Source organism: Mobula hypostoma, chromosome 15 (assembly GCF_963921235.1).
Source record: "Mobula hypostoma chromosome 15, sMobHyp1.1, whole genome shotgun sequence".
Taxonomy (NCBI): Eukaryota; Metazoa; Chordata; class Chondrichthyes; order Myliobatiformes; family Myliobatidae; genus Mobula; species Mobula hypostoma.
Window position 1 is genome coordinate 75,834,173 of NC_086111.1, and position 53,807 is coordinate 75,887,979.

A 53,807-nucleotide genomic window follows, 5' to 3' on the forward strand; every position below is an offset into this window, starting at 1 on the left:
CTGGGCACCCTGTGCCAGTGATGGATGGGCCCACATTCATTCCCAGGGCACCCTGTGCCAGTGATGGATGGGCCCACATTCATTCCCAGGGCACCCTGTGCCAGTGATGGATGGGCCCACATTCATTCCCAGGGCACCCTGTGCCACTGAATCTCAGAGGGAAAGCAGAGAGTGCCAGCAGCTCCTGTAGTGGTGTGCAGTCTCAGAACGAAGGGCGTCTCCTGGTTCTGCTCGCCCAGAGCCACACCTGACAGAGAACTGTCCCATCATCAACAATTCCAGCACGACAAAAGGATCACGACCAGCGAGTCAGGTTTAATTTATTTTTTAACCTTTCATGTTCTGTACATCATCTTCAAGTTCCAACACCAAACAATGACAGAATGACAGGGAGCCCAGCCCGACAGCCCCATCACCCCTCGTTCTTGCTCACAGGCGCAGCCAGTACATGGCACTCCTGATCCTGTTGTAATCCGGTAGCTGTTCGATGGGGCCTGTCGGGGAAACAGCAGAGGGTCAGTCACTATAAAGTCAGAGATCCAAGACAGAAACGGGCCCTTGGCCCACACAGTACCTGCTGGCCAGCAAACTTCGTTACACTCTCGCCACAATCCCTGCAGCTCCCCAGGGATCCACCAGGTCATAGGGAGAATGGGCAGACAGCACCAGAGGTCAGACCCAAACCCGGGTCGCTGGCACTGAGAAGCAGTGGCTTTAGCTGCAGTGTTAGTGTGCTGCCCAGGATATGGAGGATGGTGGCAGGAGTGGGAGGCGCAGGAGGCACTCTGGGCTTGGGGCAGAACAACATCCTCAGAGAGCTCACTCGCCACACACGCGATTCAAAGGAGGGGCTACAGCATGTCAGCCCGCTAGCCTTGGTCCCCACAACACCATCACACCTAACAACAATTGCACTCTGAATCGGCTTAATACAAACAGATAAGCAAATGACACAAATCCTAGCAACATTCCCAGAGAAACACCAAATCCTGCAACCATGCCCTGGACAATTCCCAGATCATAGGACTATGCCCCAGACAATTCCCACATCCTGACATCATGCCCTGGACAAGCCAGGGACTGGGGCCCTTTGTGGTGACTCCACCGCCCAGGCTGACAGACTGACGAACTATGTCCAGGGGTCAGGCACAAACATGTCAAAACTCCAGCTGCAGTGAATCTAAAACGGGATCCGGACCCCAGCGGGGGGGGGATTCGGGGGTTCGGGGAGGACGGACCCCGGCAGGCAGGGACTCGGGGGGAGGGGGGAAGGAGCCCGGCAGGCAGGGATTTGGGGGGGACGGACCACGGCGGGGGGGATTCGGGGATTTGGACCCCGGCAGGGGGGAATTCGGGGATTTGGACCCTGGCAGGCGGGGATTCGGGGGAGACAGACCACGGCAGGTGGGGATTCGGGGGAGACTGACCCCGGCAGGCGGGGATTCGGGGGGGACCCCGGCAGGCGGGGATACGGGGATACGGATCCCGGCAGGCGGGGATTCGGGGAGACGGACCCTGGTAGGGGGGGATTTGGGGATCCGGACACCGACAGGCGGGGATTTGGGGGGGACGGACCGCGGCAGGGGGGGATTCGGGGAGACGGACCCCGGCAGGGGGGGATTCGGGGGAGACGGACCCCGGCAGGCGGGAATTCGGGGGAGACGGACCCCGGCAGGCGGGAATTCGGGGGAGACGGACCCCGGCAGGCGGGGATTCGGGGATACGGACCCCGGCAGGTGGGGATTCGGGGGGGGGGGCCCCAGTAGGGGGGGATTCGGGGAGATGGACCCTGGTAGGGGGGGATTTGGGGATCCGGACCCCGGCAGGCGGGGATTTGGGGGGGGGACCCCGGCAGGGGGGATTCGGGGGGGACGGACCCCGGCGGGGGGGATTCGGGGGGGACGGACCCTGGCAGGGGGAGATTCGGGGGGGACAGACCCCGGCAGGCGGGGGTTCGGGGGGGGGATGGACCCCGGCAGGGGGGAGATTCGGGGGGGACGGACCCCGGCAGGCGGGGACGCGGGGGGATGGATCCCGGCAGGGGGGGATTCGGGGGGGACGGACCCTGGCAGGGGGGGATTCGGGGGGGACAGACCCCGGCAGGCGGGGACTCAGGGGGGGGACAGACCCCGGCAGGCGGGGACTTGGGGGGGGGGGACCCCGGCAGCGGGGGGGATTTAAGGAAAACGGAGACCAGCAGGAGAAGATTTGGGGGATAACGGTCACTGACAGGTGAAGATTTGGGGAGAACAGACATCTATAGATACTCACCGATTGCAGCAATTGCAGGACAGTGGTCATAGATGTACCGACTGCAAACGTCCCGCAGAGTCTGGGCATCAACCGCCTGCACCAACAGACACACCGGTCAGTTATACACACACAACACACTGCCCGGGTCACCAGGCACACGCCCACCTAACCTCACCAGGGGATGGTCCCACACACACACTGACCCTCGCTGGATTCGAGTTTATTGTCACTCAACGGTATACATGTAGATTGCCAAACGAAGAACGTTCTGGACAAGCTGCACAACACAGAGCAGATACTCAGTGGCCGTTTCATTCGGTACGTCCTGTTACGTTCGTGTATATTCGTGGTCTTCTACTCCTGAAGCCCACCCAACAAGATTTGATCTGTTTTGCATTCAGAGATGCTCTTCACCATTTGTAATGCTGGTTATTTGAATTCCTGTCAGCTTGAACCAGCTGGTCGTTCTCCTTTAACCTCATTAACAAGGCATTTTTTGCCCACAGAACTGTCACTCACTGATTTTTTTTGGTGTTTGCGCCATTCTCTGTGAACTCTGGAGAGTACCGTGTGAAAATCCCAAGAGATCAGCAGTTTCTGAGATACTCAAACCACCCTGTCTGGCACCAGCAATCATTCCATGGTCAAAGTCACATTTCTTCCCTATTCTGATGTTAGTTCTAAACAACAACTGAACCTCTTGACCATGTCTGCATGCTTTTATGCACTGAATTGCCACCACACGATTGGCTGATTAGATACTTATAGGTGTACAGGTGTAACTGATAAAATAGCCATTCACACACATTAAGTAATATTACCACAGATAAGTTAACAGATAATAAAATATATTCTAGAAGGTTGACATAAGGTGCATTTACGACACATGTTAAAAAGTAAACCTGGTTGGTGGCAGGGTCTTCAGCAATCTCACGACCTGGGGGGAGATGATGTTTCCCATCCTAACAGCTCATGTCCTCCCTCCCTCCCACACACACACTGACCCTCAGTGGGGGACGGTTCACATGCCACCCCCTGCCCACACACATACACACTGTTACAGCCAGTCAGTAGTGAGCTGTCCCACAGCCAGTTTTCACCTGTACGTACATCGATCTTGTCGTTCCACTCAGCTAATGAGATCCGTCGCCCGTGTGCAAGGATCTGTCGGCCGATGTCAGCACACGATGGAGTGGTTCCTGTGTAAGACACAGTCAGCTGGTTATAAGGAGGTGAGCAAAGAGGCTGCTGGAAACTGTCTTCATGTATCAGCAAGTTGGGGGTGTGGGCAGCTTTTAGGATCTAGGGAAAATCATCTTCCTCCTTACCTGGTTCCACCAATCGCCTATTAGCCCTTAACTGACTCCTCCCTCTCATCTCTTTATTCTGCCCACAGAAAGCATCCTATATAGATGCCAGAAACTGCAGAAAGCTGTGGACACAGTTCAGCACATCACAGCAACCAGCCTCCTCCCCCTCCATTGCCTCTGCCTACACTCTCACTGCCTCAGTAACGCAGCCAGTATAATCAAAGACAGCAGCCACGCTGGACCCCCAAGATACAAAAGCATGTACTGCCAGTCTCAAGGACAGCTTCCACCCCTCTGGTTAAGAATATTGAATGGTTTCCTTGTACAAGATGGACTCTTACCTCACAGTTTACCTCATTATGTTCTACCTTATTCTCTGTCTACACTGCACTCTAACTAACATTCTGCACCCGGTTATTGCTTTACCTTGCATAACTGGCATGCCATCTGAAACTCTGGCACACTCAGTGGAGAGTGGTTGCATCATGGCCTGGAACAGCCCAGTCCATCACAGGCAAAACCCTCCCTGCCACTGAGTGTCACAAGGAGCACTGCCACAGGAAAGCAGCTTCCATCTTCAAATATCCCCCACCATCCAGGCCACTACTACCATCAGGCAGGGGTTACAGGAGCCTCGAGTCCCCCACCACCAGGTTCAGGAACAGTTATTACCCCTCAACCATCAGGTCCCACACCACCAGGTTCAGGAACAGTTATTACCCCTCAACCATCAGGTCCCACACCACCAGGTTCAGGAACAGTTATTACCCCTCAACCATCAGGTCCCACACCACCAGGTTCAGGAACAGTTATTACCCCTCAACCATCAGGTCCCACACCACCAGGTTCAGGAACAGTTATTACCCCTCAACCATCAGGTCCCACACCACCAGGTTCAGGAACAGTTATTACTTTCAACCATCAGGTCCCACACCACCAGGTTCAGGAACAGTTATTACCCCTCAACCATCAGGTCCCACACCACCAGGTTCAGGAACAGTTATTACCCCTCAACCATCAGGTCCCACACCGTCAGGCTCAGGAACAGTTATTACCCTACAACCATCAGACTCCTGAACTAGCGTAGATAACTTCACTCACCTAAACACGAAACTGATTCTATGACTTACACTTTTCAAGTACTCTGCAAATCATGTTCTCAATATCTTTTACAGCACAATTTGTATTTGGCACATTGGTAGGTCAGTCTTTGTTTATGTATCGTTTTCATATATTCTATTGTATTTCTTTCTTTTCCTGCAAGAAAATGAATCTCAGGGTAGTATATGGTGACACCTACAGTGGTGCTAGAAAGTTTGTGAACCCTGTAGAATTTTCTCTATCTCTGCATAAATATGACCTAAAATGTGATCAGATCTTTACCTAAGTTCTAAAACTAGATAAAGAGAACCCGATTACATAAATAACAGAAAACATTATACTTGTTCATTTATTTATTGAGGAAATACGATCCAATATTACATGTATTTGTTGGAAAAAGTATGTGAACCTTTGTTTTCAGTAACTGGCATGAGCCTCTTGTTCAGCAGTAACTTCAACCAAACGTTTCCGTTAACTGTTGATCAGTCCTGCACTTCGGCTTGGAGGAATTTTAGGCCATTCCTCCTTACAAAACTGCTTCAACTCAGGGATGTCAGTCGGCTGCCTTGCATGAACTGCTTGCTTCAGGCCCTTCTACAATACTTCTATAGGATTGAGGTCAGGACCTTGACTTGGCCATTCCAAAACACAAATTTTCTTCTTTTTAAGCCATTCTGTTGTTGATTTACTCTCGTCTTTCCCATCATTGTCTTGTTGCATTATCTAACTTGTATTAAGCTTCAGGTAACGGACAGACTGCTACCCTGACATTCTCCTGTAAAATGCCTTGAATTCATTGCTCCCTCATCGATTGCAAGCTGTCCAGGTCCCGAGGCAGCAAAGCAGCCCCAAACCATGAAGCTCCTTCCACCGTGCTTCACAGCTGGGGTGAGGATTTGGTGTTTGTGTGCAGTGCCCTTTTCCCTCCAAACATAGCAATGTGCATTTATGCCAAGAAGTTCAATTTTTGTCTCATCTGTCCACAGAACATTGTCTCAAAAGCATCATAGAACATCTTGTAGAATTTCCAGGTAGTCTTTTGCAAACTTGAGACGTGCAGCAATGTTTATTTTGGAGAGCAGTGGTTTCCTCCGTGACGTCCTTCCATGAACACCATTGATTTTTCTTACAGTGAACACATGAACAAAAACCTTAGCAAGTTCTAGAAATATCTGCAGGTCTTTTGCTGTTACCCTTGGGTTCTTTTCACCTCCTTCAGCATTGCAGGTTGTGCTCTTGGTGTGATCTTTGCAGGATGCCCACTCCTAGGGAGAGTAGCAACAGTACTGAGCTTACTCCATCTGTAGGCAATTTCTCTTACTGGGAACTGATGAGCACTCAGATGCTTTTGTAGCCTCTTCTAGCTTCATGCCTCTCTACAATTCTTCTTCTAAGGTCCTCTGAAAGTTGTTTCGATTGAGGTATGGTGCATATAAACAGATCTTTTTTGAGAAAAACAGGCTCTATCAATAACCTGATTTTGTATGTCATTTTTATAAGGTAGGCCACTTCTACAACCCACACCTCTAATCTCATTATCCCAGAGGTTCACATACTTTTTCCAACAAATATATGTAATATTTGATTATTTTTCTCAATAAGTAAATGAACAAGTATAATGCTTTTGTGTTATTTATTTAATTGGGTTCTTTCTACCAAATTTTAGGACTTGCGTGAAGACCTGATCACATTTTATGTCATATTTATGCAAAAATAGAGAAAATTCTATAGGGTTTGCAAATTTTCTAGAACCACTATACACACTTTGATAATAAAATTACTTTAAACTTTGTTCTACCTCACTGCATTGCGTAATGAATTTATCTGTTTCAATGGAATGTGAGATATGTTCCACTGTACTTCGGTACACACAATAATGATAAACTTAGTTACTGGACTTCCATTGGCTCCTTCACCACAAAGTCTGTCTCCTCTGTCACTTGTATCTCAGTTCATCTGTTTCACTAACAACCCTCACTCTTAGGGCACAGAAACAGGCCATTCAGCCCATCTAGTCCACGCTGAACTATTAATCTGTTTATTCCCATTGACCTGCATCCACAACTTGTGCTGGCAGCTCATTCCACACTCTCACTACTCTGAGTGAAGATGTCCCTTCATGTTCCCCTTAAATATTTCATCTGCCACCCTTAACCTGACCTATAGATGTCGTCTTACCCAACCTCAGTGGAAAAAGATTGCTTGCATTTACCCTATCTATACCCCTCATATACCTCTATCAAACAAGACTATAAAACATAGGAGCAGAATTAGGCCATTTGGCCCATCGAGTCTGCTCTGCCATTTCATCATGGCTGATCCATTTTCCAAATCAGCCCCAATCTCCTGCCTTCTCCCTGTATCACTCCATGCCCTGATTAATCAAGAATCTATCAACCTCTGCCTTAAATATACATACAGATTTGGCCTCCATAGCTGCCAGTAGCAACAAATTCCACAGATTTACTACTCTCTGGCTAAGGAAATTCCTCATTCCCATTGTAAAAGGATGCCCCTCTGTTCTGAGGCTATGTCCTCTGATCTCAGACTCCTCTACATAGAAAACACCCTCCCCATTCTATCAAGGTACTGGTATGGATAGAGGAACGGCTGACAGCCAGGAGGCAGTGAGTGGGAACAAAGGAGGCCTTTTCTGGTTGGCTGCCAGTGACTAGTGGTGTTCCTCAGGGGTCGGTATTGGGACCGCTACTGTTCACATTGTTTGTCAATGATATGGATAATGGCTTTGTGGCAAAGTTTGTGGATGATATGAAGATAGGTGGAGGGGTAGGTAGTGCTGCAGGACTTAGGTAAATTCGAAAAATGGGCAAAAAAGTGGCAAATGGAATATAGTGGGGGGAAATGTATGATAGTGCATTCTGGTAAAATGAACAATAGTGTGCACTATTATCTAAATGGGGAGAAGGTTCAAACTTCGGAGGTGCAGAGAGATTTAGGAGTCTCATGCAAGATTCCCAGAAGGTTAATGTACAGGTTGAGTCTGTGGTAGCAGCGGCAAATGCAATGTTGGCATTTATTTCAAGGAGAATAGAATATAAAAGCAAAGAGATAATGCTGAGCCTTTATAAAACACTAGTCAGACCGCACTTGGGAGTATTGTCAACAGTTTTGGGCCCTCATATCTCAGAAGGAAACATAAAGTTGTGGTGGTAGGGGATTTTAATTTTCCATACATTGATTGGAACTCCCATACTGCTAGGGGTCTAGATGGTTTAGAGTTTGTAAAATGTGTTGAGGAAAGTTTTCTAAATCAATATATAGAGGGACCAACTAGAGGGGATTGGATCTCCTGTTAGGAAATGAATTAGGGCAAGTAACAGAAGCCTCTGTAGGGGGGCACTTTGGTTCCAGTGATCATAACACCATTAGTTTCAATTTGATCATGGACAAAGATAGACCTGGTCCTAGGGTTGAGGTTCTGAACTGGAAGAAGGCCAAATTTGAAGAAATGAGAAAGGATCTAAAAAGCGTGGATTGGGACAGGTTGTTCTCTGGCAAAGATGTGATTGGTAGGTGGGAAGCCTTCAAAGGGGAAATTTTGAGAGTGCAGAGTTTGTATGTTCCTGTCAGGATTAAAGGCAAATTGAATAGGAATATGGAACCTTGGTTCTCAAGGGATATTGCAACTATGATAAAGAAGAAGAGGGAATTGTATGAAATGTATAGGAAACAGGGGTAAATCAGGTGCTTGAGGAGTATAAAAAGTGCAAGAAAATACTTAAGAAAGAAATCAGGAGGGCAAAAAGAAGACATGAGGTTGCCTTGGCAGTCAAAGTGAAGGATAATCCAAAGAGCTTTTACAAGTATATTAAGAGCAAAAGGATTGTAAGGGATAAAATTGGTCCTCTTGAAGATCAGAGTGGTCGGCTTTGTGCGGAACCAAAGGAAATGGGGGAGATCTTAAATAGGTTTTTTGTGTCTGTATTTACTAAGGAAGCTGGCATGAAATCTATGGAATTGAGGGAATCAAGTAGTGAGACCATGGAAACTGTACAGATTGAAAAGGAGGAGGTCCTTGCTGTCTTGAGGAAAATTAAAGTGGATAAATCCCCGGGACCTGACAGAGTGTTCCCTCGGACCTTGAAGGAGACTAGTGTTGAAATTGCGGGGGCCCTGGCAGACATATTTAAAATGTCGCTGTCTACGGGTGAAGTGCCGGAGGATTGGAGAGTGGCTCATGTTGTTCCGTTGTTTAAAAAAGGATCGAAAAGTAATCCGGGAAATTATAGGCCGGTGAGTTTAACGTCAGTAGTAGGTAAGTTATTGGAGGGAGTACTAAGAGACAGAATCTACAAGCATTTGGATAGACAGGGGCTTATTAGGGAGAGTCAACATGGCTTTGTGCGTGGTAGGTCACGTTTGACTAATCTGTTGGAGTTTTTCAAGGAGGTTACCAGGAAAGTGGATGAAGGGAAGGCAGTGGATATTGTCTACATGGACTTCAGTAAGGCCTTTGTCAAGATCCCGCATGGGAGGTTAGTTAGGAAAATTCAGTCGCTAGGTATACATGGAGAGGTGGTAAATTGGATTAGACATTGGTTCGATGGAAGAAGCCAGAGAGTGGTGGTAGAGAACTGCTTCTCTGAGTGGAGGCCTGTGACTAGTGGTGTGCCACAGGGATCAGTGCTGGGTCCATTTTTATTTGTCATCTATATCAATGATCTGGATGATAATGTGGTAAATGGATCAGCAAGTTTGCTGATGATACAAAGATTGGAGGTGTGGTAGACAGTGAGGAAGGTTTTCAGAGCCTGCACAGGAACTTGGACCAGCTGGAAAAATGGGCTGAAAAATGGCAGATGGAGTTTAATACTGACAAGTGTGAGGTATTGCACGTTGGAAGGACAAACCAACGTAGAACATACAGGGTTAATGGTAAGGCACTGAGGAGTGCAGTGGAACAGAGGGATCTGGGAATACAGATACAAAATTCCCTAAAAGTGTCGTCACAGGTAGATAGGGTCGTAAAGAGAACTTTTGGTACATTGGCCTTTATTAATCAAAGTATTGAGTATAAGAGCTGGAATGTTATGATGAGGTTGTATAAGGCATTGGTGAGGCCGAATCTGGAGTATTGTGTTCAGTTTTGGTCACCAAATTACAGGAAGGATATAAATAAGGTTGAAAGAGTGCAGAGAAGGTTTACAAGGATGTTGCCGGGACCTGAGAAACTCAGTTACAGAGAAAGGTTGAATAGGTTAGGACTTTATTCCCTGGAGCGTAGAAGAATGAGGGGAGATTTGATAGAGGTATATAAAATTATGATGGGTATAGATAGAGTGAATGCAAGCAGGCTTTTTCCACTGAGGCAAGGGGAGAAAAAAACCAGAGGACATGGGTTAAGGGTGAGGGGGGAAAAGTTTAAAGGGAACATTAGGGGGGGCTTCTTCACTCAGAGAGTGGTGGGAGTATGGAATGAGCTGCCAGACGAGGTGGTAAATGCGGGTTCTTTTTTAACATTTAAGAATAAATTGGACAGATACATGGATGGGAGGTGTATGGAGGGATATGGTCCGTGTACAGATCAGTGGGACTAGGCAGAAAATGGTTTGGCACAGCCAAGAAGGGCCAAAGGGCCTGTTTCTGTGCTGTAGTTTCTATGGTTCTAAGGGATGTGCTATCATTGGAGAGAGTGCAGAGGAGGTTCACAGAATAGTTCAGGGAATGAAGGGGTTAACATACGAGCAGAGTTTGGCAGCTTTGGGCCTGTACTCATTGGTATTTAGAAGAATGCAGGGGGTTCTCACTGAAACCAACCAAATGTTGAAAGGACTAGATAGGGTGGATGCGGAGAAGATGTTTCCTATAGTGGGAGTATCCAGGACCAGAGTGCATAACCTTAAAATTTAGGGGCAATCTTTTAGAACAGGTAAGGAGGAATTTTTTTACCCAGAGAGTAGTGAATCTGTGGAAGGCTCTACTATAGGAGGCCAAGTCCGTAGTCCGTATATTTCAGGCAGAAGTTGATAGCTCCCTGATCAGTCGGGGCATCAAAGGATATGGTGAGAAGGCAGGTGTATAGGGTTGAGTGGCATCTGGGATCAGACATGATGGAATGGCAGAGTAGACTCGATGGGCTGAACGGCCTAATTCTGCTCCTATGTCCTGTGGTCTTATCGTCTATCCAACCCTTAACACCAGGGTTCCCTATACTTGTCCTCTTGCCTACCAGCTGTTCAGGAACAAAGTGGGCCTGACCCGGTTAATAAGGACTATGGCAAGATACCATGTATACATGGACCCCTGGCTACCCGGTTTGGACGATGCACTGCCATGGACTCTTCCCATTCCCCATCTCCTTACCGTCCAGCTGGGTGACCAGATGGGTCTTCAGGATGTTCTTCGCCCTGGTCACCTCACTCTCGGTTACACTTGTGCAGAGCCGCATCCTGTGCGTAAAGTGTACAACATGAGGAACGAACAAGAAGCAGCTGAAACCGCCCAGTCCTGAGCCCGTACTCCCCCTCCCCACCATATAGTGTCACAGTGACCCAGTCACCCAGCTCTGAGCCCAAACTCTCTCTCCACCCCATTTAGCGTCAGTGACCCAGCCCTGAGCCCAAACTCCCCCTCCGCCTCATAAATGTCACAGTGACCTAGCCCTGCGTTAAAAACACCCAATGACTCCCCCACATCCTCTCTACTAAGGCCTTTCAAAATTCAATAGGTTTCAAACAGGTTCCCCCCCCATTCTTCTAAATTCCAGCGAGTACAGGTCCAGAGCCTTCAATTGCTGCTCATATTCTCAAAATCATTCTTGTGATCCTCCTCTGAACCCACTCCCACGTCAGCAAATGAGGCCTTAAAAAGCCTCAACATTACATCCTTATTTTAGTCCTCTCGAAATGAATGCCAACATTGTATTTGCCTTCCTCACCACTGACTCAACCTAAAAATTAACTTCCAGGCTATCCTGTATGGGGACTCCTGAGTCCCTCTGAACCTCAGCTTTTTGAAGTTCTCACCAGTCCCAGCACATGCTTTCTCAGATAAGGAGCCCCAAACTGCTGACAATTCTCCGTGAGGCCTCACCAGTGCTTTATAAAGTGTCAAATTTATGGAATCCTGCACAAGAACTCGCAAGTCCCTTTGCACCTCAGTTTTTTATATTTTGTCTCCATTTACAAAATAGTCAGCCGTTTCATCTCTTCTACCAAAGGGCATGACCATACACTTCCTGACAGTGTTTTCCATCCACCATTCTTTTGCCCATTCTCCTAATTTGTCTGAGTACTTCTGTAGCCTCTCTACTTCCTCAAAATTATCTGTCCCTCCATCTACCTTTATATCGTCTGCAAACTTTGCAACAAAGCCATCAATTCCATCATCCAAATTGCTGATATTTAATGTAAAAAATATCAGTCACAACACAGACCCCTGTGGAACACCACCAGTCACCAACAGCCAACGAGAAAAGGTCCCCTTTATTCCCACTCTGCCTCCTGCCAATCAGCCACTGCTTTATCCATGCTGGAATCTTTCCTGTAATACCACGGGCTTGTCGCTTGTTAAGCAGCCTCATGTACGGCACCTTGTCAAAGGCCTTCTGAAAATCCAAATACACAACATCAACCAAACAACAGGAATTCTGCAGATGCTGGAAATTCAAGCAACACACATCAAAGTTGCTGGTGAACGCAGCAGGCCAGGCAGCATCTGTAGGAAGAGGTACAGTCACATTTCGGGCCAAGACCCTTCGTCAGGACTAACTGAAAGAAGAGTTAGTAAGAGATTTGAAAGTGGGAGGGGGAGGGGAGATCCAAAATGATAGAAGACAGGAGGGGGAGGGATGGAGCCAAGAGCTGGACAGGTGATTGGCAAAAGGGATATGAGAGGATCATGAGACAGGAGGCCCAGGGAGAAAGACGGGGGGGAGAACCCAGAGGATGGGCAAGGGGTATAGTGAGGGGGACAGAGGGAGAAAAAGGAGAGAGAAAGAAAGAATGTGTGTATATAAATAAATAACGGATGGGGTACAAGGGGGAGGTGGGGCAATAACGGAAATTAGAGAAGTCAATGTTCATGCCATCAGGTTGGAGGCTACCCAGGCGGAATATAAGGTGTTGTTCCTCCAACCTGAGTGTGGCTTCATCTTTACAGCAGAGGAGGCCGTGGATAGACATATCAGAATGGGAATGGGATGTGGAATTAAAATGTGGGGCCACTGGGAGATCCTGCTTTCTCTGGCAGACAGAGCGTAGGTGTTCAGCAAAACGATCTCCCAGTCTGCATTGAGTCTCGCCATTATATAGAAGGCCACATCGGGAGCACTGGACGCAGTATATCACCCCAGCCGACTCACAAGTGAAGTGTCGCCTCACCTGGGAGGACTGTTTGGGGCCCTGAATGGTGATGAGGGAGGAAGTGTAAGGGCATGTGTAGCACTTGTTCCGCTTACATGGATAAGTGCCAGGAGGGAGATCAGTGGGGAGGGATGGGGGGACGATTGGACAAGGGAGTCGCATAGGGAGCGATCCCTGCGGAAAGCAGAGGGAGGGAAAGATGTGCTTAGTGGTGGGATCCCGTTGGAGGTGGCGGAAGTTACGGAGAATAATATGTTGGACCCGGAGGCTGGTGGGGTGGTAGGTGAGGACCAGGGGAACCCTATTCCTAGCGGGGTGGCGGGAGGATGGGGTGAGAGCAGATGTGCGTGAAATGGGGGAGATGCATTTGAGGGCAGAGTTGATAGTGGAGGAAGGGAAGCCCCTTTCTTTAAAAAAGGATGACATCTTCCTCATCCTGAAATGAAAAGCCTCATCCTGAGAGCAGATGCGGTGGAGACGGAGGAATTGCGAGAAGGGGATGGCATTTTTGCAAGAGACAGGGTGAGAAGGGAAATAGTCCAGATAGTTGTGAGAGTCCGTAGGCTTATAGTAGACATCAGTGGATAAGCTGTCTCCAGAGATAGAGACAGAAAGCTCTAGAAAGGGGAGGGAGGTGTCGGAAATGGACCAGGTAAACCTGAGGGCAGGGTGAAAGTTGGAGGCAAAGTTAATAAAGTCATTGGGTGTATTTAAGGCAGAGATTGATAGGTATCTGAGTAGCCAGGGCATCAAAGGTTATGGTGAGAAGGCAGGGGAGAGGGACTAAATGGGAGAATGGATCAGCTCATGATAAAATGGTGGAGCAGACTCGATGGGCCGAATGGCCGACTTCTGCTCCTTTGTCTTATGGTCTTATGGTCTAACACACTGGAGGAACTCAGCAGGTCAGGCAGCATCTGTGGAAAAGATCGGCTGACGTTTCGGGCGAAGGGTTCCGGCCCGAAACATCGATCGATCGTTTCCACGGATGCTGCCCGACCTGCTGAGTTTCTCCAGCGTGTTGTGAGTGATACTATCCATGAATCTCGTTGTTGCCCACAGAACTTCCTGTCTGTCCCGTACTTAACCAATCTCCTATCACCGCAGCGTGCTACTGTCCACCCTGACCCTCCCTCTGAGTCACAGAGCCAGAGACTCACCCAATGCAACTTTCCTCTGTTAGGTCACACCACCACCCCCCAACCCCCCGACTATCCAACAAAACTGGTCAACATCATATCACTGAACATCAGCGGACTTTTCCACTGTGGGTTCCCTGTTCATTACTCTGTTGCACTGAACGACCCCCTCACCAGGAATGATTAACTGAGCTGGGAGGTGCTGGGGATTGCATGCACTGCTGGAGTTGGAGCAACACACACTCACCACTCTCCCTGGGTGAAGTGCAACATATCTTCGATGTTCAGTCCATCACACACCAGGTGTACCCCCCAGAGCCCCGTGTCCGAGTAACTTGTGTTAAAAGAGCGGAAACTGTGGGCCAGCTTATTCTCTACTGCAATCTTGGCCAAACGACTTGAGTGATTCTGCAGAGGAGAGAAAGCAGGGTTAGAGAGGATGAAATAACCTCCTGCAAGATCCTGTCACACACTCCCTGGGCAGGGAGAGCAGGGTCAGACAGAGTGAAATAACGTCCTACAACACACACGCAATGCTGGAGGAACCCAGTGGGCCAGGCAGCATCTAGGTATTGGGCCAAACTCCTGGAGATAAAAAAGCTGAGAAGTAGATTTAAAAGATGAGGGGAGGGAGGGGAGAGAAAAACACGAGGTGATAGGTGAAACCTGAAGGGGGAGGGATGAAGTAAAGAGCTGGGAAGTAAGTCGGTGAAAGAGACAGAAGGCCATGGAAGAAAGGAAAGGGGGGAGGAGACCAGAGGGAGGCGATGGGCAGGCAAGGAGATAAGGTGAGCAGAGATGGGAAACCCTCTGCAAGGTCTGTCACACGCTCTCAGGACAGGGACACTAGAGTCAGATAGAGTAGGTTCCCGAAGCAGAACAACAAGTAAACATTCCAGCACGATAATTATCATCAAAAATCAATATATACGAAGAGGCAGAGACAGAGAGGCGCACAGGAACAGACAGACACATAGATAGTAACATGGCGGGAGACAGACAGCAGACATTCAGAGGCGGGGTGGGACATAGAGAGAGGTAAAGACAGAGGTAGAAAGAGGGATAGACAGATAGAGACAGAGAGATGTTGGGAGTCAATACCCAAGTTTTAAGGGGCTTGAAAAGGCACCATTCTCATTTGTGGGGTAAGGGTAATTTTGGAATAAGGAAATGTCCAGATGTGGAGTCAGGAATTCTGGTAGCTCACCAGATTGCTGGAGGTTACAGGAGAATGAGGGGAGACTAGGAGAGATATGGACATGCTGACAGGAGACACTGAGGGGACAGTGAGGGTCAGCGGTAAGAACAACCATCACGTAACTCCATTGTCTGGGCTGTGTATGGCCACAAGATGGAGAGATGTATACATACAGCTACTCACCGCTCCCCCGCCATACGTCCGATCCCAGTTTCCAATCAGTGTGCTGGCAATAGAGAGGGGGACCACGTCGCTGCTGTTGGCTCCAGCCCCCTCCACAGCAATGGCAATGTGGGCCAAGGGCATGGCATCATCCCGCAGCAGGATCTGTAACCGGACATAGGCGTGGTCATTCTCGGCCTGAACTCACTAAGATGCTGCTGTTCAACCCAGACGCCTACCTATCCACCCCACCACATCCAGAGTGTGTCCGGGAATCCGGCAAGGCAGTGGGACATGGAGCAAGGAAGGCAGGAAGTCTGCTGATGACCCCCACAGGTCTTCTCTCCCACTCTGTGGGGCTGACCAACACTTCATGCAGCTCCAGTTCTAGACGCAGAGGTCATCTTTCTGACCCTCAGAATCACAGAAATGCAGCCCAGTTGGAGGCCATTCATCCCCTCGTGCAATGCAAGCCCTCCCTTTGGAGTTTTTCTACCTCAGTGTCCGTCTAACTCCTATTTCTGCTGATCTCTGATAACTCAGCGCACTCGCCAGAAGGGACAGATTCTTCAGTCAGAGACCTCAGTCACTCTGATTTTTCCCGGCCTCTGTCAGCTCAGGCACGATGTTGGAAAATCTCCCAGCTGCTAAAGTGCAGGCACATTCACTGCTCACAGCAGAGGATTATCAAGCGAACAAACGGAACGGGTGGGCTGTCTACTGAAGAACAGGCTGGTGCTGAAAGTGGTGTAAGGTTGTCTCTGGCGCTCTCTTTCCCAGGGGAAGCAGAGGAGCTGAAAGTTTATAGTAGAGGCAACTCGGAATGTGAAAGCAGATGAGAGGGGCAATAGCTCAGCCATAATCTAGTTAAATGATGGGGCAGGATTCCTGCTCCCAATTCATCTGCTTGCACACACAGAGATCCACAGCCCAGTGCCTCCGCTCCTCCACTTTGCCATTTCCAGGAGACCAACTCCTACAGAACGCAGCACACAGCCTCTCTACACTGGCCTGAATTCCACTGACTCATTCCAACACCTCCTGACCCTGTCACCACACGAGGACCTCTGCACCAACGATTAGCCAGGCCCCACTTTGGGGACCAATAGGTCCGAGGTTCCTTTTGGTTCTGTTTGGTAATTCCATCAAAGTTTGGCAATCCTCAAAGAATTTCACTCTCTCACCACCCCATCCCATTTCAACTGACCAGTCACCTGCCTCAGACAAGAGAAAATCTGCAGATGCTGCCTGGACCGCTGAGTTCCTCCAGAATTTTGTGAGAGTCATCTACCTCGTCTACCTACTCCCTGTCAGTGATCGGCTGCGACTCTCATGACTAAACACCACATGGCGGCGGTAAGGAGCTGCGACACACCACACAACCTTGGGGCACTGCAGTGCAGTGGGATAGACCAGAATCGCCGGTCCTCATTGGCTGATCTGGTGTCCTTCCCTGGGGGGAGGGGGTCTTACCCATGAGCTTAGCTCTTGCCTTCTCCACACACTGATCAGTTTTGCCCCTTTCTCCAACCTGGCTCTTTCACAGAGAAGCTGATCAACGCAGGGGCAGGCCATTATGCCTGAGACTGGCCGCCCTGTATGCGACAGATGTAAACGACAGGGTGAGTAGACTGTCACCGAATAACAGCAATTACCAGCACTGACCTGGCTGCCAGTGAAGCGACATGGGGACAACACCGGGACCACATCCTCTTCATACTTGCAGGAGATCCCTCCGAGGTGCTGGCGAGCCAGTCCCACCAGCTCGTCATGGTGAACACCTGAGGGGACAGAAGGTTAGTCTGCACCATCTACACCTCGAATATCACACTTCACCGAGACACAGACATCATCCCCAACACCACCAAACCATCTGACACCAGTGACCCCACTGCCCAATCTCACCACCGAGACAGACATCATCCCCAAAACCACCAAACCATCCGACAACAGTGACCCCACTGCACAATCTCACCACCGAGACACAGACATCATCCCCAAAACCACCAAACCATCCGACAACAGTGACCCCACTGCACAATCTCACCACCGAGACACAGACATCATCCCCAAAACCACCAAACCATCCGACAACAGTGACCCCACTGCACAATCTCACCACCGAGACACAGACATCATCCCCAAAACCACCAAACCATCCGACAACAGTGACCCCACTGCACAATCTCACCACCGAGACACAGACATCATCCCCAAAACCACCAAACCATCAAACAACAGTGACCCCACTGCACAATCTCACTTCACTGAGACACGGACATCATCCCCAAAACCACCAAACCATCCGACAACAGTGACCCTACTGCACAATCTCACCACCGAGACACAGACATCATCCCCAAAACCACCAAACCATCCGACACCAGTGACCCCACTGCACAATCTCACTTCACTGAGACACAAAATCATCCCCAAAACCACCAAACCATCCGACACCAGTGACCCCACTGCACAATCTCACCACCGAGACACAAAATCATCCCCAAAACCACCAAACCATCCGACACCAGTGACCCCACTGCACGATCTCACCACCGAGACAGACATCATCTCCAAAACCATCCAGCACCAGTACACATTTAAATACGGAATCCCACTACCCAGACTGTTTGGCCCATCTCATCTGTACTAACTCATCAAAAGAGCACTCCATTTAGCTCAACAGGTCTGTCTGTTCTCCAGCTTGCTCTCACAGCCCTCTCGTGCACTGATTCTGCATCACAGCTCAGTGGAGGGACAATATACAATGTAGGCTCTTGGGCAGGCAGCTGCCAGAATGCTGGAAAATCCTTGTTCTAATAGCAATTGTAGGGATAAACCTCACAAACAGTGGTGAGTTTAAACTTGAGGTGAAACTTTTGGAAAGAATATTCAGGAAAAGAATAGACAGTCACTTGGAGATGTGAGTTGATTAGAGAAAATCAGCTGATAAAGTACAAGTTGTGACAAGAATACACATAGATAAGATGTTAGCTGTCCTGTGTGATCAGCAGTTGGTCTGCCACCTGTCTTCAAGAGAGAGATGAGGGACACAATGAAACAGCATCTGGAGATGTGTAGAGAGAGCTGTCTGGAGCGGCTCCCCCTTTGAACCCTGAACTGTTTGAAGTGATGGACAGGCGATCTGGAGATGTGTGATGAAGGGACGGGAGAGAGAGCTGTCTGGAGCGGCTCCCCCTTTGAACCCTGAACTGTTTGAAGTGATGGACAGGCGATACCCCAGCAGGGGGATAAAAAGGGACAGGTTCGCTAAGGCAGGGACACACGACACCCGAGGTAACGAGACCCTGGAAGCGGTGCGCCTCTCACGAGTCGGTGGGAAGTACCGGACCTTAAACGCACAGGGTGGAAAGGTACGATCAGCGGGAACCCGGTGTGTGTCCACTCTCGCTTGGGTGCCGGGTTCACTGCAGAGGATCGACCGCATCTGGAGGAGGGGTCACAGTCGGTGACCTCAGGTGACATCACAAAGGACCCGCCCGAAAGCTGCTTGTGAGCCATATCACCGGTCTGTGAGTGGAAGCCGTGTCTGAATGATCAGTCGTTCTCTCTCTCTCTCTCTCCCCCCACGTTGTCCATCGCCATGGCAATGATTACTGCGAACTGAACTAAATTGGACTGAACTTTGTGTCACTTTGAAATTGGTCATTTATCCCTAGACAACGATAGAGCTTGATTGATGCTGTTATCTTAATTCTGTGCACATGTGGGTTTATCATTACTGAACTGTTACATTTATTATCCTTTTGATTACTGTGTTGCTTGTTTCTTTAATAAAACTTTCTTAGTTCTAGTAATCCGGACTCCAACTGAGTGATCCATTTCTGCTGGTTTGGCAACCCAGTTACGGGGTACGTAACTAAGTTCAACACAGAAAAGCCACATTAACAGTTTTTACTCAGGTGTGCCACTCAGGAAAGAAGAGGTCTGTAGTGTGTGGATGGAGAATTGTCTGAGACAGGAAATAAAGAGAAAGATTGCTTCTCAGACCAGAGGAGGAAGGAAGGGTGTAGAAAGTGCCCCCACAGGAGGAGTCAGGGTCTGGGGACAGAGCATGACAGAGTCTGGGAAATAACAAGCGAAGTAACTGGAAGGGACATAGAACATGCCCCAAGTGGCTGATTCAACTGCAACATGGCAAGGGAACAGGATTGGTGGGGTCACGAGGAAACGTAAGACACCAAGACACGGGAGAAGAACCAGGTCATTTAGCCCACTGAGTCTGCTCTGCCATTCCATCGTGGCTGATTTATTATCGTTCTCAATCCCATTTGGCGGGCTGCCGTCATCACGAGTAGTTGAAGTTGGATTGGTGGGGCAGATTTGATGGGCTGAATGGCTAATTCTACTCCTAAACCTTATGGCCTTCTCCTCTGTAATCTTTGATGACCTTACTAATCAGGGACCTATCAAACTCTAATTATATCCAAAGTCTTCCCCACAGCCGTCTGTGGCAACCAATTCCACAGATTTACCACTCTCTGGCTGAAGAAATACCTCATCTCCGTTCGGACATTCCTCTATTCCGAGGCCGTGCCCTCTGGTCCTGGACTCCCCCACTATAGGGAACATCTTCTCCAACTCCATGCTTGTCAACATTTGGTAGGTGGTTGTGACCTCAATGATGGGGGCGGGGGGGTGAAGGAGTAGTTAGCTGCCATTTCACACTGCTGGTTCAGACCCACAACTCCTACCGCTGTAACTGTCCAAAGACCCTTCTTCCCTTCTCCACTAACCCACTCCCTGTGTACTCCAGTCAATCAACTGTGCCCCTTCATCGATCTCAAACACCTTCTTCACATCCCTTTCACTCCATAAGACCGACAAGCCTCGCCCCTGGGATCTCTGTACTCTCTCCTAGACCTTGACCTCTTCTCAGAGTGCACCCAGTCCCCCCAGGCACTACGGGATCAGTACTCACCTCCTGATGCTGCCAAGACTATCCGGGGTGCCTTGTAATGAGTAGCCATGAACTCTGCGAGATCACTGCCATTCAGAGCCCTGAGCAGCAACAAGACAGAGGTTAGTTCGATGAGGAATGATGCCCACTTTAGAAGAATAGTTAAAAGCAGTTTGTTAATATAGTAAGCACACTGTACCACCGAGACAGAGCAAACCTGACTGATAAATACCCAGACAGCGCAAGCACACACACACAAATACACAGATACATCAAACACACACAGACACACTCATACAGACACATCAGACACACACAGACACACTCATACAGACACATCAGACACACACACACACACACACACATACAGAGCTTATGGGCTGTAGTTGGAATAATCTCAATTTTTCTAACACCTTACTGGGTTGGTGACACTAAATATTGGTAGAAACACAAATACAGCACGTGAACAGGCCGTTACAATCCAGAGTGTCAACACTGACTGCGATTCCTCTCTATATGAACCCCATCGGGTTCACCCTTTCCTACCTATGCACCTATCCAAACACCTTCCCAACAATGGAGTTGTATCTGTCTCCACCAACTGGAATATCTTGAGTTCATTACCCCTTTAGATTGCTCCTCTCTAAACTCACCTATGCAGAAAAATCCCATCAATCTTGTAATTATATAGACCTCTCAGTGTCCTACACTATCAATCACGCCAGGCAACATCCCGAGTATGGCATCCAGTAATATACCCGGTACTCCGAGTACAGTCTAACAAAGCCGAAACCAATAAAGGCAGGTGCTGCAAATGCCTTTTTCGTTGCCCTCCCCACTTGTGTCACCGTTTTCTATACATCAAGTCCTGAGAGTCCTGCCATTTACTGTACACTTTCCTCTTGCATTTGACCTCCCGAAGTCCAACAGCTTGAACTTCTCCAGATTAAACTCCATCTGCCATATTGTTGTCAACACTTTCAACTGATCTATATCCTTTTACAATCTAGCTCACTAACCAAAGCTCCACAAACTTTCACGCCATCGGCAAACCTTCCAGTTAGACTATCAGCAAACCTTCCATCGAAATTTTCATCCAAATCATTCATATGACTTCTGGTAAGATGGTGATAAGTTAATCACCTAAAATTGTCGCTCTGTTTCATTTCTCACCTCCGCACTTCTTATCTTCCTTTTTCTACCCCAGACTGCTAATTTTTTTTTGTTCTCCTACCTGCCTGCGAATACATCTGTCCTACAATGGCCTTCAAGCCCTCTAAAGCTGGGGAAAAAGTCTCTGCGACCGTCTCCGGCTCCTCTGCTGACATTATCGCCATTCTGGACCAGCACCATCAAGAGATTATATCTGAATGTAAGTCTTCCTTCAGTTCGTTGGAGTCAAAATTGGATCAAATCAATTCCAACGTGGAGGAACATGCTGTTTGTCTCTCCCATCTTGACTCAGAAACCGGAGATTTAAAATGTCGTGTTCAGCAGCTGGAAGCTGTTTGTTCTAATTTGAGTGAGAATAACACCAAGTTATCATCAAAAATAGCAGATCTCGAAGGTTGGAGCAGAAGGCACAATCTACGTATCCTCAGTCTGCCAGAGGCTATCGAAAGCAGAGCTCCTGTTGAATTTTTTTCCTCTTTGTGAGGTTTTTGGGAAAGATACTCTTCCAAATTTACCTGAGTTAGACAGAGCCCACCGTATATAGGTATTTCGTTCTAAGCCCGAACTGGGCTCCCCCGGCCATGCCCAGTTACGCTTTGTTTTCATTACTATCAGGTGAAGAACCTTTTCATTATGGAAGCACATCGGAGAGGAAAACTACATTATCAGGGCCATCCCATTCGTATTGTTGAAGATTATGCTCCTCAAGTTTTGAGGCTGCGTGCCAAATACAAAGGTGTAATGAAAGAGTTTTACAATCGTGTACTTAGGCCCTCGTTACATCACCCCGCCCATCTCCGAATAACTCTTAGTACTAGGGACAAAAAATGGATCAACTCTGTTACAGAAGCTCATGAATTCATCAAAAGTCTCCCTGCCAATACGACTTCTTCAGACTCAAACTGATTATTAAAATGGCCGATTTTTTTTTTCTGTTTTTTTATATTTTTTGTTTTCCTTTTAAATTTAATTTTTAAATTACTGAAAATGGTTTAACTCTGCTATAAGTTCAGAAATTTATCTAAAATCTCCTTGCTATGGTGTCTCCTTCAGACTCGATTTGATTATTTAAAACGGCCGATTGGTACTTTTTTTCCTCTCTGTTTTTTTTCCCTGTTTTCTTTTTAAATTTAATTTTTTAATTACTGTATTTTTTTTCTTCGCGGGTATGGTAATCTGGATTATTATTCCAAGTTAAATCTAATAATTTTTGATAGTACTGTTTTCTTTTTTCCCTTTATGTACAACTTAAATTCCAAGTGCATAAGGTTTTTTGGTTTTCTGTTTTTTTTATAAACTGTTAATTAAATGGAGCTCATGAAACTATACAGAAACTGGAAGTTGGGGTTAGGGGTAGTTTTTTTCTGAAGAGCTTGCTGCTGTTCTTTGGGAGCTTTCTTGCTTTGGGATCTGGGGGGGTGGGTGGGGAGGGTTCCCTAGTGCCAACACTATTTAAACAACCCTTAGTTATTCTTTGTTATTCAGGACTTTTTTTTGTCCTGATTTTCTTGTTTTTTACTTCTGCCCCAGAGCTGTTATTAGAATGTTTGTCCATATTTATGCCTGCTACCCTATATGTTTTTTTAATATGAAAATGGTTAGCCCGTTGAATCTTATAAGCTGGAATGTTAAGGGATTGAACCATCCTGTTAAAAGAAGGAAAGTGTTTTCACATCTCAAGCAGCTCATAGCTGACATTGCTTTTTTGCAAGAAACACATATTCGTAGTTTCGATAACTCTTGCCTTATGTCTAGGTGGGTGGGACAGCATTTCCATCCTGCTTTTCCGGCTAACGCCGGGGGGGGGGGTGGTTTCAATTCTTATTAACCAGAATGTTCCCTTTGAGCTTCACAACAAAATTTCGGATACAAATGGTTGTTTTATTATTGTCTCTGGGAAACTGTATAATAATAGGGTAGTCTTGGCTAACCTCTATGCTCCCAATTCAGATGATGTGGACTTTTTTGACCATTTTTTTTCCTTTACTGCCTGACTTGAGTTTATATTCCCTCATACTGAGTGGTGATCTTAATTGTTGGTTAGATCCAGTATTGGATCGATCCTCCTCTGTTCCTAGACTACCTAGTAAATCTGCTCTATCTATCCACTCTTTCCTTTCTAATTATGGTATCTCTGATGTGTGGCGTTTGCCCATTGCATCGCCTATGATCTGGGCCAACATTTACGTGTGGGGCGGCACCTAATTAATTAGCATGTTTATTTCGGCTTTTTTCTTAAAGATGTGCTGTGTGCCTCCCCGCTACTGCTGCATTCTCCGCGAATGGGTACAGTATCTGTCCGTGGCCTGGGTGTTGGGGTGGTGGGACACTGGGGTGTCATCTCATCATCGATCAGGGCAAGCAGCTCATCTTCTCCTATGACTGCCTGCCTCGATGTCAAAGGTCGAGGTTCATCATCTGCTGTGGCTGATGTGGAAGGCTTGCTTGACTGCTGAGCCTCACGCATTTTTCTATCATACAGTTCTTTGTAAGCAATCAAACCATCCTGCAAATATCCCCTCAACTGACACACCCTTTCAAAATTAAAGTCGTACTTTATCATTGCAGCGAAAATCTCACGCAGTTGCTTCACGTTCATTTCGCTACTGCATTCGGTTTTGATCGTTATCCTTTCCTCTTCCAATTGTATCAGCTCTTCATCTATCAGATCTTGGTCATGGGATGCCAAAACCTCTTCAACATCATCTTCATCAGCTTCCGCAAGCCAAACTCACTTTGTCCTTCGTTCACCATGATCGAGACACTTTAACACTTAATTATGTCTAGTTTTACGCTAAGTGTAACACCCTTACGAGCTCTTTCAGGTTTTTCCGACACCTTAGAACTCATCTTGCTAACGGCTGCTCAATGCAACGTGTTTAAACAATGCCGTTCCGAATCGGGGGGAGAGCGGCTGCTCAGGGCGCACGCTGCCTTTTATCGTGCACTGATTTTTTATCGTGCGCTGCCTTTCTTCGTAACAGTGAAAACACCTTCTGAAAGCGAAAACAGGGTACTAATGTAGGCCTTGCGTAACAGCAAGGTTTCATAAAGCGAACATTCGAAAAGCGGGGGACACCTGTATATCCCTCTGCAGACTCTCCACATCCTCTGCACAATTTGCTTTTCCACTCAGTTTAGTGTCATCAGCAAATTTTGCTACGCTACACTCAGTCCCCTCTTCCAAATCATCAATGTCACCTACAGTAATACACCAGTTTGCAAATCAGTAAAAATTATTAGAGTTACAACACATGGAACAGTATAGGCCCTTCGGTCCATGATGTCATCCAGACCTTAGAATCTACTCTAAGGTCAATCTAACCCTTCCTTCTATATACAGGCCTCTATCTTTTTCTGTCATCTAATTGCCTATCTAAGATTCACTTAAATGTCTCTAATGTATCTGCCTCTACCATCACCCCGGCAGTGCATTCCACACACCCAGTATTTTCAGTGTAAAAAAACCTAACTCCAACATCCTCCCTATACTTTCCTTTAGTCACCTTAAAATAACGCCCCTACATATTAGCCACTTCAACTCTGAGAAAGAGACTCTGGTTGTCCAGTTGATCTATGCCTCTGATCATCATGAACACCTCTACTAAGTCACAACCCATCCTTCTTTGCTCCAAAGATACAAGCCCTAGCTCGCTCAACCAATTCTCACAAGACAATAATATCTGAGACATGTTACTGACATGAAAGACCACAGTATGGCAGCTCGTAAGCTGCTCTGTACACATCTGCCCTTTACATCTGTGACAATGGTTCTAGCTCAATGCACTCTGTAATGATCTGATCTGCACGATCACTAACATTAATACAATAATTCCAATTTCCTATCCACGCAAGAGCTTACTTGATGTTCTTGGTGGGCCCCACCACAGTGTGCGCAAGTGGAGTTCCCTGGAACGCAGTGGTATGGAGGTAATCCAACATGACCTCCTCCAGGCAGCCCTCCATCTCCTGCAGCTCCTGCAAGATTAACTTGCGGCTCGACTCAACGTCAGCATCAGAGAACGATCTAGTCTGTATCAGGTCACCCAGAAGTTCCACAGCTACAAAAGGCCAGAGCAACATTTCAACAAGGAACAGGCATCAGTTCAGCACAGGGGCAGCAGCTTCAGAGATGTGCTAACGTACAGATGTGTAACGGGTAATGGCGACAGTAACCAGGGCAAAGTATAACCAGATAACAGCAAAAGTAATCCGGTAACAACAACAGTAACTGGGGCAGAGTGTAACCGGGTAATGGTGACGATAACCAGGGCAGAGTTTAACCAGGTAATGGAGATGGTACCCAGGCCACAAAATGTAACCGGGTAGTAGTGATGGTAACCAGGGCACAGAGTGTAACTGGGTAACGGTGACTGTAACCAGGCCACAGAGTTTCACCAGGGAATGGTGACAGCAATCAGGCAAGAGGGTAACGCATGGACTGTTCACCCTGTGATAGGGTTTATAATGAACAGTGAAACAGTGTGAGCCTGTGAAGGGGTTTATAATGAACATTTACGCTGACTGTTGGACAAAAGAAATGGAGATCATGTGTATTGTACCTCCTCGAACCTCAGATGTGAGTTTGAAGGAATTATACAACTGAGAATAAACTGTAAGTGTCCAATACCTTTTGGCAGCTCTGTGGACAAAGCCTTCACGTAATAGGCAGTCTGCTCTCGCGAGGTGTAGGCACTCAGGTGAGCCCCGCTCCTGGCTACTTCCTGCTCCAGGGCCTTCTGTGAATGTTTCTTGGTCCCCTGAACACAACAATGTTCAACATTTCAGTTACGCACGTGTGAGCAAAAACAACTGAGTTGTATGTGGAGTCAGTTTTCATGACTCCGAACATTCACTGCTACCATGTGCAGTTCTACATCCAGTTTGTGCAGTATCACAAAGGGTAACTGGGATGTAATCGGAGGGTTACATCAGCTAAAGGTTTCATTCAGTCATTTACTGTGAGGGCAGTGTCACTTTGGGTAATTGTACGGTAGAGTTATGTTAGGTCTTTGTACGGTGGGGACAGTCTCACGTTGTGTCATTGTAGTGGGAGTGCAGTGTCACATTGGGTATTGTAGGGTAGGGTCACGTTGGGTCATTGTAGTGGGAGTGCAGTGTCACATTGGGTATTGTAGGGCAGGGTCACGCTGGGTCATTGTGAGGTAGAGTCACTCTGGGTCATTATAGGGTAAGGACTGAGTCATGTTGGGTCATTTTGTGCCGATGGAGTCACATTGCGTAATTGTATAGTTGATCACAAGTCACTGTAGGGTAGGGTCACGTTGGGTCATTGTAGGGTAGGGTCACATTGGGTCATTGTAGGGTAGGGTCACGTTGAGTCATTGTAGGGTAGGGTCCATTTTATCTATGCCTTTCAGAATTTTAAATATTTTCTCTAAGATTGCCTCTAATTTTCCTGGTAACATCCTCATAAATCTTTTCTGCACTCTTTCCAGTATAACTATGTCAGTACTCCAAATACAGCCTCACCAACAGTCATTGCCCCTCAACCATCAGGTTCTTGAACCAGCATGGATAACTTCACTTGCCCCAACAATGAACCAACTCCACGACCTATGGACTCAATTTCCAGGACTTGACAGCTCATGTTCTCAATGTTATTTCTTATTTATTTATTTATTATTTGCTATCACTTCTATTTGCAGTTTGTCTTCTTTTGCACATTGGTTGTTTGTCCGCCTCCATTCGTGTGTAGTTTCTCATTTATCCTATTGCGTTTCTTTGTATCTACTGTGAATGCCTGCAAGAAAATTCATCTCAGGTTGACTTATACAGTTGCAAGTAAAAGTTCTGAACCCTTTGCAATTACCTGGTTTTCTCCATTAATTACTCATAAGATGCGGTGTGATCTTCATCTAAGTCACAATAATAGACAAACACAATCTGCCTAAACTAGTAGCACACAAATTTTACTCGTTAAGATTTTTTTTTCTTTTCATATCTTTATTGAACATAATAATCGTTCACAGTCATGTGGGGAAAAAGCATGTGAACCCTTGAATTTAATATCTTGTAGCGGTGTGCTACACACAGCACTAGAATAACCACACCGAGTCGGTGAGTTAGAGTTGCGATGAAAGAGATTTATTCAGACTTCGCTGCCCGCTTTAAAGTCTTCCTGTTTCCGCCCTCCCTGGGCGGGATTGCTGTGGGGAATGCATATTCCCAGACCCTTTCTGCGCGCGGGATTTTCCCCCTGCTGGTGAAGATGGCCTGGCGCCCTTTTTGGGGCCGGCCCTCTGCCTGCGCGCACTGTTGTGAGCCGGTTCGTGTGTGCCAGAAAGTGGGTCGCCACATAACCCCCCCCCAGAACCGGCGATACCTCCCCCAATGTCCACAGTCTGGATCGGCCTCTGTTTGGGAGGTCTGCCCCTGCGCCGCAGTGCCTGAGCCTGGACCAGTTGCGCCAAGTCCACATGGGCCGGTTTGAGTCGGTCCACCGTGAAAACCTCCTCTCTCCCCCCAATGTCCAGCACGAACGTGGACCCGTTGTTCCTGATCACCTTAAACGGCCCCTCGTAGGGCCGCTGTAGCGGTGCCTGGTGTCCGCCCCGTCGTACAAAAAGAAACTTACAGTTCTGCAGGTCTTTGGGTACGCAGGTCGGGCTCTGTCCGTGCTGTGAAGTGGGTATGGGGGCCAGGTTACCGAGCCTCTCCTGTAGTCTGTCCAGGACTGCTGTGGGTTCTTCCTCTTGCCCCCTTGGGGCTGGTATGAACTCTCCTGGGACGACCAGGGGTGCGCCGTACACCAACTCGGCCGATGAGGTGTGCAGATCCTCCTTGGGCGCCGTGCGGATTCCGAGCAGGACCCAGGGAAGTTCGACCACCCAGTTAGGCCCCTCCAGGCGGGCCATGAGAGCCAATTTCAGGTGTCGGTGGAAGTGCTCCACTAGTCCGTTCGACTGTGGGTGGTAGGCAGTTGTGTGGTGTAGCTGCGATCCTAAAAGGCTGGCCATAGCCGACCACAGGCTGGAGGTGAACTGGGCGCCCCTGTCGGAGGTAATGTGGGCCAGTACCCCGAAGCGGGCTACCCAGGTTGCGATCAGTGCTCGGGCGCAGGATTCGGAGGTGGTGTCGGTGAGCGGGACTGCCTCTGGCCATCTGGTGAACCGGTCTATCATAGTTAGGAGGTACCGCGCTCCTTGTGACACTGGCAGGGGCCCCACGATATTCACATGGATGTGGTCGAACCTCCAGCGGGTGGGTTCGAACCGCTGCGGTGGAGCCTTGGTGTGCCGCTGCACCTTGGCCGTTTGGCACTGCATGCATGTTTTGGCCCATTCACTGACCTGTTTGTGAAGTCCGTGCCACACGAACCTGTTGGAGACCAGCCGGACGGTTGTCCTGATGGAGGGGTGCGCTAAGTTGTGAATGGACTCGAAAACCCGCCGGCGCCAGGCTGCTGGGACGACGGGGCGGGGTTGGCCAGTAGCTACGTCACATAGTAGGGTCCTCTCACCTGGGCCTACGGGGAGGTCTTGGAGCTGTAAACCTGAGACTGTGGTCCTGTAACTGGGGATCTCAGCGTCTGCCTGCTGTGCCTCTGCCAGCGCTGCATAGTCCACCCCCTGGGATAGGGCCTGTATGGTAGGTCTGGAAAGTGCGTCCGCCACAACGTTGTTCTTTCCAGAGACATGCCGGATGTCCGTCGTGTACTCGGAGATGTAGGACAGATGTCGCTGCTGGCGGGACGACCAGGGGTCGGACACCTTAGTGAACGCAAAGGTAAGCGGTTTGTGGTCTGTGAACGCGGTGAAGGGCCTACCTTCTAAGAAGTACCTGAAATGCCGGATTGCCAGGTATAGTGCCAATAGCTCCCGGTCGAAAGCACTGTATTTGAGTTCGGGTGGTCGTAGGTGTTTGCTGAAGAACGCCAGGGGTTGCCAGCGACCCTCGATGAGTTGTTCCAGCGCTCCACCGACTGCTGTGTTGGATGCGTCCACCGTGAGGGCAGTAGGAACGTCCGTTCTGGGGTGCACTAGCATCGCGGCGTTTGCTAAGGCTTCTTTGGTTTTAACGAAAGCGGTTGCGGCCTCTTCGTTCCAGGCGTTTCCCGGGAATTTGCAGGGCGGTCTGCAGCGGCGGGCCTCCGTGCCCCACCGCTGGTGGTAGAAACACCATTGTTCGTTGGGCTCCTCACTCCCGTCGCCGGGTTTTGTAGGCTCTGCTGCCGGGCCTGGTCTGGTCTGTCGTTGGGCACGCGGCTTGGTGATCTGTGCGACGGATGCCCTTCTCTCCTTCTTGGCATTCCACAGCACATCTGCTCAGGCTGCCACCTCCCGGGGGTTGCTGAAATCTGCATCGGACAGCAGCAGGCATATGTCCTCAGGCAGTTGCTCCAAATAGCTTTTGTAAAAGGCATTGCCCCAGAGTTCACATTTTCAAAATCTACAGTGTGATTGTTTAAATGGTGTACTCAGTATTGACGAGAAGTAGTACAATTGTTTGAGTGCTGTTAGCTTAGGCAGATTGTGTTTGTCTGTTATTGTGACTTAGATGAGTAATTAATATATAAAACCAGGTAATCGCAGAGAGTTCACAAACTTTTTCTAGCAACTGTATATACTTTGATAATAAATTTACTTTAAACATTGTACAATTGCAATATAATGTCACAGCTCCTGTACTGTGTCCTGATGTGGAGGGAACCTGGTGGTGGTGGTGGTGGAGTGCCCATATTCATGATGCCTTGTCCTTCTCAACCATCGCGGTCACAGACGTGGGAGGAGCCTGGCCACAATTAGTTTTATACGATGCAAACTGTAGTTACTGACCGGGGGGGTGGGGAGGAAGGTGGAGAGAAGGAGCTTTAGGGGTCAGTCAACCGGACTGCCGTGATGGTGTTGAGTTTATTGGGTTGTTGAAGCTGCACTCCTCCAAGCAAGGGGAGACATTCCAACAAGCTCCTAACTTCCCTTGGTTTAAGGACCAGGCTGAGGGGACTACAGAAAGTCTGCCCCTGGGCCTGCAGGCACTATCACCCCGGTACCCCAATGAAAGTCTGCCATGGGTGAGCAGGCAGTAGGAACCCAGCACCCTAAGGGAAGTGTGCCCTGTGGTTGAGCGGGCTCCATGACCCCAGCATCCCATGGAGCAGTTCAGGGATGTCACCTACCTTCAAAACCAAGTGCTGGAGGAAGTTTGTGACTCCGTTATTTTTCTCGTTCTCATAGCGGCACCCAAGGTCCACCCAAACTCCGACCTGCAGGAGCAAGGAGAGAGGATAAGAGTGGGGCCGAGGGAGGGGGAATAGGGCAAGGGAGGGGGTTGAGAGTGGGGCAATGGAGAGGACAGTGGCATGGCGGGGGGAAGTGTGGGAGCAGTGAAAGGGAGAAGGGTGCTGGAGGGGGTGGGAGCAGTGGGGGAGACAGAGCAATGTGGGGAAGATGTGCAATGGGGAGAGATGGGGAAAGATTGGCGATGGGGAGAAGGGGAAAGGAGGTGATGGGGAGAGAGAGGAAGGGGAGCAATGGGGAGACTGAGGAAGGGGTGATAGTGGGGACAGGAGAAGGGGCAATGGGGAGACTGGAAGGGGCAATGGGGAGACTGGAAGGGGCAATGGGGGAGACAGGGGAAGGAGTGAGACAGAGGGAGGGATGAAGGGGGAAGACAGAGAAGGGGGAGGTGGGGGTGACAAGGGGACGGAGGGGAGAGAGAGGATGGATGCAACGAAGGGGAAGGTACAAAGGCATGGGCAAAGGAGGGCACGAGGGCGGATGCAAAGGACTGGACAATCAGCATCAGGGGTGAGTAAAAAAAACTGCCTTTTAACCAGGATGGCAAACAAGATTTCAAAGGCAGTTTTGTGGCAGTTTATCTGAGTTGAGGAGTGACCAATCAACAAGAGGGATTCATTAGCAAGGCCCTGTAACAATAACAAGTACCAGTGGAGCAGCCATTTTGGGCAAAGTTGGGAGGATAAAGTGTAGATTAGGGGGTGTGTGTGTGTGTGTGTGTGTGTGTGTGAGTGAGAGAGAGAGAGATAGATAGATAGACAGATATTGGGTGAAGGGATTTGGAATGTAAGTCTATTGCACACTCCGGAGCAGAAGGTGGCGGTACTGCACCATTAAGCTGGGTGCCAACCACCGTAAAACAAGACGGAGAGAGAGAGGAGCAGCCATTCCTTTGAGTGCATCAGTGTTTGGAGTGGCTACGGTTCATCAGGTTTAGGCGAGGTATAGAATCTGGTAAGTTTCTCCCTTTCTGTTGCTATTTGTTCATTGCTCATCTGTTAGGGCAGTGTTTTGTGCTGTGTGTGGGAGGTGGGAGGTGGGAGGTGGGAGGTCTGGGAGACCACCAGTCTCCCATATAAACCCATCTGCACCGAGCTGCAGCTCCTGAGAACGTATTAAGGAACTGGAGCTGCAGCTTGATACCCTTCAACTGACAGGAGAATGTGGAGGTGGACAGGAGCTGCAGAAAGGTTGCAGGAGACAAGTAACTGGGTGACTGTCAGGTGGAGGGAAAGTGTACAGCATAGGTACACAGTACATCCGTGGCCGTTCCCATCGAAAATAATTTTACAACCGTGGATATTATTGTGGGGGATGACCTATGGGGGGGGAGCCACAGTGACCGGGTCTCTGGCACTGAGTCTGGTGCTGTGGCTCAGAAGAGATGAGAGAGATGAGAGGTGAAGAGGAGTGCAGTGTTGACAGGAGAGTCCTTAGTCAGAGGGACAGAGACGAGGTTCTGCGGGTGCAATAGAGACCGGACGGTACGTTGCCTCCCTGGTGCCAAGGCCAGGGATGACTTGCATTGGGCTCATGGCGTTCTCAAGGGTGAGGATGAACAGCCAGAAGTCGTGGCTCATCATGGGACCAATTACTTACGTAGACAAGGTAAGGAGGTCCTGAAAAGAGATTTTAGGGAGCAAAGTAGAAAGTTGAGAATCAGGATCTCCAGGGTAGTAATCTCTGTGCCACACTCTAGTGAGGGTAAGAGGAGAATGATTTGGTAGGTGAGTGCATGGCTGAGGAACTAGTGCAGGAGGCAGAGGTTTGGATTTCTGGATCATTGGGATCTCTTCTAGGGAAGGTATGACCTGTACAAAAGGGATGGATTACATCTGAACCCAAGAGTTCAATATTCTCGCGGGCAGGTTGGCTAGGTTTGTTCGGGTGGGTTTAAGCTAATCTGGCAGAGGGATGGGATCCAGAGTGATAGTGCGAAGATGAAGTGGTTGCTTTACCAACAGAGGCAATGTGCCGCGTGACTCCTAGTAAGGAGAGGCTGATGATAGGGCAAAATTGCAGTCAACAGGATGAGTTGCAACGTAAAAGGCGGACAAAATAGATAACGGTGAATACAGGACTGAATGTGTTATATCTGAATGCGCACAGTATATGGAATAAAGTAGATGAACCTCTCACACAGTTACAGATTAACATGTATGATGCTGTAGGCATCACTGAATCATGGCTGAAAGAAGATGATAGCTGGGAGTTTAATGTCTGAGGATGCACATTGTAGTGAATGGACAGGCAGGAAGGCAGAGGGGGAGGCATTACTCTGTTGGTAAGATATCAAATCATTACAAAGAGGTGAGAGAGGGTCGTAGGTCTTGAGTCACTGTGGATAGAGTGAAGGAACTGGATGGGTAAAAAGACCCTGAGGGGAGTTGTACACAGACCCTCAAACAGTAGTAACTATGTGGCCCACAAATTACATCGGGAGAAAGAAAATGCATCCCAAAAGGGAAATGTTACAATAGTATGGGGGATTTAAATATGCAGGTATATTGGGAAAATCAGGTTGGTGCTGCATTCTAAGAAGGGTATTTCTAGAATGCTATGAGATGACTTTTTAGAGCAGTTCATGGTTGAGCCCATTAAGGGATCAGCAATACTGGATTGGGTTGTACAATGAACTGGAATTGATCAGAGAGCTTAATGTAAATGAACCCATAGGGCCAAGTGATCATAATATGATCGAATTCACCTTGAAATTTGAGAAGAGGCTAAAGTCAGATGTATCAGTGTTATATTGTAGAGGGAATTAAAAAAGGTATGACAGGAGTTGGCCAGAATTGATGGGAAAAGAACACTGGCAGGGATGACGGCAGAGCAGCAAAGGCTGGGATTTCTGGAAGCAATTCGGAAGGCAAAGGATATGTACATCCCAAAGAGGAAGAGATATTCTAAAGGAAAGATGACACAACTATGGCAAACAAGAAAAGCCACCATAAAAGCCAAAGAGAGAGCCCAAAATAGAGCAAACATTAGTGGGAAGTTAGATTAGGAAACATTAAAAACCAATAGAAGGCAACTAAAAAAGTCATTAAGGTAAAGATGGAACATGAAAGTAAGCTAGCCAATAATATTAGAGAGGATACAAAAAGTTTCTTCACATACATAAAGCATAAAAGAGAGACAAGAGAGGATATTGGAGCGCTGGAAAACTAAGCTGGAGAAGCAGCAATGGGGGACAAGGAAATGGCCGACGAGATGAATAAGTATTTCACATCAACCTTCACTGTGTAAGACAACAGCAGTATGGTGGAAGATCCAAGTATCAGGAGTGATAAAGTGTGTGCAGTTACTGGGGAGAAGGTTCTTGGGGAACTGAAAGGCCTGAAGGTAGATAAATCACCTGGACCAGATGGTGTACACCCCAGAGTTCCGAAAGAGGTGGCTGAAGAGATTGTGGGGGCATTAGTAATCATCACTAGATTCCACGATGGTTCCACAAGACTGGAAAATTGCAAATGTCACTCCACTCTTGAAGAAGAGAAAGAGGCAGAAGAAAGGAAATTACAGGACAGTTAGTCTGACCTCGGTGGTTGGGAAGATGTTGGAGTCAATTATTCCGGATGAGGTCTCAGGGTACTTGGAGGCACATGATAAAATAGGCCGTAGTCAGCATGGTTTCCTTAAGGAAAAATCTTGTCCGATAAATCTGTTGGAATTCTTTGAAGAAATAACAAGCAGGATAGACAGGGAGAATTGGTTGATGTCATGTACTTCAATTTTCAGAAGGCCTTTGACAGGGTGCCACACATGAGGCTGCTTTAACAAGCTACCAGCCCATGCTAGTACAGGAGCAATTCTAGCATGGGTAAAGCACAGGCTGATTGGCAGGAGGCAAAGTGTGGGAATAAAGGGGAGCTCTTTCTGGTTGGCTGCAATGACTGGTGGTGTTTCACAGGGGTCTGTGTTGGGATTGATTCTGTTATATTGTATGTCAACGATTCGGCTGATGGAATTAATGGCTTTGTTGCAAAACTTGCAGACAATACAAACAACGCATATAAAAGTTGCTGGTGAACTTGAATAGGTGGAGGGGCAGGAAGTATTGAGGAAGTAGAGAGGCTACAGAAGGAATTAGACAGATTAGGAGAATGGGCAAAGAACTGGTAGATGGAATGCATTGTTGGGAAGTGTATGGTCACGCACTTTGGTGAAAAAAATTAAAGGGTGAACTATTTTCTAAAAGGAGAGAAAATACAAAATTCTCAGGCCCAAAGAGACTTGGGAATCACTGTGTATCATTCCCTAAAGATCGACTTGCAGGTTGAGTCTAAACTGAGGAAGGCAAATGTGATATTAGCATTCATTTCAAACTGACTAGAGTATAAAAACAAGGATGTAAAGCTGAGACTTCACTGGCGAGTACTGTGAGCAGATCTGGGCCCGTTATCTCAGAAAGAATGTGCGGACACTGGAGAGGATACAAAGGATGTTCATGAAAATTATTCCAGAATTAAATGGCTTTTCATATGAAGAGCATTTGATTGCTCTGGGGCTGTCAGAAGAATGAGGGGTGACCTCACTGAAACCTATCAAATGGTGAAAGACCTTGATAGAGAGGATGTGGAGAGGATGTTTCCTATGGTGGGAGAGTCTAAGACCTGGGGACACAGCCTCAGAATACAGGGGCGTCCTTTTAGACAGAGATGAGGAGGAATTTCTTTAGCCAGAGAGTAGTGAATCTGTGGAAATCGTTGCAACAGACAGCTGCGGAGGACGTCTTTATATATATTTAAGGCAGAGGTTGATAGATTCTTGATTAGTCAAGGCTTGAAGTGATATGGTGGGGCGGGGGGAGAACAGGAGATTGGGACTGAGAAGATGGATCAGCCCTGATGAAACTTCGGAGCAGACTCGATGGGCCAAATTGCCAAATTTTTATGGTCATATGGATTGGAGGAGGGCGTTTGGTAATGGAGGGGAGAAGGGCAGGGTTTCTCCTCACTCCACAACCCTGAAATGGAACAGCAGACTCACCGTACAAGTGGGGTGATCAGATTCTTCTGTCGCCACACGCAGCCCATTGTCTAGCGTCGTCAGCTTGGTTTCTGGAATGTTCTCGATGGCTTGAGCATAGGAGAGGGTGCTCTGCAAACGATGGGCTCCCAGCAAGACTGGCTAAAGCAATGAAACACAGGGTGCTCACTGCAACACCAGTACAGAACACCTCAACCCACGGTCACCGTCCCAGTAAACAGAGATATCCCCAGCTCACCGTAACACCAGTACAGAACACCTCAACCCAGGGTCACCGTCCCAGTAAACACAGATATCCCCAGCTCACCGTAACACCAGTACAGAACACCTCAAACCACGGTCACCGTCCCAGTAAACACAGATATCCCCAGCTCACTGCAACACCAGTACAGAACACCTCAACCCAGGGTCACCGTCCCAGTAAACAGATATCCCCAGTTCACCGTAACACCAGTACAGAACACCCCAACCCAGGGTCACCGTCCCAGTAAACACAGATATCCCCAGCTCACCGTAACACCAGTACAGAACACCTCAACCCAGGGTCACCGTCCCAGTAATCACAGATATCCCCAGTTCACCGTAACACCAGTACAGAACACCCCAACCCAGGGTCACCGTCCCAGTAAACAGATATCCCCAGCTCACCGTAACACCAGTACAGAACACCTCAACCCAGGGTCACCGTCCCAGTAATCACAGATATCCCCAGCTCACTGCAACACCAGTACAGAACACCTCAACCCAGGGTCACCGTCCCAGTAAACAGAGATATCCCCAGCTCACCGTAACACCAGTACAGAACACCTCAAACCACAGTCACCGTCCCAGTAAACACAGATATCCCCAGATCACTGTAACACTAGTACAGAACACCTCAACCCAGGGTCACCATCCCAGTAAACACAGATATCCCCAGTTCACCGTAACACCAGTACAGAACACCTCAAACCAGGGTCACCGTCCCAGTAAACAGAGATATCCCCAGCTCACTGTAACACTAGTACAGAACACCTCAACCCAGGGTCACCGTTCCAGTAAACAGCGATATCCCCAGCTCACTGTAAAATCAGTACAATACACCTCAAACCCAGGGTCACCATGCCAGTGAACAGCGTCACTGTCCCAGTCAACAGAGATATCCTGGGGTCACTGTAACACTGGTACAGTACACCTCAAACCAGGTCACTGTCACAGTAAACAGAGATATCCCCGGGTCACCATCCCAGTTACCCCAGATCACTATAGCACCAGTACTGTACATGGCTGACAGACAGGAGGCAGCGACTGGAAATAAAAGGGGCCTTTTCTGATTAGAAACATAGAAAACCTACAGCACAACACAGGCTCTTCGGCCCACAAAGCTGTGCCGAACGTGTCCCCACCTTAGAAATTACCTAGGGTTACTCATATTCCTCTATTTTTCTAAGCTCTATGTATCCATCCAGGAGTCTCTTAAAAGACCCTATCATTTCCGCCTCCACCACCGTCGTCAGCCCATTCCACGCACTCACCACTTTCCGTGTCTTTTTAAAAAAACTTACCCCTGACATCTCCTCTGTACTTACTTCCAAACACCTTAAAACTATGCCCTCTCACGATAGCCATTTCAGCCCTGGGAAAAAGACTCTGACTATCCACACGATCAATGCCTCTCATCGTCTTATACACCTCTATCAGGTCACCTCTCATCCTCCATCGCTCCAAGGAGAAAAGGCCGAGTTCACTCAACCTATTCTCATAAGGCATGCTCCCCAATCCAGGCAACATCCTTGTAAATCTCCTCTGCACCCTTTCTATGGTTTCCATATCCTTCCTGTAGTGAGGCAACCAGAACTGAGCACAGTACTTCATGTGGGGTCTGACCAGGGTCCTGCAACGTTACCTCTTGGCTCTTAAACTCAATCCCACAATTGATGAAGGCCAGTGCACCGTATGCTTTCTTAATCACAGAGTCAACCTGTGCGGCATCTTTGAGTGTCCTATGGACTCAGACCCCAAGATCCCTCTGATCCTCCACACTGCCAAGTGTCTTACCATTAATATTATATTCTGCCATCATATTTGACCTACCAAAATGAGCCACCTCACACTTATCTGGGTTGAACTCCATCTGCCACTTCTCAGCCCAGTTTTGCATCCTATCAATATCCCACTGTAACCTCTGACAGCTCTCCACACTATCCACAACACCCCCAACCTTTGCGTCATCAGCAGATTTATGAAGACATCCCTCCACTTCCTCATCCAGGTCATTTATAAAAATCACAAAGAGCAGGGGTCCCAGAATAGATCCCTGAGGTACACCACTGGTCACCGAACTCTATGCAGAATATGACCCGTTTACAACCACTCTTTGCCTTCTGTGGGCAAGCCAGTTCTGGATCCACAAAGCAATGTCCCCTTGGATCCCATGCCTCCTTACTTTCTCAATAAGTCTTGCATGGGGTACCTTATCAAATGCCTTGCTGAAATCCATATACACGACATCTATGACCCTACCTTCATCAATCTGCTTAGTCACATCCTGAAAAAATTCACTCAGGCTCATAAGGCACGACCTGCCTTTGACAAAACCATGCTGACTATTCCTAATCATATTGTGCCTCTCCAAATGTTCATAAATCCTGCCTCATCAACTTGCCAACCACTGAAGTAAGACTCACTGGTCTATAATTTCCTGGGCTATCTCTACTCCCTTTCTTGAAGAGGGAACAACATCCGCAACCCTCTAATCCTCTGGAACATCTCCCATCCCTATTGATGATGATGCAAGGATCATCGCCAAAGGCTCAGCAATCTCCTCCCTTTCTTCCCACAGTAGCCTGGGGTACATCCCGTCCTGTCCCGGTGACTTATCCAACTTGATGCTTTCCAAAAGCTCCAGCACACCCTCTTCCTTAATATCTACATGCTCAAGCTTTTCAGTCCACTGTAAGTCATCCTTACAATTGCCAAGATCCTTTTCCATAGTGAACACTGAAGCAAATTCTCTCACGTCTTATCCTTTTGCTCTTCACATACTTCTAGAATGCCTTGGGGTTTTCCTTAATCCTGTCCGCCAAGGCCTTCTCATGGCCCCTTCTGTCTCTCTTAATTTCATTCTTAAGCTCTTTCCTGCTAGCCTTATAATCTTCTAGATCTCTATCAATACCTAGTTTTTTGAACCTCTCATAAGCTCTTCTTTTCTTCTTGACTGGAATATACAATATACAGGAGATCAGTGGGGAAGGACGAATGGACAAGAGAGTCACATCAGGAGTGGAAAGCAGAAAGTGCAGGGGGAAGGGAAAGATGTGCTTGGTGGTGCGATCTTGTTGGAGATGGCGGATGTTACGGGGAATTATGTGCTGGACGTGGAGGCTGGTGCGGTGGTAGGTGAAGACAAAAGGATCCTATCCCTGGTGGGGTGGCAGGAGGATGGGGTGAGGGCAGACGTGCGTGAAATGGAAGAGATGCAAGTGAGAGCAGTGTTGACGGTGGAGGAAGGGAAGCCCCTTTCTTTGAAGGAGGAGGACATCTCCTTTGTTTTGAAATGAAAAGCTTCATCCTGCGAGCAGATGCAGTGGAGACGGAGGAATTGAGAGAAGTTTTTATAAGTGACAGGATAGGAAGATATATCATCTAGGTAGCTGGGAGAATCAGTGGGTTTATAAAAGATATCAGTAGGTAATTAGCTCCAGAGATAGAGACAGAGAGAATGAGAAAGAAGAGGGAGTTGTCAGAAATGAACCAGGTAAATTTGAGTGCAGGGTGGAAGTTGGAGGCAAAGTTGACGAAATCGACGAGCTCCATGTGTGTGCAGGAAGCAGCACCAACGCAGTGGTTGATGTAGCGAAGGGAAATATTGGGGAGTGATACCAGTGTAGGCTTGGAACATAGACTGTTCTACATAGTCAACAAAAAGGCATAGCTGGGACCCATGCGGGCAACAGTTCCACCAGATGGAGAAGGGTGGTGATGGAGGGGAACTGTTTGGGTCTGGTGTCATGAAATAAACAAGAGAACTCTGAGGCTTTGCTGATGGGGGATGGAGATGTATAGGGGCTGTGGACATCCACAGTGAAAATAAGATGAACTTGATATCATTGAAAAGATCAGAAGTCTCACGAATGTAGGAAGGGACTGAATCAGAGAGGATAAAATTGAGTCAAGATATGTAGATGATACAAAGACTGGTGGAAGGGCAGGTAGTGTTGAGGAAACAGGTAGACTGCAGAAGGACTTAGATTAGGAGAATGGACAAGAGAGTGGCAAATGAAATAGTGTTGGAAGATGCATGGTCACGCACTTTTGTAGTAGAAATAAATATGTAGAGCATTTTCTGAACAGGAAGAAAACCCTTGTGCAGAACACCCTCAAAGTTAACTTGTAGGCAGAGTTGGTGGTGAAGAAGGCAAATGCAATGTTAGCATTCATTGAAAGAGGTCCAGAATACAGGAGCAGGGATCTGGAGGCTTTACAAGGTACTGGGGAGGACTTGTCTTGAGTACTGTGAAGAGTTTTGGGCTCCTCATCTAGGAAAAGATGTGTTGGCATTGGAGAGGGTTCAGAGGATGTTAACAAGGATGATTCCAGGAATTAAAGTGGTATCGTACAAGGAACATTTGATAGCTCTGGGTCTATACTCGCTGGAATTTGGAAGGATAAAGGGGGATCTCATTGAAACCTTTCGAATGTTGAAAGGCCTAGACAGAGTAGATGTGGAAAGGATGTTTCCCATGGTCGGGGAGTCTAGGACGAGGAGGAGTCAGGATAGAGGGGCGTCCCATTAAAACAGATGTGGAGAAATTTCTTTAGCCAGAGGGTGGTGAATTTGTGGAATTTGTTACCACAGGCAACTATGGAGGCCAGGGCGGTGGGTGTATTTAAGGCAGAGCTTGAAAGGTTCTTGATTGGACACAGAATCAAAGGTTAAGGGAGAAGGCTTGGAAGTGGGGCTGAGGAGGGGAAAAAAGGATCAGCAATGATCGAATGGTGGAGCTGGAACAAGCAGAAACAATGGGTCTACCTGGACAGGCAGGTTTGTGGATCCTGGGTAGGAGGTAGAAATGGGAAGTGCGAGGTGAGGGAACTATGAAGTTGGTGGCAGTGGATGGGAGATCCCCAGAGTTCATGGCTTGGAGCTCCTTAATGGGGTCCTGTTCAAGGGGTAAGAAAGAGGAGGTGTCTGACAATTGTTGCCTGGCCTCAGCAAGGTAGAGGTCAGTCAACCAGACAAGAGGTAATTCTGTGGAATTCATTGCCATGGGCAGCTGTGGAGGCAAAATCTTTATGTATATTTAAGGCAGAGGCTGATAGATTCTTGTTTAGTCAGGGCAAGAAGTGATACATGGGTGGAAATTGGATTAGCCATGATAAAATAGCAGTGTGGACGATCAGAGGGATCTTGGGGTCTGAGTCCATAGGCCAAATTACCTAATTCTGCTCCTATATCTTATGGTCTTTACTCCAGGTCACTGTATTACCAGTATAGTACACCTAAACCGAGGGTCACCATGCCAGTAAACCAAGTCACTCCAGGGTCACTGTCCCAGGATATGAGGGTCACCACTGTTCTGTTTTTAACATTTCAGTAATATACACACAATGTTACTCAAATATATATTGAGGAAGCATTCTTTGTTGTTCACATAATTCATTACAGGTTAGATGTGAAAGTACATGAATAGCATACATCATTATGCCACTGTGACACACGCACACTTCTCACTAAAAGAAAAGTGAAGTGTAGACACATTATTCCCAGGCTCCCGCGTTTTCCTTGATTACCTTTATCCTTTGGAGTTGCATACCATATCAACTGTGCAGTCACTGCCCCTAGACACAGGATCTCCCTGGGGTCACCTTGAATTTACTACCCCAGGATATGGGGTCACTGCCCCAGCACACAGATTGAATGCCTAGAGTCACCTCCCCCCCCCCACAACCTCAAGCATCCCATTTGCTCAGAAAGCAGAGGGAATGACTCTGATAGTTAAGGACAGCTTCTTCCCCTCTGCCATCAGATTTCCCAGTGGTCCATGAACACTACCTCCTCATTTCCTTCTTTTGTGTACTATTTATATAATTTATAATTTATATCGATTTTATGCATTGCACTGAACTGCTGCCACAAAAACAATTAATTCAGCATCACATGTCAGTCATAACAATCCCAGACATCCCACCTCTCCCGGAAGTTCCGGGAGTCTCCCGCATATCGATAGCGGCTCCCTGATGCCTGCAAATTATATACAATATCCTGGAAATCAATTTTTTTTTGAGAGCGGGGGGGTGGAGGGAGAGGACAGAGACAGACAGACAGATGTAGCCAGAGAGTGACAGAGCGAGCATCCTGACTGGTCTCTCTTTGTGCTAAGTAGACCTATCGGTTTCTCTGTGGGTGGGCTTTACAGTCTATCTCTCTCTCACTCTTCAATTGTCCATCAGTTCAGTTTAGTGTCCTGCAGCGCCATGGCAGAGTGTTGCAAAAAAAGAAAATATAAAACGTACGTCACCCCAGACTACACTAAAGTGTACCCCTGCCTAACAGGGATCAAAAATAATGACAGTGTTGCTCGCTGCACTGTTTGCAACAGTGACTTTTCTATTGCCCATGGTGGGTTAAAATGTAAAAGACATGTTGAGGTGAGTTTAACAGGTGTCACTCGTTCATTAGCATAGCTAACGTTATTTAAACTAGCTGGCTGGCTGCTACGGGGCTACTCTATTGATGTCCTACGCGATGAGGCCAAACTCCCTGCAGACTTGCTTAAAGTTGTAACAGAATAAAAAAAAACCCCATTATAATATAATATAAATTGTTGTGTTCTTTCATAATCAAACGTCCTGTATACACACACCCTTGGAGCTCGATGGCGATATGGGTGGGATGGAGGTGCTACCTCCCTGAAGTGAGTTTTTGCAGGGTGCGATGTCGGCATCCTGATCACACCCAGCCATGGTGCCGGCTTCAGGGGCTCTGTTTTTCTCGGTGTTCGCTGGACCGCACAGCAATCGCTCGGTCCCTCACCTCATTCCTCTCCCCGCCGGCTACTCTGCCCCGGTTCCCTCACCGGTGACCACGGGCTTCTCGCCCGCACACGGTCCCGCCTTCACCCCAGCGTCGGGAGTCGGTCCGTCCTGCTCCGGCCGCCGGACCCGAGCTCAGCGGATCTACCGGCTCCTGTGCATTTCACTTCGCCAACCCGGACATCCCGGTGACACCGTTCCCGACCCCGGCCAACCTACCCCCCCCCATCACCGGGGCCACTATCCCCACAAATACCCCCAACCCACCATACTCCCGGTCCCCAGGTCTCAACCATCCCTCTCCCCATCTCCTGCCCCGGGTCCGCCACCCCCGACCCACGGCCCGTTTGACCTTCCCGTGTCAGGCCTTTGTCCCTGACCTGCAGCCAGTCCCCTGCCCGCTCTTAGTGCCTCCACCCCCCGCCGGAAACCTCCAGCCTTCGTTGCGGAGTAGTCTCGGCCCCGGTCCTCACCCTGCCGGCCCGGAGGAGCGCGCTCGCCGCCCGGTAAGCCACCGCCATCTTTGCCCTCGGTGCGTAACCTCCTGCTGTAGCGCCGTCCTGCCCCTGCGGAGTCCGACCTCCCGTCACAGCGCCGCCTCCGGCCCGGCGGAGTCCAACCTCCCGTCACAGCGCCGTCCTGCCCCGGCGGAGTCCGACCTCCCGTCACAGCGCCGCCTCCGGCCCGGCGGAGTCCGACCTCCCGTCACAGCGCCGTCCTGCCCCGGCGGAGTCCAACCTCCCGTCACAGCGACGCCTCCGGCCCGCCGGAGTCCAACCTCCCGTCACAGCGCCGTCCTGCCCCTGCGGAGTCCAACCTCCCGTCACAGCGCCGTACTGCCCCGGCGGAGTCCGACCTCCCGTGACAGCGCCGCCTCCGGCCGGGCGGAGTCCGACCTCCCGTCACAGCGACGCCTCCGGCCCAGCGGAGTCCGACCTCCCGTCACAGCGCCGCCTCCGGCCGGGCGGAGAGTTACCGACCTCTCGTTACAGCGCCATCTCCGGTCCGGCGGAGTCGGTCGTCCCACGGCAGCGCCGTTCCTGTCCAGCCGAAGCGTTTGTGGAAGGGCGAGAAAGTCAACGCTTCAGATCCAAGATCTTCCTCAACAGTAAGGAAAGATGCTTGATGCTCCAGGGAGAGAGAGTCTGGAATGAGAAGATGGAATTTTGTGAAAATTGTGCCAAATTGTTCCAAGGGGACAATTCCTATAATTAGCGTCGTTTCATCACTAGGGACTGACCAAGCTGGAGTTTCTGAAAACGTCTAATGTTCTGACCGATGAGCTCACACCAATCAGTCCAGGGATGTCTTACACAATATATTAATTGGAGCCTGAGATCCGGGTGGGAATATTAGTCACCAGATAGTGGGGGTCTGGGTGGAGGAACAGGTACCCTCCGCCCAGGACAACGAGAGCGTCGTGGTCCCCTTCGACCATGGTCCTCCCGACCCGAGGTGACACAGGCTGAATCAGAATTGGATTTATCATCCCTGATACTGGATTTGAAACTTCTTGTTTTGGGACAGCAGAGCAGTGCAAAGACATAAAATAGTATATAGAATTTAAACGAAATAGTGCAAAACGAAAGGCATGATGGGGTAGTGTTCGTGAGTTGATGGACCACTCAGATAACTAATGGCGGTGGGGTAGGAGCTGTCCCTGACACATTGCTTGTGGTCTTCAGGCTCCTGTACCTCCTTCCCAATGGCAGAAATGAGAAGAGGGCATAGAAATATAAAAAGAAGCACAGAAACAAGCCATTCGGCCCATCTAGTCCATGACAAAACCATTTAAACTGCCTACTCCCATCAACCTATACCAGAACCATAGCCCTCCATATCCCTACCATCATATACCTATCCAAACTTCTCTTCAACATTGAAATTGAGCTTGCGTGCACCAGTTGTGGTGATTCCACACTCTGATGACCCTCCGAGTGAAGATGATTCTCCTCATGTTCCCCTTAAATTTCTCACCTTTCACCCTTAAGCCATGACCTCCGGTTGTAGTCCCACCCAACCTCAGAGGAAAAAGTCTGCTTGCATTTACCCTATTTATACTCCTCATAATTTTGTATATCTCTATCAAATCTCCTCTCAATGTTCTTCATTCTAAAGAATAAAGTCCTAATCTATTCAATCTTTCTTTATAACTCAGGTCCTCCAGACCCGGCAACATCCTTGTAATTTTTTTCCTGCACTCTTTCAACCTTATTTACATCTTTCCTGTAGGTAGGTGACCAAAACTGCAGACAATACTCCAAATTAGGCCTCACCAACATCTATACAACTTCAAAATAACATCCCATCTCCTGTGCTCAATCCTTTGATTTATGACGGCCAATGTGCCAAAAGCTTCTTTTATGACCCTGTCTACCTGTGACGGCACTGTCAATGAATTATGGATCTGTATTCCCAGTTCCCGTTGTTCTACCACACTCCTCAGTACCCTACCGTTCATTGTATAAAGCCTATCTGGTTGGTCCTATCAAATTGAAAAATCTCACACTTGTCTGCATTAAATTCCATCTGTCATTTTTCAGCCCATTTTCCAGCTGATGCAGATCTCCCTGCAAGCCTTGATAACTTCCTCACTGTCCACGATGCCCCCAGTCTTGGTGTCATCTGCAAATTTGCTGATCCAGTTAACTGCCTATCATCCAGATCATTGATATAGATGACAAACAACAAAGGACCCAGCACTGATCCCTGCAGCACACCACTAGTCACAGGCCTCCAGTCGAAGAAGCAATCCTCTACGAACACTCTCTGGCATCTCCCACAAAGCTATTATCTAATCCAATGTACTACCTCATACTGAATACCAGGCAACTGACCCTTCTTGCCCAAACTTCCTTGCAAGTCCTTGTCAAATGCCTTACTAAAGTCCAAATTAGTCCATGTAGACACCATCCACTGCCTTGTCATCATCCAATTTCCTGGTAACTTTCTCAAACTCTATAAGACTGGTTAGGCATGACCTGCCATGCATGAAGCCATGTTGACTTTCCTTAATCAGTCCATCTCCATCCAAATACTTATATATCCGGTCCCTTAGAATACCTTCCAGTAAATTCCCACAACTGATGTCAGACTCACTGGCCTATAATGTCCTAGTTTATGATTGGAGCCTTTTTGGAACAGCAGAACAACTTTGGCTATGCTCCAGTCCTCTAGTACCTCTCCTGCCGCTAAGAATGATTTAATATCTCCGCTAGGACCCTGGCAATTTCTGAACTTGCCTCCAGTAGGGTCCAAGGGAATACCTTGTCAGGCCCTGGGGATTTAACTACTCTAATTTGCCTCAGGACAGCAAACACGTCCTCCTCCGTAATCTGTACAGGGTCCATGAAGTTGCCTCACTTTGCCTCACTTCTATAGACTCCATCTCCTGAGTAAATACAGATGCAAAGAATGCATTTAAGATCTCCCCCATCTGTTTTGGCTCCACACATAGATTACCAATCGGCACTTCCAGAGGATCAATTTAGAGCCTTGCAATCCTTTTGCTCTTAACGTATCTGTAGAATGCCTTAGGATTCTCCTTCACTTTGTCTGCTAGAGCAACTCGTGTATTCTTTTAGCCCTCCTGATTTCCTTCTTAAGTGTTCTCCATATTCACCTCATTCATTTCTACTCATTCTCTTTCATTCTGAAGGCCTCCCACTTTCCAAGCACACCTTTGCCAGAAAACTGTCTGCCTATATCCACACTTGCCAGATTGTTTCTGATACCATCAAAATTGGCCTTTCTCCAATTCAGAATCTCAACCTGTGGACCAAACCCATGGTTTTTTTTTGCATTTGCTTTGAAACTAACGGCATTGTGTTCGTTGGATACAAAGCGTTCCCTAAAACAGACTTCAGTCAGCTGCCTTGTCTTATCCCCCAATAGCAGATACAGTATTGTATGCTCTCTCATTGTGCCTTCTACGTACAGATGAAGGAAACTTTCCTGAAAACTTTATCCCATCGACTTCTTGTACAGGATGGGATTTCCAGTCAAAATGTAGAAAGTTAAAATCATCTGTATAACAACCTTATGTTTCTTGCAACAGTCTGTGATCTCTTTACAAATTTGTTCCTCTAAATCCCTCGGACTGCTGGCTGGACTGTAATATAGCCCATTAATGTGGTCAAACCTTTCTTGTTCATCAGTTCCACCCATAATGCCTCACTAGACGAGTTCTCCAGTCTGTCCAGGAGGAACACTGCTGTGATGTTTTCCCTGACTAGTAATGCCACCCCTCCCCCTTTAAGTCCCCCCTCTCCCCATCTTGTCACACCTAAAACAATGGAGCCCCCTTGCAACAAAGTTTCACTAATGGCTGAAACGTCACAATTCTAGGCATTGATCCATGTCCTGAGCCTACAATACTAGTCTTTCCTATGACACTTCTTGCATTGAAATATTCGCAGCTCAGGACACTAGTTGTACCATGTTCAACCTTTTGATTCCTGATTTTATCTGAGGTCTTACCAACATCAGCCCTCCTGAGGAAACTAAAGAAATTTGGCCTGTCCCCTAAAACCCTCACTAATTTTTATAGATGCACCGTAGAAAGCATTCTTCTAGAGTGCATCACAACCTGGTATGGAAGTTGTCCTGTCCAAGACTGAAAGAAGCTGCAGAAGATCGTGAACACAGCCCAGCACATCACACAAACCAATCTTCTGTCCTTAGACTCACTTTACACCGCACGCTGTCAGAGCAGAGCTGCCAGGATAATCAAGGACACGACCTACCCAGCCAACACACTTTTCGTCCCTCTTCCCTCCGGGAGAAGGCTCAGGAGCTTGAAGACTCATACGGCCAGATTTGGGAACAGCTTCTTTCCAACTGTGATAAGACTGCTGAACGGATCCTGACCCGGATCTGGGCCGTACCCTCCAAATATCCGGACCTGCCTCTCGGTTTTTTTGCACTACCTTACTTTCCATTTTTCTATTTTCTATTTATGATTTATAATTTAAATTTTTAATATTTAATATTGATTTGTAATCCAGGGAGTGGGAAGCGCAGAATCAAATATCGCTGTGATGATTGTACGTTCTAGTATCAATTGTTTGGCGACAATAAAGTATAAAGTATATGTCACAGCCTCTCCACTAACTGTTCTGACACTCTGCTTCCCACCCCCTCAACTCTAGTTTAAGGGCATGTGCGGGACAGTGAGGGTCTGTCGTGATGGATGCTGCCTTCTCGAAGCATTACATGTTGGACATGTCGGGGAGTGTTGTGGCTGACCCTACACCCCTCTGCAGCCTCTTGCGATCCTCCGCGTGTCTGCCTCCAAACCAGACAGTGAAGCAACAAGTTAGAATTCTCTCCACGGTGCACCTGTAGAAATTTGAACATCTTTAGTGACAAACTCCAAATAGCGTAGTGATTACAACAATGTGTTCTGTCCAGGGCAGATCCTCTAAGATGCTGAAGTTGTTCACCCTTTCCCCACCGAACGCTCGATGAGGACTTGTGTGTGTTCTCCCGACTTCCCTTTCCTGAAGTCCACAATCAATTCCTTAGTTTTGCTGACATTGAGTACAAAGTTATCGTTGTGACACCACTCAGCCAGCTGATCTATCTTGCTCCTCTAAGCAGGAGTGCTTAGAGCGTGGATCAGTACTCGGAGGTGACCTGATAGAGGTGTATAAGATAATGAGAGGCATTGATCATGTGGATAGTCAGAGGCTTTTTCCCAGGGCTGAAATGACAAACACGAGAGGGCACAGTTTTAAGGTGCTTGGAAGTAGGTACAGAGGAGATGTCAGGGGTAAGTTTTTTACGCAGAGAGTGGTGAGTGCATGGAATGGGCTGCTGGCAACGGTGGGGAGGTGGATACAATAGGGTCTTTTAAGAGACTCCTGGACAGGTACATGGAGCTCAGAAAAATAGAGGACTACGGGTAACCCTAGGTAATTTCTACAGTAAGTACATGTTTGGCACAGCATTTGTGGGCCGAAGGGCCTGTATTGTGCTGTAGGTTTTCTTTGTTTCTGTACAGCCTCATTGCACCATCTGAGATTCTACAATCAAGTTATGTCACTGGCAAATTTAGAGAAGACGTTTGAGATGTAATCCACTGCGCATTCATTAGTGAAAAGAGAGTAGGCCCACAGGGCATCTCTGAGATGAGCACCCAAGGTCAGGGGTTCTCCGACCCAGCCAAGTCCCGATATGTCCCTGGGTGAATGTGGGTCCAGTTACTATCGGAAACACGGGGATGGCTGGTGGAGTCAGTGAGCCTGTTACACTTACCAGCCACCGTTACATCCAGACATGAAAGATTCAAAAATCAGAACAGGGCGGGAGAGCCAACTCTGACAAGGAATCTGCAAATGCAGGAAATCTGGAGTGGCTACACAAAAATGAGAGGAACTCAGCAAATCAGACAGATTCTATGGAAGCAAATGAACAATCGATGTTTCAAGCTGAAGAATTGGCACAGAGGGTTAGGGAAAGGAAGAGGATGGCAGCGGTGATAGGGGACTCTATAGTTAGGGGTCAGACAGGCGATTCTGTGGACACAGGAAAGAAGCACAGATGGTAAGAACCAACTGCCAGGGTCCGGGATGTTTCTGATCGCGTCCATGATATCCTGAAGTGGGAAGGCGAACAGCCAGAGGTCGTGATACATATTGGTACCAATGACATATGCAGGAAAAGGGAGGAGGTCCTGAAAGCAGACTACAGGGAGTTAGGAAGGAAGTTGAGAAGCAGGACCACAAAGGTAGTAATCTCGGAATTACTGCCTGTGCTACGTGACAGTGAGAATAGGAATAGAGTGAGGTGGAGGATAAATGCGTGGCTGAGGGATTGGAGCAGGGGGAAGACCGATGGTTTGAGATGTGTCTATTTTAATGCAAGGAGTATGAACAAAGCGGATGAGCTTAGAGCGTGGATCAGCACTTGGAGCTATGATGTTGTGGCCATTACGGAGACTTGGATGGCTCAGGGGCAGGAATGGTTACTTCGAGTGCCAGGCTTTAGATGTTTCAGAAAGGACAGGGAGGGAGGCAAAAGAGGTGGGGACGTGGCACTGTTGATCAGAGATAGTGTCACGGCTGCAGAAAAGAAGGAAGCCATGGAAGGATTGTCTACGGAGTCTCTGTGGGTGGAAGTTAGGAAGAGGAAGGGGTTAATAACACTACTCTTTTTTTTAATAGACCACTCAATAGTGACAGGAACATTGAGGAGCAGATAGGGAAACAGATTCTGGAAAGGTGTAATAATAACTGGGTTGTCGTGGTGGGAGATTTTAGTTTCCCAAATATCGATTGGCACATCCCTAGAGTGAAAGGTTTGGATGAGGTGGGGTTTGTTAGATATGTTCAAGGTGGTTTCTTGACACAATATGTAGATAAGCCTACAAGAGGAGAGACTGTACTTGATTTGGTATTGGGAAATGAACCTAGTCAGGTGTCGGATCTCTCAGTAGGAGAGCATTCTGAAGATAGTGATCACAATTCTATCTCCTTTACCATAGCATTGGAGAGGTATAGGAACAGACAAGTTAGGGAAACGTTTAATTGGAGTAAGGGGAAATATGAGGCTATCAGGCAGAACTTTGAAGCATAAATTGGAAACAGATGTTCTCAGGGAAACATACAGAAGAAATGTGGCAAATGTTCAGGGGATATTTGCGTGGGGTTCTGAGTCAGTACATTCCAATGAGACATGGTAAGGTTAATAACTCAGCTCCTTCCACCTTAGGCCACGAACTTATCAATCACCCCTGATGAGTTATTAACTTCAAACGTTCTGCATAATCACTCTGCATGTGCATGTAACGAGAGCTGTATAACTCATCTCCTTCTATGTTCTACCTTAGGCCACAAACTTATCAATCACCCCTGCTGTGGACACTTTCTGGAGGTCGAAGATCCGTATGCTCCACGACCGCTGGACTAAGTGTGTAAATGTAGGAGGGGACTATGTTGAAAAATAAATGTGCTACGTTTTCTAAAATGGACTCCTTCTACCTTAGACCACAAACGTATCAATTACCCCTCGTGAGAAAGGTACTGGCATGGATAGAGGAGTGGCTGACAGGTAGGAGGCAGTGAGTGGGAATAAAAGGGGCCTTTTCTGGATGGCTGCCGATGAGTAGTGGTGTTTTTCAGGGGTCAGTATTGGGACCACTACTTTTCACATTATTTGTCAGTGATTTAGCTAATGGAATTGATGGCTTTATAGCAAAGTTTGTGGATGATATGAAGATAGGTGGAGGGGTAGGTAGTGCTGAGGAAGCAATGCGATTGCAGCAAGACTTGGATAAATTGGAAGAATGGGCAAAAACGTGGATGGATAAAGTGTTGAGAAATGTATGAAAATGCATTTTGATAAAAGGAGCAATAGTGCAAACATCTAAATGGGGAGGTGGTTCAAACATCAGAGGTGCAGAGGGACTTGTGAGTCCTCGTGCAAAACTCCCAGAAGGTTAAACTGCAAGTTGAGTCTGTGGTAAAGGCGGCAAATTAAATGTTGACATTTATTTCAAGGGGAGTAGAATATAAAAGCAAAGAGATGCTGAGCCTTTATAAGACACTAGTCATGCCACACTTGGAGTATTGTCAACAGTTTTGGACCCCATATCTCAGAAAGGATGTGTTGTCATTGGAGAGAGTCCAGAGGAGGTACAGGAGGATGGTTCCGGGAATGAAAGGGTTAACATATGAGGAGCATTTGTCAGCTTTGGGCCTGTACTCACTGGAAATGAGAAGAATGTTGGGGGGGGGGGGGAGATCTCATTGAAATCTACCAAATGTTGAATGGACTAGATAAGGTGGATGTTTCCTGTGGTGGAGGCGTTCAGAACTTGAGGACAGCCTCAAAACTGAGGGGCAATCTTTCAGAACAGAGGTAAGGAGTAATTTTTTTAGCCAGAGAGTAGTGAATTTGTGAAATGCTCTGCCACAGACAGGTGGAAGTCAAGTTCATCGGTATATTGAAGGCAGAAGTTGATCGTTTCCTGATCGGTCAGGGTATCAAAGGATATGGCGAGAAGGCAGGTGTATGGGGTTGAGTGAGATCGGGTATCGGCCACGATGGAATGGCACAGCAGACTCGATGGGCTAAATGGACTAATTCTGCTATGTCTTATGTTCTTACATTGTAGAATGGGGTTTTATTCACTGGATTAGGTACATATTGTAGAACGTGAGAGTGATGGGGATTTACACACAGGACTAAGCACATATTGTAGGAAGTGGGAGTTGGCAGGGATTTCTAGTTTCTGTTAGCACACATAATGATCAATAACTTTCCACAGGGCTTTTGGGTCATAGAAGAATCCGAAAAAGACCTCGTCCTTTGGCCCAAGCCACCCTGTTTTGAACCCTTACATGTTAGATGTCCTGTCAGTTGTTTAGTGTTAGTTGATGTTACACGAGAATGTGCTGATAACTCACTTACAAAGTTTATTTTGATAAACTTGGTGGTGGGTATTTCAAATGTTTTCTAGTTCCTGGCTTCCATCGTTCCTTAAAGTGCCTGACCCTTCCCCCAGAAACAGGCCCTTTGGTCCAACTCATCCCTGCTGACCCACGTTGATCTGGACGGATCATTGTTTCGAAGTTCTGATGGAGAGTTGTGATTTCCCTTTATTTGTTAAGCTTGCACACCAAGCCTACCAAACAAGCTTTGGATCAAAGACTAAAGATTTAAGTTTTCATTACAGATTAGGCAAGTTCTTTTAAGCAGCAGTGGGGGAGGGAGTAAAAGATCCACTTTGGCCTTGACAGTGGAGCTGGTGATGGTGTCGTTTTGGGTCCCCGGAGGTTTTACTCAGAGTGGTGGTAGCGACAGGTACATCTGGACTTTTAAAAGGCGTTTTAGATGGGCACATGAATGTGAGGAAAATAGAGATAAAGAGTAGTTTAATTGTCCATTTGTTTACTGATTGAACTGACACAACTTTGTGGTCCTGCGCTGTACTGTTCTATTTCCACTGCAGCTGCAGTTCAGGGACTGCTTATTGACATTCAGTTGTTTTGTTTCTTATGAACTCAAACAGTGTTTTAAAGCCAATTTAATTGGGGGCATTACTCAAATGGACACATCCACAGAGATTTTGTCAAAAAAGGAGGCCGAAACCTGCTGAGACAATCAGCCACCAGTCCCTGCCAACCTCCCAGGTGAACATTTCCATCACGATTTGAGGAATGAATCTCTGTACAAGGTTTCTATCCCCTCAGACTGGGAAATTCCACCCGTTATCTTCGTTCTTCGGGAATGTGAAGGTTTTGTTCATTTCCTTGGAGTTTTATTTATTTTTGTGATACAGGAAGAAACCGAAGTGTCCCTGAATAAAGAAAAGCAACTTGTACATTGTAAATTGATGCTTTGTCCTCTGCTGAATGTTTGCTTGCTAATAAATGTTGATTAATATTGGACTGACTAAGGATCTGAATTTTACACTGCTCTTGTGAAATTCCTACATACTAGAACCAATAGTGATGAAAACAAAAGGGACCACAGACATGGGTACCTGGAACACCAACAGATCATTGACAGGACAGTGTAGCAAGTGTTGGAAATGGATATTTCAGGCCGAGATCCTACACCAGTGTTAAATCAGGTTTTACTCAGAATCTTATAAATCTTTATTAGGTTTCCCCTCTGCCTCCAGCACAATCAGAGTCTGTCGAACCTCGCCTTATGGCTTACGCCCTACGCCCTCAAATCCAGGCAGCATCCTAGTGCAGTTCTGAACCCTCTCCACATCCTTCCTGCAACAAGGAGACCAGAACTGCACACAATACTCCAAATGTGGCCCACGAAAAGTTTTATACAGCTGCAGCATGGCGTACCAACTCTTACACTGAGTGCCCTTGGGAATGAAGGCAAGCATGTCATCATCTTTGCCTACCACCCTCACTACTCATGATGTCACTTTGAGATTTGCACCCAAGATCACTCTGTAGACCATTACTCCCCAGGGTTCAGCCTCCATCCCACC

The 53,807-nt window shown here is 47.7% G+C and overlaps 1 protein-coding gene across 1 annotated transcript; it reads right to left on the minus strand.

Annotated features, from left to right (window-relative positions):
* Positions 1 to 304: 304 nt before the first annotated feature.
* Positions 305 to 43,475, minus strand: LOC134356997 (cytochrome b-c1 complex subunit 1, mitochondrial-like). Its single transcript, XM_063068299.1, has 13 exons — positions 43,321 to 43,475; positions 35,834 to 35,974; positions 30,721 to 30,807; positions 26,212 to 26,341; positions 25,444 to 25,642; positions 20,430 to 20,509; positions 17,153 to 17,268; positions 15,509 to 15,652; positions 14,375 to 14,535; positions 10,989 to 11,074; positions 3,364 to 3,452; positions 2,272 to 2,347; positions 305 to 494 (listed from the first exon to the last, which is right to left on the minus strand). Exons 1-13 carry the CDS (start codon positions 43,366 to 43,368, stop codon positions 430 to 432), a joined length of 1,422 nt encoding a protein of 473 aa, XP_062924369.1. The 5' UTR covers positions 43,369 to 43,475; the 3' UTR covers positions 305 to 429.
* Between the last annotated feature and the right edge of the window lie 10,332 nt (positions 43,476 to 53,807).

Bases quoted from the DNA above. Each gene is read 5' to 3' on its own strand.
- LOC134356997 (XM_063068299.1), bottom strand. From the start codon at position 43,368: ATGGCGGTGGCTTACCGGGCGGCGAGCGCGCTCCTCCGGGCCGGCAGG. The intron at 17,269-20,429 runs GTGAGTACTGAT...CTGTCCCCTCAG, and splicing joins AGTCTTGGCAGCATCAGGAG to GTGTTCACCATGACGAGCTG. The intron at 11,075-14,374 runs GTGAGTGTGTGT...CTTTACGCACAG, and splicing joins CACTTCACCCAGGGAGAGTG to GATGCGGCTCTGCACAAGTG.